Source organism: Triticum urartu, chromosome 4A, assembly GCF_056163025.1.
Source record: "Triticum urartu cultivar PI428250 chromosome 4A, HENAU_Tu73, whole genome shotgun sequence".
In the NCBI taxonomy this organism is placed as follows: Eukaryota; Viridiplantae; Streptophyta; class Magnoliopsida; order Poales; family Poaceae; genus Triticum; species Triticum urartu.
This window is the reverse complement of record NC_141876.1, coordinates 488685248-488757336: the sequence shown is the minus strand read 5'-3', so window position 1 is coordinate 488757336 and position 72089 is coordinate 488685248.

Sequence of the window (72089 nt, the reverse complement as noted above, 5' to 3'; positions counted from 1 at the left end):
ATTTGAAAAGTTCAAAGAATTTCAGAGTGAAGTGGAAAATCATCTTAACAAGAAAATAAAGTTTCTGCAATCTGATCGTGGAGGTGAATATTTGAGTTATGAGTTTGGTCTTCATTCGAAGCAATGTGGAATAGTTTCGCAACTCACGCCACCTGGAACACCACAACGTAATGGTGCGTCCGAACATCGTAACCATACTTTATTAGATATGGTGCGATCTATGATGTCTCTTACCGTATTACCGCTATCGTTTTGGGGTTATGCTTTAGAGACGGTTGCATTCATGTTAAATAGGGCACCATCTAAATCTGTTGAGACGACACATATGAACTATGGTTTAGCAAGAAACCTAAGCTGTCGTTTCTTAAAGTTTGGGGCTGCGATGCTTATGTGAAAAAGCTTCAACCTGATAAGCTCGAACCCAAATCGGAGAAATGCGTCTTCATAGGATACCCAAAGGAAACTGTTGGACACACCTTCTATCATAGATCCAAAGGCAAGATATTCATTGCTAAGAATGGATCCTTTCTAGAGAAGGAGTTTCTCTCGAAAGAAGTGAGTGAGAGGAAAGTAGAACTTGATGAGGTAATTGTACCTTCTCCCAAATTGGAAAGTAGTTCATCACAGAAATTAGTTCTAGTGATGCCTACACCAATTAGTGAGGAAGTTAATGATGATGATCATGACACTTCATATCAAGTTACTACTGAACCTCGTAGGTCAACCAGAGTACGTTCTGCACCAGAGTGGTACGACAATCCTATTCTGGAAGTCATGTGACTTGACCATGACGAACCTATGAACTATGAGGAAGCGATGATGAGAACAGATTCCGCGAAATGGCTTGATGCCATGAAATCTGAGATGGGATCCATGTATGAGAACAAAGTGTGTACTTTGGTTGACTTGCCCGATGATCGGCAAGCCATAGAAAATAAATGGATCTTCAAGAAGAAGACTGACGCTGACGGTAATGTTACTATCTAAAAAGCTCGACTTGTTGCGGAAGGTTTTCGACAAGTTCAACGAGTTGACTATGATGAGACCTTCTCACCAGTAGCGATGCTTAAGTCTGTCTGAATCATGTTAGCCGTTGCTGCATTTTATTATTATGAAATTTGGCAAATGGATGTCAAAACTGCATTCCTTAACGAATTTCTTAAAGAAGAGTTGTATATGATGCAACCAGAAGGTTTTGTCGATCCTAAATGTACTAACAAAGTGTGCAAGCTCCAGTGATCCATTTATGGACTAGTGCAAGCATCTCGGAGTTGGAATATACGCTTTGATAGTGTGGTCAAAGCATATGGTTTTATACAGACTTTTGGAGAAGCCTGTATTTACAAGAAAGTGAGTGGGAGCTGTGTAGCATTTCTAATATTATATGTGGATGGCATATTGTTGATTGGAAATAATACATAATTTTTGGATAGCATAAATGGATACTTGAATAAGAACTTTTCAATGAAAGACCTCATTGAAGTTGCTTACATATTGGGCATCAAGATCTATAGAGATAGATCTAGACGCTTAATTGGACTTTCACAAAGCACATACCTTGATAAAGTTTTGAAGAAGTTCAAAATGGACCAGTCAAAGAAAGGGTTCTTTCCTGTGTTACAAGTGTGAAGTTGAGTCAGACTCAATGCCCGACCACTGCAGAAGATAGAGAGAAAAATGAAAGTCATTCCCTACGCCTCAGCCATAGCTTCTATCATGTATGCAATGCTATGTACCATACCTGATGTGTGCCTTGCTATGAGTTTAACAGGGAGGTACCAAAGTAATCCAGGAGTGGATCACTGGACAGCGGTCAAGAACATCCTGAAATACCTGAAAAGGACTAAGGATATGTTTCTCATTTATGGAGGTGACAAAGAGCTTGTCGTAAATGGTTACGTAGATGCAAGCTTTGACACTGATCCGGATGACTCAAAGTCGCAAACCGAATACGTATTTATATTGAATGGCGGAGCTATAAGTTGGTGCAGTTCCAAGCTGAGCGTCATGGCGGGATGTACGTGTGAAGCGGAGTACATAGCTACTTCGGAAGTAGCAAATGAAGGAGTCCGGATGAAGGATTGCATATCCGATCTAGGTGTAGTACCTAGTGCATCGGGTCCAATGAAAATCTTTTGTGACAATACTAGAGAATTTTCCTTGGCGAAGGAATCCAGATTTCACAAGAGAACCAAACACATCAAGAGACGCTTCAATTCCATCCGCGATCAAGTCAAGGAGGGAGACATAGAGATTTGCAAGATACATACGGATCTGAATGTTGCAGAACCATTGACTAAGCCTCTTTCACGAGCAAAACATGATCAACACCAAGACTCCATGGGTGTTAGAATCATTACTATGTAATCTAGATATTTGACTCTAGTGCAAGTGGGAGCCTGAAGGAAATATGCCCTAGAGGCAATACTAAAGTTGTTATTTATACTTCCTTATATCATGATAAATGTTTATTATTCATGCTCGAATTGTATTAACCGGAAACTTAGTACATGTGTGAATACATAGACAAATAGAGTGTCCCAAGTATGCCTCTACTTGACCAACTCCTTAATCAAAGATGGTTAAGTTTCCTGACCATAGACATGCGTTGTCATTTGATGAGTGGGATCACATCATTAGAGAATGATGTGATGGACAAGACCCATCCGTTAGCTTAGCATAATGATTGTTTAGTTTTATTGCTATTGCTATTGCTCTCTTCATGACTTATACATATTCCTCTGACTATGAGATTATGCAACTCCCGAATACCGGAGGAACACCTTGTGTGCTATCAAATGACACAACATAACTGGTGATTATAAAGATGCTCTACAGGTGTCTCCGAAGGTGTTTGTTGAGTTGGCATAAATCAAGATTAGGATTTGTCACTCCGAGTATCGGAGAGGTATCTCTGGGCCCTCTCGGTAATGCACATCACTATAAGCCTTGCAAGCAATGTGACTAATGAGTTAGTTACGGGATGATGCATTATGGAACGAGTAAAGAGACTTGCCGGAAACGAGATTGAACTAGGTATGATGATACCGACGATCGAATCTCGGGCAAGTAACATATCGATGACAAAGGGAATGGCATATGTTGTTATGCGGTTCGACCGATAAAGATCTTCGTAGAATATTTAGAAACCAATAAGAGCATCTAGGTTCCGCTATTGGTTATTGACCGGAGATGTGTCTTGGTCATGTCTACATAGTTCTTGAACCCGTAGGGTCCGCACGCTTAACGTTCGATGATGATTTATATTCTGAGTTATGTTTTTTCGTGACCGAAGTTTGTTCGGAGTCCTGGATGAGATCACGGACATGACGAGTAGTCTCGAAATGGTCAAGAGGTAAATATTAATATATTGGAAGGTTATATACGAACAACAGAATGGTTCCGAAGATGTTCGGGGATTTATCGGAGTACCGGGAGGCTATCGGACCCCCCCGAGAAAGTTAATGGGCCTAATGGGCCATAGTGGAGGAGAGGAGGCAGGCCACGGGAGGTGGCGCGCCCCCCCTGCCCATTACGAATTGGACAAGGGGAAGGGGGCGCGGCCCCCCTTTCCTTTTACTTCTCCCCCCTTTCTCCTTTCCCCTTCTTCGTTGGAAGGAGGGGGGGGTGAACCCTACTAGGAGTGGAGTCCTAGTAGGACTTCCCCCCTTGGCGCGCCCCTCCTAGGCCGGCCACCTCCTCCCCCTCTCCTTTATATACAGGGGCGGGGGGCACCCCAAAGACACAACAATTGTTTCTTATCCATGTGTGGTGCCCCCCTCCACAGTTTACTCCTCTGGTCATATTGTCGTAGTGCTTAGGCGAAGCCCTAAGCGGACCACATCACCATCACCGTCACCACGCCGACCTGCTGACGGAACTCTCCCTCGACCCTCTACTAGATCAAGAGTTTGAGGGACGTCATCAAGCTGAACGTGTGCTAAACACGGAGGTGTCGTATGTTCGATACTTGGATCGGTTGGATCGTGAAGACGTTCGACTACATCAACCGCGTTAACCTAACGCTTCCGCTTTCGGTCTAGGAGGGTACGTGGACAAACTCTCCCCGTCTCATTGCTATGCATCTCCTAGATATATCTTGCATGATCGTTGGAATTTTTTTGAAATTGCATGCTACATTCCCCAACAGGTGGTGGTGCCAAGTGCAGCTAGATCCGCACAAGGCCGCCACGAGAATAACTACTTGCCCGGTTCAAATAATGATGACCTAGGATATGAAGTTGTTACCTTTTGACAATAAAATTGAGCGACAGAGTGTGGATGTTTGCATGATCATTGTCATGCTGATTATGAGCTACCATTAGTTACAATTTTTTTATCTTAAATCGTTCCTCTAGAAATGTGATGGACTCATGCTTCTACATATCTGTATCTCATAAACACAAGGCTAGCCTTGTTTTCACAAGCCATGGTACTTGCTCAAGGACGAACAAGACTTAAGCTCAGGGGAGTTGATGATTCCAATTTATGTGATATTTTTGCAAAGTATTCTGTGCCTACATGGTAGGCTTTGTGGAATTTTATCGCGTTCACGCACTTCTTTTTGTTGATAATCCCCCAGTAACATCTTTTGGATCAATTAACATTTAATGGAGAACATCCTCTGAAATGGTGGTGGAATCACGCATTTAAGGTGATGATCAATTTCCATAAAATAATCAAGCAAGAAGGCCAAAGGAATGGACATTGTCGCACAACACGAAAGACGGCATTCCATACGACAGCGAGTGCCCGTGTGAGCAGTCGTTGGCACGTCGCTGCCGCTGGATCAAGTATTTTCACCCCATCGAATCAGATCATGGACCAGATGCCCAGAGACACCAGAAACTCATATATAAGGCAGAACCGTAGCCTCTGAATTTCATTTGGAGGAGGGATTAGCAAGGAGAAGGAGGGGGTCCTTCCCATCGCGAGGAAGGGTACACCATCATCGCCACTCTCATCGTCATCATCATCCACATCCTTATCATCTACAACATCGAGAACCCTAGTGGATCCTTTGGTGTATCATTTGAATCCCTCATCCATGGATTCCATTACCAGTGTCATGATGTTTGTTGTCCTCACGTGTGACTAGACCATAAATTCTCGGGGATATGGATGAACCTTGTTATGTGTAGGAATTGGAATGTTTATTGTGGATATGAGATCCCCTATTGAATGCTTAGTTTAATAACTTCTGAATGTTGTGAAGGGGCCCACTCAACATTTGTGCCTTATGGCCACGAAGTATGTCATTGTCGCTGTAAAGGTATAGGACACGGGGGTAATTGATACGTATCCAACGTATCTGTAATTTGTTATTGTTACATGTTGTTATATTATCATTCTTGGATGTTTTATAATCATTTTATATCATTTTTGGTACTAACCTATTAACATTGTGCTAAGTGCCAACTATTGTTTTCTGCATGTTTTTTACATCGCACGAAATCAATACCAAACAGAGTCCAAATGCAGTGAAATTTTTTGTGGTTTTTTTCGACCAGAAGACATCCAATGGGCCGGAGAAGCGCCTGGGGGTGTGATACGTTTCCAATGTATCTATAATTTTTGATTGTTCCATGCTATATTATATCCTGTTTTGGACATTATTGGGCTTTATTATACACTTTTATATTATTTTTCGGACTAACCGATTAACTGGAGTCCCAACCCAGAATTGTTGTTTTTTGCCTATTTCCGAGTTTCGCAGAAAAGGAATATCAAACGGAGTCCAAACGGAATGAAAATTTCACGAACGTGATTTTCGGAACGAACATGATCCAGATGACTTGGACCCTACGTCAAGAAAGCGACCAGGAGGGCACGAGGTAGGGGGCGAGCCTACCCCCCAGGCGCACCCTCCACCCTCGTGGGGCCCATGTTGCTCCACCGACGTACTTCTTCCTCCTATATATACCTATGTACCCCCAAACTACCATATACGGAGCCAAAACCCTAATTCCACTACCGTAACTTTATGTACCCGTGAGATCCCATCTTGGGGCCTTTTCCGGAGCTCCGCCGGAGGGGGCATCGATCACGGAGGGCTTCTACATGAAATCCATAGTCTCTCCAATGAAGTGTGAGTAGTTTACTTCAGACCTTGGGGTCCATAGTTATTAGCTAGATGGCTTCTTCTCTCTTTTTGGATCTCAATACAAAGTTCTCCTCGATCTTCTTGGGGTTTATTTCATATTTCATATAGGCACGTATTGTATTGTTGCCATCGAGGATAACAAGATGGGGTTTATTTCATATTGCATGAGTTTATCCCTCTACATCATGTCATCTTGCTTAAAGTGTTACTCTGTTCTTTTGAACTTAATACTCTAGATCCAAGCTGGATAGCGGTGGATGTGTGAGTAATAGTAGTAGACGCAGGCAGGAGTCTATCTACTTGTCTCGGACGTGATGCCTATATACATGATCATACCTAGATATTCTCATAACTATGCTCAATTCTGTCAATTGCTCAACAGTAATTTGTTTACCCACCGTAATACTTATGCTCTCGAGAGAAGCCACTAATGAAACCTATGGCCCCCGGGTCTATTTTACATCATATTAATCTTCCGGCAACAACCTATTTCCTTTTCCGTTTATTTCGCTTTCTTTACTTTGCATCTTTATCATAAAAATACCAAAAATATTATCTTATCATATCTATCAAATCTCACTTTCGTAAGTGACCGTGAAGGGATTGACAACCCCTTTATTGCATTGGTTGCGGGGATTTTATTTGTTTGTGTAGGTGCGAGGGACTCGTGCGTGGCCTCCTACTGGATTGATACCTTGGTTCTCAAAAATTGAGGGAAATACTTACGCTACTTTGCTGCATCACCCTTTCCTCTTCAAGGGAAAACCAATGCAATGCTCAAGAGGTAGCAAGAAGGATTTCTGGCGCCGTTGCTGGGGAGTCTACGCAAAAGTCAACAATACCAAGTACCCATCACAAACCCTTATCTCCCGCATTACATTATTTGTCATTTGCCTCTCGTTTTCCTCTCCCTTGCCGTTTTATTCGCCCTCTCTCTCCGTCCTCCTTCTCTTTCTCTATTTGCCTCTTTTTGCCCGTCTCTTGTTTGCTTGTGTGTTGGATTGCTTGCTTGTCACGATGGCTCAAGATAATACCAAATTGTGTGACTTTACTAATACCAACAACAATGATTTTATTAGCACTCCGATTTCTCCTCTTACCGATGCTGAATCTTGTGAAATTAAAGCTGCTTTGCTGAATCTTGTCATGAAAGATCTGTTTTCCGGCCTTCCTAGTGAAGATGCCGCTACCCATCTAAACAACTTTGTTGATTTGTGTGATATGCAAAAGAAGAAAGATGTGGACAATGATCTTGTTAAATTGAAGCTATTTCCTTTTTCGCTTAGAGATCGTGCTAAAGCTTGGTTTTCATCTTTGCCTAAAAATAGTATTGATTCATGGAATAAGTGCAAAGATGTTTTTATCTCTAAGTATTTTCCTCCCGCTAAGATCATCTCTCTTAGAAATGATATCATGAATTTTAAGCAACTTGATCATGAACATGTTGCAGAAGCTTGGGAGAGGATGAAATTAATGATACGTAATTGCCCTACACATGGTTTGAATTTATGGATGATTATACAATTTTTTTATGCCGGATTGAATTTTGCTTCTAGAAATCTTTTAGATTCAGCCGCGGGAGGCACTTTTATGGAAATCACTTTAGGAGAAGCTACTAAACTCCTAGATAATATTATGGTTAATTATTCTCAATGGCACACTGAAAGATCTACTAATAAGAAAGTGCATGCGATAAAAGAAATTAATATTTTGAGTGGAAAGATGGATGAACTTGTGAAATTATTTGCTAATAAAAGTGTTTCTTCTGATCCTAATGATATGCCTTTGTCTACTTTAATTGAGAATAATAATGAATCTATGGACGTGAATTTTGTTGGTAGGAATAATTTTGGTAACAACACGTATAGAGGAAACTTTAATCCTAGGCCGTATCCTAGTAATTCCTCTAATAATTATGGTAATTTCTACAACAATTCTTATGGAAGTTTTAATAAGATACCCTCTGATTTTGAATCTAATATTAAAGAATTTATTACTTCGCAAAATAATTTCAATGCTTTGATTGAAGAAAAAATGCTTAAGATTGATGAGTTGGCTAGGAACGTTGATAGAATTTCTCTTGATATTAATTATTTTAAACTTAGATCTATTCCACCTAAGCATGATATCATTGAGTCTCTCAAAGCCATGATAATTTCCATTGATGAGTGCAAAGAAAGAACCGCTAGGATGCGTGCTAAGAAAGATTGCTTTATAAAAGCGTGTTCTTCTAGTTTCCATGCTAATAAAGATGAAGATCTAAAAGTTATTGATGTGTCCCATATTAAATCTTTGTTTTTCAATATGAATCTTGATAATGATGGGACTGAATATGATCCACCTTTACCTAGAAGACTTTCCAAAAATTCGGAGTCTTTAGATCTTGATGCTAAAATTGTTAAAAGTGGGATTGAAGAAGTCAAAACTTTAAATATCAATGAACCCACTATTTTGGATCTCAAGGAATTTAATTATTATAATTGATATTTAATAGATTCTATTTCCTTCTAGCAATCCGTGCTAAATTCTCCTCATGCTTATAGTCAAAATAAAGCCTTTACCAAACATATCGTTGATGCTTTGATGCAATCTTATGAAGAAAAACTTGAGTTGGAAGTTTCTATCCCTAGAAAACTTTATGATGAGTGAGAACCTACTATTAAAATTAAAATTAAAGATCATGAATGCTATGCTTTGTGTGATTTTGGTGCTAGTGTTTCCACGATTCCAAAGACTTTGTGTGATTTGCTAGGTTTCCGTGATTTTGATGATTGCTCTTTAAACTTGCACCTTGCGGATTCAACTATTAAGAAACCTATGGGAAGAATTAATGATGTTCTTATTGTTGCAAATAGGAATTATTTGCCCGTAGATTTTATTGTTCTTGACATAGATTGCAATCCTTCATGTCCTATTATTCTTGGTAGACCTTTCCTTAGAACGATTGGTGCAATTATTGATATGAAGAAGGGAATATCAGATTCCAATTTCCTTTAAGGAAAGGCATGTAACACTTCCCTAGAAAGAAAATTAAATTACCATATGAATCTATTATGAGAGCCACTTATGGATTGCCTACCAAAGATGGCAATACCTAGATCTATCCTTGCTTTTACGCCTAGCTAGGGGCGTTAAACGATAGCGCTTGTCGGGAGGCAACCCAACTTTATTTTTATTACTTGTTTTTGAATCCTGTTTATTAATAAATAATCTATCTAGCATCTGTTTTGATTGTGTTTTTGTGTTTAATTAGTGTTTGTGCCAAGTAGAACCGTTGGGAAGACTTGGGGAAAGTCTTTTTAATCTTGCTGTAAAAAACAGAAACTTTAGCGCTCACGAGAATTGCTGCCATTTTTATTTGAAAAGTGATATTTAGTTAAATATTTTTGAATATGATTAATAGATAAATTACCCACATCCAGAAATTTATTTTAGAATTTTTGGGGTTCCAGAACTTGCGTTAGCTACAGATTACTACAGACTGTTCTGTTTTTGACAGATTCTGTTTTTCGTGTGTTGTTTGCTTATTTTGATGAATCTATGGCTAGTAAAATAGTTTATAAACCATATATAAGTTGTAATACAGTAGGTTTAACACCAATATAAATAAATAATGAGTTCATTACAGTACCTTGAAGTGGTGTTTTGTTTTCTTTCGCTAACGGAGCTCACGAGATTTTCTACTTTAAGTTTTGTGTTGTGAAGTTTTCAAGTTTTGGGTAAAAGATTTGATGGATTATGGAACAAGGAGTGGAAAGAGCCTAAGCTTGGGGATGCCCATGGCACCCCAAGATAATCTAAGGACACCTAAAAGCCCAAGCTTGGGGATGCCCCGGAAGGCATCCCCTCTTTCGTCTACTTCCATCGGTAACTTTACTTGGAGCTATATTTTTATTTACCACATGATATGTGTTTTGCTTGGAGCGTCTTGTATTATTTGAGTCTTTGTTTTTAAGTTTTCCACAATCATCCTTGCTGTACACACCTTTTGGGAGAGACACACATGATTCGTAAATTGTTAGAATACTCTATGTGCTTCACTTATATCTTTTGAGTTATATAGTATTTGCTCTAGTGCTTCACTTATATCTTTTAGGGCACGGTGGTGGATTTGTTTTATAAAAACTATTGTTCTCTGATGCTTCACTTAGATTATTTTGAGAGTCCTACAAAACAGCGCGGTAATTTTCTTTAATTATGTTAGGCATTCAAGATCAATTTTTTTTCTTATGAGTGTGTTGAATACTATGAGAAGTTTGATACTTGATAATTGTTTTGAGATATGGAGATGGTGATATTAGAGTCGTGCTAGTTGAGTAGTTCTGAATTTGAGAAATGCCTGTGTTGAAGTTTGTGATTCCCGTAGCATGCACGTATGGTGAACCGTTATGTGAAGAAGTTGGGGCATGAATTATTTATTGATTGTCTTCCTTATGAGTGGCAGTTGGGGACGAGCGATGGTCTTTTCCTACCAATCTATCCCCCTAGGAGCATGCGCGTAGTACTTTGCTTCGATAACTAATAGATTTTTGCAATAAGTATGTGAGTTCTTTGTGACTAATGTTGAGTCCATGGATTATACACACTCTCACCCTTCCACCATTGCTAGTGATACGTCTCCAACGTATCTATAATTTTTGATTCCTCCATGCTATATTATCTACTGTTTTGGACATTATTGGGCTTTATTATCCACTTTTATATTATTTTTGGGACTAACCTACTAACCAGGGGCCCAGCCCAGAATTGCTAACCTACTAACCTACTAACCTACTAACCAGGGGCCTAGCCCAGAATTGCTGTTTTTTTTGCCTATTTTAGGGTTTCGAAGAAAAGGAATATCAAACAGAGTCCAAACGGAATGAAACCTTCAGGAACGTGATTTTCTCACCGAACATGATCCAGGAGACTTGGACCCTACGTCAAGACACAAAAGAGGAGGCCACGAGGTAGGAGGCGCGCCTACCCCCCAGGCGCGCCGTCCACCCTCGTGGTCCCCCTGTTGCTCCACCGACGTACTCCTTCCTCCTATATATACCTACGTACCCCCAAACGATCAGATACGGAGCCAAAAACCCTAAGTCCATCGCCACAACTTTCTGTATCCACGAGATCCCATCTTGGGGCCTGTTCTGGAGCTCCACCGGAGGGGGCATCGATCACGGAGGGCTTCTACATCATCACCATAGCCCCTCCGATGAAGTGTGAGTAGTTCACCTCAGACCTACGGGTCCATAGTTATTAGCTAGATGGCTTCTTCTCTCTTTTTGGATCTCAATACAATGTTCTCCCCCTCCCTTGTGGAGATCTATTCGATGTAATCTTCTTTTTGCGGTGTGTTTGTTGAGACCGATGAATTGTGGGTTTATGATCAAGTCTATCTATGAAAAATATTTGAATATTCTATGAATTCTTTTATGTATGATTGGTTATCTTTGCAAGTCTCTTCGAATTATCAGTTTGGTTTGGCCTACTAGATTGATCTTTCTTGTAATGGGAGAAGTGCTTAGCTTTGGGTTCAATCTTGCGGTGTCCTTTCCCAGTGACAGTAGGGGCAGCAAGGCACGTATTGTATTGTTGCCATCGAGGATAACAGGATGGTTTTTTTACCATATTGCATGAATTTATCCCTCTACATCATGTCATCTTGCTTAAGGCGTTACTCTGTTCTTATGAACTTCATACTCTAGATGCATGCTGGATAGCGGTCGATGTGTGGAGTAATAGTAGTAGATGCAGTAAGGAGTCGGTCTACTTGTCTTGGACCTGATGCCTATATACATGATCATACCTAGATATTCTCATAACTATGCTCAATTCTGTCAATTGCTCAACAGTAATTTGTTCACCCACCGTAAAATACTTATGCTCTTGAGAGAAGCCACCAGTGAAACCTATGGCCCCCGGGTCTATCTTCTATCATATTAATCTTCCAATACTTAGTTATTTTCATTGCTTTTATTTTACTTTGCATCTTTATCATAAAAATACCAAAAACATTATCTTATCATATCTATCAGATCTCACTCTCGTAAGTGACCGTGTAGGGATTGACAACCCCTTATCGCGTTGGTTGTGAGGATTTATTTGTTTTGTGTAGGTGCGAGAGACTCACGCGTAGCCTCCTACTGGATTGATACCTTGGTTCTCAAAAACTGAGGGAAATACTTATGCTACTCTGCTGCATCACCCTTTCCTCTTCAAGGGAAAACCAACGCAAGTGCTCAAGAGGTAGCAAGAAGGATTTCTGGCGCCGGTGCCGGGGAGGTCTACGCAAAAGTCAACATACCAAGTACCCATCACATACCCTTATATATCTCCCGCATTACATTATTTGCCATTTGCCTCTCCCCCACTTCACCCTTGCCGTTTTATTCGCCCTCTCTCTCTCTCTATCCTCCCTCTCTTTTCCATTCGCCTCTTTTCCGTTTGTTTGTCGTTATGGCGAGTCCTCTATCTTCTCCGTTATCTCCCGAGAATGAAGTTATAAATTTTAAACAAAGGGAGGGAGAAAATCTAAAAGATGCTTGGTATAGAATTTGCAATGCTCAAAATAGATCTACCAGGAAGCAATCTACTTTCGTTCTTCTTCGCAATTTTTATGTAGGCGTTACTCCTTGGCACAGATATATCCTTGATACCTTTACCGGAGGGAACTTCTTGGGTAGCCATACTTTTGATTCTTATAATGCTATGATAGATTTGTTTGGCTCACCACCTCTTTTGGTTAATGGAACTATGTTAACTTTGGAGCATGTAATGCAAAACCCTGAAATTATTGAAAAAAAAGTTGCTACTGTTGAGTTAATTGAAAATTTCAATAAAAAGATCCACAACCAATTTACCCAATATGGATCTAAAGTAGGAGTAACTTTGAATAATATTAAAGAGAAGGAACCTATAGTTAATGAAAGAAGAAATCATCATTCCACTAGAATTGATAAACTTGAGGGTATCATTACCAACTTGGGAACCGCCTTTTCTTCCGTAAAGAATACTCCAAGTCCTCCAACTAAAATTGCCAAGCTTATGTATGTTCCTAAAAATAAAGGTGATTTCTCTAGCAAAGAAACTGCGGATCTCAAATCTATAAGTGTTCATCCTAATCTTTTTGCTATTATTAAGGAACCATTTGTTAATAATGATTTTTTTGATCTTGTGCCTAAATGTTTTATAATCTATAAAAATAAAGAAATTCCTAAAGACGGTAGATGTATCATTGAAGAATTGCCTACCAAAGATGGCAATACCTAGATCTATCCTTGCTTTTTATGCCTAGCTAGGGGCGTTAAACGATAGCGCTTGTTGGGAGGCAACCCAATTTTATTTTTATTTCTTGTTTTTTTCTCCTGTTTAGTAATAAATAATTTATCTAGCCTCTGTTTTGGTTGTGTTTTTTGTGTTTAATTAGTGTTTGTGCCAAGTAGAACCGTTGGGAAGACTTGGGGAAAGTCTTGTTAATCTTGCTGTAAAAAACAGAAACTTTAGCGCTCACGAGAACTGCTGCCATTTTAATTTGGAAAGTGATATTTAGTTAATTCTTTTTGAAGTTGATTAATAGATAAATTATTCACGTTCAGAAATTTATTTTAGAATTTTTGGGGTTCTAGATCTTGCGCTAGCTACAGATTACTACAGACTGTTCTGTTTTTGACAGATTCTGTTTTTCGTGTGTTGTTTGTTTATTTTGATGAATCTATGGCTAGTAAAATAGTTTATAAACCACAGCGAAGTTGTAATACATTAGGTTTAACACCAATATAAATAAAGAATGAGTTCATTACAGTACCTTGAAGTGGTCTTTTATTTTCTTTCGCTAACGGAGCTCACGAGATTTTCTTCTTTAAGTTTTGTGTTGTGAAGTTTTGAAGTTTTGGGTAAAGATTTGATGGATTATGGAACAAGAAGTGGCAAGAGCCTAAGCTTGGGGATGCCCATGGAACCCCCAAGATAATCTAAGGACACCTAAAAGCCAAAGCTTGGGGATGCCCCGGAAGGCATCCCCTCTTTCGTCTACTTCTATCGGTAACTTTACTTGGAGCTATATTTTTATTCACCACATGATATGTGTTTGCTTGGAGCGTCGTGCATGATTTGAGTCTTTATTTGTTATTTTACCACAATCATATTTTCTGTACACACCTTTTGAGAGAGACACACATGATTCGGAAATTATTAGAATACTCTATGTGCTTCACTTATATCTTTTGAGTTATATAGTTTTGCTCTAGTGCTTCACTTATATGTTTTAGAGCACGGTGGTGGATTTGTTTTATAGAAACTATTGATCTCTCATGCCTCACTTAGATTATTTTTGAGAGTCTTAAACAGCATGGTAATTTCCTTAAATAATCCTTATACGCTAGGTATACAAGATTAATAATAAAATTCTCTTATGAGTGTGTTGAATACTATGAGAAGTTTGATGCTTGATAATTGTTTTGAGATATGGATATGGTGATATTAGAGTCATGCTAGTTGAGTAGTTGTGAATTTGAGAAATACTTGTGTTAAAGTTTGTGATTCACGTAGCATGCACGTATGGTGAACCGTTATGTGATGAAGTCGGAGCATGATTTATTTATTGATTGTCTTCCTTATGACTGGCGGTCGGGGACGAGCGATGGTCTTTTCCTACCAATCTATCCCCCTAGGAGGATGCGTGTAATATTTTCTTTGATAACTTGTAGATTTTTGCAATAAGTATATGAGTTCTTTATGACTAATGTTGAGTCCATGGATCATACACACTCTCACCCTTCCATCATTGCTAGCCTCTCTAATACCACACACCTTTCGCCGGTATCATACACCCACCATATACCTTCCTAAAAACAGCCACCATACCTACCTATCATGGCATTTCCATAGCCATTCCGAGATATATTGCCATGCAACTTTCCACCGTCCCGTCTATTATGACACGCTCCATCATTGTCATATTACTTTGCATGATCATGTAGTTGACATCATATTTGTGGCAAAGCCACCGTTCATAATTCTTTCATACATGTCACTCTTGATTCATTGCATATCCTGGTACACCGCCGGAGGCATTCACATAGAGTCATATTTTGTTCTAAGTATCGAGTTGTAATTCTTGAGTTGAAGAAAATAAAAGTGTGATGATCATCATTATTAGAGCATTGTCCCAAGTGAGGAAAGGATGATGGAGACTATGATTCCCCCACAAGTCGGGATGAGACTCCGGACGAAAAAAGGCCATAAAAATAGAAAAGGCCCAAATAAAAAAATATGAGAGAAAAAAAGAGAGAAGGGACGATGCTACTATCCTTTTACCACACTTGTTGTAATGCCCCGAGACCGATGTGCCAGGTGTCGTCCAGTTATTCGTTGTTGTTGCGTTGTCTTTGCTTGCGTGTCATGCATTGCATATCATGTCATCATGTGCATTTCATTTGCATACGTGTTCGTCTCATGCATCCGAGCATTTTCCCCGTTGTCCGTTTTGCAATCCAGCGCTTCGTTCTCCTCCGGTGGTCATTTCTAGCTTTCTTTCGTGTGTGGGGATTAAACATTTCCGGATTGGACCGAGACTTGTCAAGCGGCTTTGGTTTACTACCGGTAGACCGCCTGTCAAGTTTCGTACCATTTGGACTTTGTTTGATACTCCAACGGTTAACCGAGGGACCAAAAAGGCCTCGTGTGTATTGCAGCCCAACACCCTTCCAATTTGGCCCAAAACCCACCTAAACCTCTTCCATCATCTCGGTCCTTCGATCACGATCGCGTGGCCAAAAACCGCACCTCATTTGGACTCTCCTAGCTCCCTCTACCTATAAATATGTGTCCCTCTCGGAATTTTCGCGCAGATGAACCCTAACCTCCTCCTCCGCGCGCCGCCGGACAATTTCCCACCGCGCCCGGACATGTCCGCTCGCCCTCCACCTCACCCCGCCCAATGGGCAGCCGCCACATCAGCCGCGCCACCGCTCCGGGCCAACCGCGGCGCGCCACCTCAGCCCAGCCGCTCCCTCTCTCTCCTCAGCCCCGCCGCCGGCCCGCGCGGCCCGGATCGGGCCCGCGGGGCCCATCTCCTCGCGCCGCCGCCCGATCGGATCCGCCGCAGCCTGTCGGTCGTCGCCGCCGCCCGGGGCTCGCCTCCCCATGCCTGCTTGCCGGAGCCGCCGCCCGCACCGTGCGCCGCCTTCGCCGCGGGCCACCATCGCCGCCGGAGCCGAGCTCCCTCGCCACCGTTGCTCCGGCACCTCGCCGCCCGTTGACCTCCTCACGATCTGGCGACCCGAGCGCCCATCTCCGTCGTCTCCGGCGAGGTCCGGTGGATCGGGACGAGATCCACCGGTCCCTTCATCCAAACGCGCCCGCGCCCGCGGCTGACCCGGATCTGCTCGTCCCGCACGTCTTCGTCCTGGTTTGACTTTTTACGGAGGTATATTTTCACTAAGTCCCCGAAATTCCAGATCCAAGTGCTCATGTTCGTGGCCTCGTAACTTTGCATCCGTAGCTACGATTCATGCATATAGCATATCAAAATGTTCATCTCAGAGAGTACAAAATTTCATCCCATTGCATCATTTTTATTTGAGTTCATCGTGATGCCCAAAATTCTGTTAGAAGAGGGCTACTTGAGATAATTGTCAGATCTGCTACTCCGTTTAGCTTTTCGTCATTTTTGCCATGATTAATGTGTGCATGATATGCCCTGATGCTCTACATGTGTTTTGTTAAGGGTTTTGTCATCTTTCCAGAGGTGCAACCCATGTATTTTTGTGATGTGTGTGGTGACTTGTGCAAGCTTGCAAAGTGATGCACTTGCTAATTCTGTTTTCAGGGACTTAGTAATTTCACCAAGTCCTGGAGCTGTTTGTCTCATGATGCCATATGTTCTTGTTGTTTCCTAGTGATCCGTGCCTCTTTTGAGGATGATCAGTAAGGATGTTTTGTTATTATTGTAGGGATCTATCCATCCATGTCTTTGTTTGCAATTATGGAGCACCCTAGCTTGAGTCAATCGAGCTCTACTTTTGCTGCTTTGTGAATCTGGGCAGATTGTCAACTTGTTTGCAATTTTGCCGATGATGTTATAGTTGATCCGTGCATGCTATGCTATTGTTCTTGCCATGTCTAGCTTGAATTTTGTGCCTTCTTGTTGGGTGTATGCTTGTATTGCCATGACTTGCTCCGTAGAGAGTGAATTGAGCTCGTAAACATGCCTACTTGAGTTATATTTCAGCATGCTCCAGTTTTCACCAAGTCTGTGATCTGATTATGTTTTTGCTATGTTCACATGCTTGCAATTGTATTTTCTGATCCCTTTTGGCTCAAGGTCACTAAGGGACTTTTGTTAAGCTCTTTGAGTAGCTCCATGCCATGCTTTACTTTACCATGTTCAGGTCCTGTAGCATGTACTTTTGTTGCTCCAAAGAGGGCTACCTGATCTGAAATCCCAGACAAGTGTTAATTTCACTAAGTCTGAGATCTGGTTGCCATATGCATTTTTGCCATGCTTGTTTGAACCTGTTAATGGATGTTTTGGCCGTAGCTCAGTGCTAGACTTTTGTTAAGCATTATGAATGCATACCTGCCATGTATTTTTTTGTCATGTTTGGGTGCTGTAGCATGTTCATCTCATTGCATTTAGATGGCTACTTGCTGTAAATCGCAGACCGGTGCCATATTTGAATCGCTTGCCATTTCCAAACCGTAACTCCGATTCCGGCGTTCTTTATATCGTTTTCAAGCGATTTCATATCATATTTCCAGTGGCACACTTGGATTCCCAAGTTGAGGCCAGGTTCATGCATTCCTTGTCCAATCATGCATATGCATCGCATACCGCATCCCGCATTTCATACCATGTTCATGTGTTGATTGTTTACTACGTTGTGTGCTTCTTTTCCGGTGTTTTCTTCTTCGGGTTGGTTCCGATAACGTCGTGTTTGTGAGGACCCGTTCATCAACGTCCGTTTGTCTTCTTCATGGACTCGTTCTTCTTCCTTGCGGGATTTCAGGCAAGATGATCATACCCTCGAAATCACTTCTATCTTTGCTTGCTTAGTTGCTCGCTCTTTTGCTGTGCCTATGCTGCGATACCTACCACTTGCTTATCATGCCTCCCATATTGTTGAACCAAGCCTCTAACCCACCTTGTCCTAGCAAACCGTTGTTTGGCTATGTTACCGCTTTGCTCAGCCCCTCTTATAGCGTTGTTAGTTGCAGGTGAAGATTGAAGTTTGCTCCTTGTTGGAACATGGAGATCGTTCCTTGTTGGGACATGTTTACTTGTTGGGATATCACAATATATCTTATTTAATTAATGCATCTATATACTTGGTAAAGGGTGGAAGGCTCGGCCTTATGCCTGGTGTTTTGTTCCACTCTTGCCGCCCTAGTTTCCGTCATATCGGTGTTATGTTCCCGGATTTTGCGTTCCTTACGCGGTTGGGTTATAATGGGAACCCCTTGACAGTTCGCTTTGAATAAAACTCCTCCAGCAAGGCCCAACCTTGGTTTTACCATTCGCCACCTAGCCTCTTTTTCCCTTGGGTTAGGCCAGCCCAAGGGTCATCTTTATTTTAACCCCCCCGGGCTAGTGCTTGTCTAAGTGTTGGTCCGAACTGAGTAGACTGCGGGGCCACCTCGGGGAAACTTGAGGGCTGGTTTTACTCGTAGGATGTCTCATTCGGTGTTGCCCTGAGAACGAGATATGTGCAGCTCCCATCAGGATGTCGGCGCATCGGGCTGCTTTGCTGGACTTGTTTTACCATTGTCGAGGATGTCTTGTAGAACCGGGATACCGAGTCTGATCGGAATGTCTCGGGAGGAGGTCTATTCCTTCGTTGACCGTGAGAGCTTGTCATGGGCTAAGTTGGGACACCCCTGCAGGGTTTTGAACTTACGAAAGCCGTGTCGGTGGTTATGGGCAGATGGGAATTTGTTAATGTCTGATTGTAGAAAACCTGAAGTTGACCTTAATTAAAATGCATCAACCGCGTGTGTAACCGTGATGGTCTCTTTCCGGCGGAGTCCGGGAAGTGAACACGGTTGTTGGAGTTATGCTTGACGTAGGTTGTTTTAGGATCACTTCTTGATCATACTTTTAATGACCGTGCTTTGCCTTCTCTTCTCGCTCTCTTTTGCGTAGGTTAGCCACCATATATGCCAGTCGCTTGCTGCAGCTCCACCTCATACCTTTTACCTTACCCAAAAGCTTAAATAGTCTTGATCGCGAGGGTGCGAGATTGCTGAGTCCCCGTGGCTCACAGATACTTCCAAAACCAGCTTGCAGGTGCCGATGAGTCCGTGCAGAGGACGCAACCAAGCTCAAGGAGGAGCTCGATGAAGATCTTGTCCTTTGTGTTGTTTCGTTCTAGTTGATCAGTAGTGGAGCCTAGTCGGGGTCGATCGGGGACCTTGTCGCTTTTGGGGTTCTTCTTTTATTTTGGCTCCGTAGTCGGGCCTTGATTGTATTTGGATGATGTAATGCTTTATTCATGTAATTGTGTGAAGTGGTGATTGTAAGCCAACTATGTATCTTTTTCCCTTATGTATTACATGGGTTGTGTGAAGATTACCTCACTTGCGACATTGCTTTCAATGCGGTTATGCCTCTAAGTCGTGCTTCGACACGTGGGAGATATAGCCGCATCGAGGGCATTACAAGTTGGTATCAGAGCCTTCCCCGACCTTAGGAGCCCCATTGCTTGATCGTTTTTAGCGGCCGAGTTGTGTCTAGAAAAATGTTTTGAGTCATCTAGGAATTATATATCGGAGAGTTTAGGAATTCTTTTTACTTCCCAGTCTCCTCATCGCTCTGGTAAGGCATCTTGACGTAGAGTTTTGACTCTTCTCTTCTCAAATTTCACTAAATTTTTTTAGGATCACGCGGGTATCTTGGAATCGTTCTGATGGTTTTATGATGAGAACATTGTCTTGGTGCCTCCTGTCAGGGGTTTAGTGGAAGTGTCCCGGGGAGTTGAGCTCTGAGGTGTTGTCATCATAATTTTATTGTTGCAGTTCTGGAATACCTGAGTTTAGTACGCCGACATCGAAAATCTCTTTTATGCAGTTCGTTGGTGAGATAACCTCAACGCCACCCAGTACTGGGGCGGGAGTTCGGGAGTATCGCCATAACTTGTATAACGGATGCTTTTCAAAGCTTGAGGTAGATGATTTCCGAAGGTTTCTTGGTTATGTGTTGAAGGATGGATACAGCTGGATGTAGGATTTGCTAGTTTGGGTGAGATATTATGCTTCCCCTGTATCCCCAACACCTGATTGCATAACCGGAAAATTTCGGAGTTTCATAGGTGGGAATTCAAGTAGCTCTTAGGATATCTTTCCGACAGATGTATGATATGAAATTGGGGTTCGACGTCTAGTGGTCCGCCTATTCACGGTCGGTTTTACAGTGGTCTCGTTGTGTCTTAAAGAGTCCTTGGCTATGCCGACTCTGGGACGCTTCGTATGTCATGTGCACTGCCTTGTACATGATGGTGTTGTACGATCGAGCCCGTGTAGGCCCCACCACAAAAACTTCGGACGGAACCTCTATCATATGTTTGTTCCGGCTTATTCTGCAAGTCAATCCTTTATTTTGTTTTGAGTTGTGGTATTCGAGTTGCTTCAATGTCAAATGTTGATTCCATACCTTCCCCAAGTGGTGTTCTCATACTCCGATGTGAATACTAATCCTTCTCGATCATCGAGTTTGTCATTTCAATTTCTTTTCACCAGTGTGTCTCTTCTCAAGTGGATCCAATCATTTCAACATCTGCAAGATTCGATCTTAGCTTTCTCAACGGTGTTCGTTTCATCCATCCCAAGTTGCCTTTGTTTTTCCCGCCCTCCCACCCTTTTTCTTCGAGGGCTCGAATTTCTTAATCAACTATGTATTTTATTGATGGAAGTCCCTCCATTCTATTTCCTTCATGTTCTTATCCGGTGTTTCTCATGAAGATGCTCTACTCGTTCTTCATTCTCCATTCTTTTCTTCTCCGGTAGTTTCAATTCAAGTTTTCTGTGTTGATCATATTCTTTTTCCTTGCTTCAAATGCCTTCTCAACCGGTGCATCCTCTCTTTTAAATCATTCAACGGTGTTTCTTTGAGTGGGCCCTAACCCACAGGTCTTTTCCCAGGATCTTACTTGACTCTTCTCTTTTCCCGGCGTTACTCTCAAATTCTTTTCCAAGTTTGACGTAAGAATGATTTATCATCAGTCAAATGCCCTTGTCCAAGATCTTTCTAATTCTTTTCATCGTTGTCTCAACTTTTCCATTCTTCATTCCGATGTGCCTCAATAATTCTTGGTGGTGTACTCGTCGTCATTCTCGGATGTTGAAGACCGAAGAAGAGTTTCTCTTTAATCTTGCTCTTTTCTCTTCAAGATTCGTGATTCTAGCTTGTTGCCATCCTCTCGTAATTTTCTTGATCGTGAGAATTCTTTTCACCTATCCGGAGCTATTCAAGATTCTTTTCAGTTTGATTATCTGGAGGCCATCATTTCGAGATTATTCATTCTCAGCTTTCAACTATCATTCTCCAATTTTACCGGTGTTTCGCTCAAGTGATCTTTAATCGGCTCGTGATCTCTTCGTTCTCATGTATCTAAATCCTCTCAAGCATCCTCGTTCATTTTATAATTCGTCCCGGTGTTTTCTTTATCTTTTCTTCAATCATTTTAATTCTTACGGTGGTTCGTTCAAGATTTCTTTTCCTCATCAATTTATTTGTTATTTCTATCCTACCGGTGGTTCGTTGAAGACCTTCTCAAGTTGGCGCCATATCTTTCTTCATCCTTTCCATGAGAATAAGTAGTATGCCAAATCCGTTGTTTGTCATCAATTTAAATTGGTGAAGGATACACATAACGTAATTCTTACTCTTGTTTTCACTCAAGTGATTAATTCCTTTTTCCGGAGTGGTTCATCTTATCATATTCTCAGTTCGAGATGCTTTATCTTTACTTTCCCAAGAGTTCCAAGCTTTCGCAATTACATCTCCACGGAGGTCCATCTCAATCATTGCAAGGCTTCAACCTTATTCTTTTCATCCTCCATTTCGTTTGATCATTCTTTTATTACCGGAGTTCCTCATGGTGGTTCGTCAAGGATTCTTTTCATTATTCAATTGTTTTTCAAGATATCTCTCAAAGCGATGATCCGCCAAAAATATACTTCAAGTTTTCTTCTTCTCACAATCCGGAGTATAATTCTTTGAACCGTATCATTCGAGGTGGTATTATGTCATTCTTGATAATTTGAGTTCATGTCTCATGATTCACATGTGGTCAAGGATGAGGTATTTTAAATCCATCAATCTCTTCTTTGGAGTTATCTTGGGCTATATTTCACCTAAAACCGTCCCTAAGGATTGTTGCTATTTATGGTGCTCATATAGGACCCAAGTTCTTCTTTATCCTCCCGGTGAAATAAGTTTCTCGTCTCCTCGTTCATATCAATCCAATTCTTCTTCCCGTGAGTGGCAGTTTGTCACCGCATAATTTGAGATGTACTCCACAAGACCATATCAAGCTTGGCCTTTCGTTGTTGGTTTTTCCAACAACTCCGCTCGACCCGTTTCCTAAGGATGCCCTCTCAAGCTCTTTTGTGGCAGAAGTTGGCATTTTCTTCTCCATTCTCCTATTTCAATTATCTATCTTCTATTCTTTCGTTCCGGAGGCTTTGTGTTGTTGCTCTCTTCAACCCATCATCTTGTTTGTCAAGATCATGTTCAGTTCTTTCCATTTTTAGTCGAAGTGCTGCCCAAATTGTACCATTATTTCCCTCTCTATCTTGTTTTTAACCGGAGCGTTGTGCCCCTTTGCTCAAATCCTTTTCATCCTATCAAGTCTTGTATCTCTTTTCAACCGGAGTGCTATAAGAAATTGTTCTTCCTTGTTCCTCTTTTCTAACGGAGTGTTTTCAACTTCGTTTATCTTCGTTGCATTCTTTCTCGAAATGGCTTAACCTTTTCAAGGTTCTTTGGTCTCACTCGTTTGTCAAAGAAGCAACTTAGTTTTACCTCTTCTCTTTATCTTCCGTTTGTCCCTCCGGTGCCATTCTAGATCTCGGGACGAGATCCTCTCGTAGTGGTGGAGTGTTGTAACGCCCCGAGACCGATGTGCTAGGTGTCGTCCAGTTATTCGTTGTTGTTGCGTTGTCTTTGCTTGCGTGTCATGCATTGCATATCATGTCATCATGTGCATTTCATTTGCATACGTGTTCGTCTCATGCATCCGAGCATTTTCCCCGTTGTCCGTTTTGCAATCCGGCGCTTCATTCTCCTCCGATGGTCATTTCTAGCTTTCTTTCATGTGTGGGGATTAAACATTTCCGGATTGGACCGAGACTTGTCAAGCGGCCTTGGTTTACTACCGGTAGACCGCCTGTCAAGTTTCGTACCATTTGGACTTCGTTTGATACTCCAACGGTTAACCGAGGGACCAAAAAGGCCTCGTGTGTGTTGCAGCCCAACACTCTTCCAATTTGTCCCAAAACCCACCTAAACCTCTTCCATCATCTCGGTCGTTCGATCACGATCGCGTGGCCGAAAACCGCACCTCATTTGGACTCTCCTAGCTCCCTCTACCTATAAATATGTGTCCCTCTCGGAATTTTCGCGCAGATGAACCCTAACCTCCTCCAGCAAGGCCCAACCTTGGTTTTACCATTCGCCACCTAGCCTCTTTTTCCCTTGGGTTAGGCCAGCCCAAGGGTCATCTTTATTTTAACCCCCCCGGGCCAGTGCTTGTCTAAGTGTTGGTCCGAACTGAGTAGACTGCGGGGCCACCTCGGGGAAACTTGAGGGCTGGTTTTACTCGTAGGATGTCTCATTCGGTGTTGCCCTGAGAACGAGATATGTGCAGCTCCCATCAGGATGTCGGCACATCGGGCTGCTTTGCTGGACTTGTTTTACCATTGTCGAGGATGTCTTGTAGAACCGGGATACCGAGTCTGATCGGAATGTCTCGGGAGGAGGTCTATTCCTTCGTTGACCGTGAGAGCTTGTCATGGGCTAAGTTGGGACACCCCTGCAGGGTTTTGAACTTACGAAAGCCGTGTCGGTGGTTATGGGCAGATGGGAATTTGTTAATGTCTGATTGTAGAAAACCTGAAGTTGACCTTAATTAAAATGCATCAACCGCGTGTGTAACCGTGATGGTCTCTTTCCGGCGGAGTCCGGGAAGTGAACACGGTTGTTGGAGTTATGCTTGACGTAGGTTGTTTTAGGATCACTTCTTGATCATACTTTTAATGACCGTGCTTTGCCTTCTCTTCTCGCTCTCTTTTGCGTAGGTTAGCCACCATATATGCCAGTCGCTTGCTGCAGCTCCACCTCATACCTTTTACCTTACCCAAAAGCTTAAATAGTCTTGATCGCGAGGGTGCGAGATTGCTGAGTCCCCGTGGCTCACAGATACTTCCAAAACCAGCTTGCAGGTGCCGATGAGTCCGTGCAGAGGACGCAACCAAGCTCAAGGAGGAGCTCGATGAAGATCTTGTCCTTTGTGTTGTTTCGTTTTAGTTGATCAGTAGTGGAGCCTAGTTGGGGTCGATCGGGGACCTTGTCGCTTTTGGGGTTCTTCTTTTATTTTGGCTCCGTAGTCGGGCCTTGATTGTATTTGGATGATGTAATGCTTTATTCATGTAATTGTGTGAAGTGGCGATTGTAAGCCAACTATGTATCTTTTTCCCTTATGTATTACATGGGTTGTGTGAAGATTACCTCACTTGCGACATTGCTTTCAATGCGGTTATGCCTCTAAGTCGTGCTTCGACACGTGGGAGATATAGCCGCATCGAGGGCGTTACACTTGTGCTTCAAAGTAGCACTATGATCTTCATGATAGAGAGTCTCCTATGTCGTCACCTTCATATACTAGTGGGATTTTTTCATTATAGAACTTGGCTTGTATATTCCAATGATGGGCTTCCTCAAAATGCCCTAGGTCTTCGTTAGCAAGCAAGTTGGATGCACACCCACTTAGTTTATTTTTGAGCTTTCATATACTTATAGCTCTAGTGCATCCGTTGCATGGCAATCCCTACTCGCTCACATTGATATCTATTGATGGGCATCTCCATAGCCCGTTAATACGCCTAGTTGATGTGAGACTATCTTCTCCTTTTTGTCTCCTCTACAACCACCATTCTATTCCACCTAAAGTGCTATATCCATGGCTCACGCTCATGTATTGCGTGAAGATTGAATTTTTTTTGAGAATGTCAAAAGTATGAAACAATTGCTTGGCTTGTCATCGGGGTTGTGCATGATGTAAATACTTTGTGTGGTGAAGATAGAGCATAGCCAGACTATATGATTTTGTAGGGATAACTTTCTTTGGCCATATTATTTTGAAGAGACATAATTGCTTAGTTAGTATGCTTGAAGTATTATTATTTTTATGTCAATATTAAACTTTTGTCTTGAATCTTTCGGATCTAAATATTCATGCCACAATTAAGAAGAATTACATTGAAATTATGCCAAGTAGCATTCCACATCAAAAATTCTGTTTTTATCATTTACCTACTCGAGGACGAGCAAGAATTAAGCTTGGGGATGCTTGATACGTCTCCAACATATCTATAATTTTTGATTGCTCCATGCTATATTATCTACTGTATAGGACTTTATTGGGCTTTATTATCCACCTTTATATTAATTTTGGGACTAACCTACTAACTGGAGGCCCAGCCCAGAATTGCTGTTTTTCTTGCCTATTTAAGGGTTTCGAAGAAAAGGAATATCAAACGGAGTCCAAACGGAATGAAACCTTCGGGAACGTGATTTTCTCACCGAACATGATCTAGGAGACTTGGACCCTACGTAAAGCAACCAACAGGGAAGCCACGAGGTAGGGGCGCGCGCCTACCCCCCCAGGCACGCCCTCCACCCTCGTGGCCCCCCTGTTGCTCCACCGACATACTTCTTCCTCCTATATATACCTACATACCCTGAAACGATCAGATACGGAGCCCAAACCCTAATTCCACCGCCGTAACTTTCTGTATACACGAGATCCCATCTTGGGGCCTGTTCGGGAGCTCCGCAGGAGGGGGCATCGATCACGGAGGGCTTCTACATCAACACCATAGCCTCTCCGATGAAGTGTGAGTAGTTTACCTCAGATCTACGGGTCCATAGTTATTAGCTAGATGACTTCTTCTCTCTTTTTGGATCTCAATACGAAGTTCTCCTCGATCTTCTTGGAGATCTATTCGATGTAATCTTCTTTTGCGGTGTGTTTGTCGAGATCCGATGAATTGTGGGTTTATGATCCAGATTATCTATGAACAATATTTGATTCTCCTCTGGATTCTTTTATGTATGATTGGTTTATCTTTGCAAGTCTCTTCAAATTATCAGTTTGGTTTGGCCTACTAGATTGATCTTTCTTGCAATGGGAGAAGTGCTTAGCTTTGGGTTCAATCTTGCAGTGTCCTTTCCCAGTGACAGTAGGGGCAGCAAGGCATGTATTGTATTGTTGCCATCGAGGATAACAAGATGTTTTTTTATCATATTGCATGAATTTATCCCTCTACATCATGTCATCTTGCTTAAGGCGTTACTCTGTTCTTATGAACTTAATACTCTAGATGCATGCTGGATAGCGGTCGATGTGTGGAGTAATAGTAGTAGATGCAGGCAGGAGTCTGTCTACTTGTCTTGGACGTGACGCCTATATACATAATCATACCTAGATGTTCTCATAACTATGATAAATTCTGTCAATTTCTCAACAGTAATTTGTTCACCCACCGTAAAATACTTATGCTCTTGAGAGAAGCCACTAGTGAAACCTATGGCCCCCGGGTCTATCTTCTATCATATTAATCTTCCAATACTTAGTTATTTTCATTGCTTTTATTTTACTTTGCATCTTTATCATAAAAATACCAAAAATATTATCTTATCATATCTATCAGATCTCACTCTCGTAAGTGGCCATGTAGGGATTGACAACCCCTTATCGCGTTGGTTGCGAGGATTTTTTTTTTGTGTAGGTGCGAGGGACTCGCGCGTAGCCTCCTACTGGATAGATACCTTGGTTCTCAAAAACCGAGGGAAATACTTACGCTACTCTTCTGCATCACCCTTTCCTCTTCAAGGGAAAACCAACGCAAGTGCTCAAGAGGTAGCAGCTAGCCTCTCTAATAACGCGCACCTTTCGCCGGTATCATACACCCACCATATACCTTCCTAAAAACAGCCACCATACCTACCTATCATGGCATTTCCATAGCCGTTCCGAGATATATTGCCATGCAACTTTCCACCGTTCCGTTTACTATGACACTCTCCATCATTGTCATATTGCTTTGCATGATCATGTAGTTGACATTTTAGTTGTGGCAAGGCCACCGTTCATAATTCTTTCATACAAGTCACTCATGCATCATTGCTATCCCGGAATACCGCCGGAGGCATTCATATAGAGTCATACTTTGTTCTAGTATCGAGTTGTAATCATTGTGTTGTAAATAAATAGAAGTGTCATGATCATCATTCATAGAGTATTGTCCCCCAAAAAGGAGAAAGTCCAAAAAACAGAAGGCCCAAGAAATAAATAATAAAAAGGGACAATACTACTATCCTTTTTCCACACTTGTGCTTCAAAGTAGCACCATGATCTTCATGATAGAGAGTCTCCTATGTTATCACTTTCATATACTAGTGGGAATTTTTTATTATAGAACTTGGCTTGTATATTCCAATGATGGCTTCCTCAAAATGCCCTAGGTCTTCGTGAGCAAGCGAGTTGGATGCACACCCACTTAGTTCTTTTTGTTTAGCTTTCATATACTTATAGCTCTAGTGCATCCGTTGCATGGAAATCCCTACTCACTCACATTGATATCTATTAATGGGCATCTCCATAGCCCGTCGATACGCCTAGTTGATGTGAGACTATCTTCTCCCTGTTTGTCTTCTCCACAACCACCATTCTATTCCACATATAGTGCTATGTCAATGGCTCACGCTCATGTATTGCGTGAAGATTGAAAAAGTTTGAGAACACCAAAAGTATGAAACAATTGCTTGGCTTGTCATCGGGGTTGTGCATGATTTAAATACTTTGTGTGGTGAAGATGGAGCATAGCCAGACTATATGATTTTGTAGGGATAACTTTCTTTGGCCATGTTATTTTGAAGAGACATAATTGCTTAGTCAGTATGCTTGAAGTATTATTATTTCTATGTCAATATTGAACTTTTGTCTTGAATCTTTTAGATCTAAATATTCATACCACAATTAAGAGAATAACATTGAAATTATGCCAAGTAGCATTCCACATCAAAAATTCTATTTTTATCATTTACCTACTCGAGGACGAGCAAGAATTAAGCTTGGGGATGCTTGATACGTCTCCAACGTATCTATAATTTTTGATTGTTCCATGCTATATTATATCCTGTTTTGGACATTATTGGGCTTTATTATACACTTTTATATTATTTTTGGGACTAACCTATTAACCGGAGGCCCAGCCCAGAATTGCTGTTTTTTTGCCTATTTCAGAGTTTCACAGAAAAAGAATATCAAACGGAGTCCAAACAGAATGAAACCTTTGGGAACGTGATTTTCGGAACGAACATGATCCAGAGGACTTGGACCCTACATCAAGAAAGCAACCAGGAGGGCGCGAGGTAGGGGGGCGCGCCCTCCACCCTCGTGGGGCCCATGTTGCTCCACCGACGTACTTCTTGCACCTATATATACCTACGTACCCCCAAACTACCATATACGGAGCCAAAACCCTAATTCCACCGCCGTAACTTTCTGTACCCATGAGGTCCCATCTTGGGGCCTTTTCCGGAGCTCCGCCGGAGGGGGCATCGATCACGGAGGGCTTCTACATCAACACCATAACCTCTCCGAAGAAGTGTGAGTTGTTTACTTCAGACCTTTGGGTCCGTAGTTATTAGCTAGATGACTTCTTCTCTCTTTTTGGATCTCAACACAAAGTTCTCCCCCTTTCTTATGGAGATCTATTTGATGTAATCTTCTTTTGCGATGTGTTTGTTGAGACCGATGAATTGTGGGTTTATGATCAAGTTTATCTACGAACAATATTTGAATCTTCTCTGAATTCTTTTATGTATGATTGGTTATCTTTGCAAGTCTCTTCGAATTATCAGTTTGGTTTGGCCTACTAGATTGATCTTTCTTGCAATGGGAGAAGTGCTTAGCTTTGGGTTCAATCTTGTGGTGTCCTTTCCTAGTGATAGTAGGGGCAGCAAGGCATGTATTGTATTGCTGCCATCGAGGATAACAAGATGGGGTTTATTTCATATTGCATGATTTTATCCCTCTACATCATGTCATCTTGCTTAAAGCGTTACTATGTTCTTTTGAACTTAATACTCTAGATGCATGATGGATAGTGGTCGATGTGTGGAGTAATAGTAGTAGATGCATGCATGAGTTAGTCTACTTGTCTCGGACATGATGCCTATATACATGATCATACCTAGATATTCTCATAACTATGCTCAATTCTGTCAATTGCTCAATAGTAATTTGTTTACCCACCGTAATACTTATGCTCTCGAGAGAAGCCACTAGTGAAACCTATGGCCCCCGGGTCTATTTTCCATCATATTAATCTTCCGTCAACAAGCTATTTCCTTTTTCCGTTTATTTTGCTTTCTTTACTTTGCATATTTATCATAAAAGTACCAAAAATATTATCTTATCATATCTATCAGATCTCACTTTCATAAGTGACCATGAAGGGATTGACAACCCCTTTATTGCGTTGGTTGCGAGGATTTTATTTGTTTGTGTAGGTGCGAGGGACTCGTACATGGCCTCCTACTAGATTGATACCTTGGTTCTAAAAAACTGAGGGAAATACTTACGCTACTTTGATGCATCACCGTTTCCTCTTCAAGGGAAAACCAACGCAGTGCTCAAGAGGTAGCAAGGTGCTCCGAGGGGAGCACAACCCACCAGGGTGCGCCTAGAGGCCCAGGCGTGCCCTGGTGGGCTGTGCCCACCTCGGCTGCATCCTGAACCGACTCTTTGCTCTATAAATACCCCAATATTCCAGAAACCCTGGGGGAGTTGATGAAAATCAATTCCAGCTGCCGCAAGTTCCAGAAACACCAGATCCAATCTAGACACCATCACAGAGGGGTTCATCATGTCCATTGGTGCCTCTCCGATGATGCGTGAGTTCTTTGTAGACGTTGGGGGTCTGTAGTTAGTAGCTAGATGGCTTACTCTCTCTCGTTTGATTCTCAATACAATGGTCTCTTGGAGATCCATATGATGTAGCTCTATTGCGGTGTGTTTGTTGGGATCCGATGAACTTTGAGTTTATGATTGGATCTATGTTTTTATCCATGAAAGTTATTTGAGTCTTCTTTGATCTCTTATATGCATGATTTCTTATAGCCACGTATTTCTTCTCTGATATTTGGGTTTTGTTTGGCCAACTCGATATATTTATGTTGCAATGGGAAGAGTTGCTTTGTGATGGGTTTGATCTTACGGTGCTTGATCCTAGTGACAGAAGGGAAACCAACACGTATGTATCGTTTCCATTAACGATAACAAGATGGGGTCTATTTCTACATAAATATATCTTGTCGACATCATGTCATTGTTCTTATTGCATTACTCCGTTTCTCCATCAACTTAATACACTAGATTCATGTTGGATAGCGGTCGATGCATGGGGGCAGAAGCCGAGGACTAGCCATCTCTCAGATTGGATAAACAGCCAAACAGAAGGTAATATTTTAAATTCAAACAAGCATTGCATAGCGCATATGAAACAAGTTTTCATCATACAGGATCACACGAGCAAGTTTACTCAAATATTACATCCTTTGAACATTCGTCCGCTACAAGACGGGCACCCTTCAGGACACCCTCATAATAAATTTCGGGGGTGCGATGCTCCTTGCCCTGCGGCGGTCCCTCCTTGATCAGCTTCACCACGTCTAGCTTGGCCCATTGCACCTTCACATGGGCGAAAGCCCGGCGTGCACCTTCGATGCAGACAGACCGCTTGACGACCTCCAGCCGTGGGCAGGCGTCCACAAGCCGCCTCACCAGGCTGAAGTAGCTGCTTGGAAGGGCATCGCCAGGCCACAGTCGGACTATAAAGCCCTTCATGGCCTGTTCGGCCGCTTTGTGTAGCTCGACCAGCTGCTTCAGCTGGTCGCTCATAGGCACCGGGTGTTCGGTCCCAGTATACTGAGACCAGAACAGCTTCTTTGTTGAGCTTCCCTCCTCGGCCTGGTAAAACTGTGCGGCATCCGATACGCTGCGGGGCAAATCTGCGAATGCTCCTGGAGAGCTCTAGATTCGGGTAAGTAATAGGTAATTTACTTTCACATGCTTGCTTTGCATATAGAATGCCTTACCCGCCGCTATTTTCTTCACCGCGTCAATCTCCTGGAGGGCCTTTTGGGCTTCAGCCTTGGCACTTTTTGCGCTCTCGAGGGCCGCGGCAAGCTCAGACTCTCGCGTCTTCGAGTGAAGCTCCAACGCCTCGTGCTTCGTCACGAGATCCTGGAGTTCTTGCTGCACCTCGCCCACCCGAGCCTCTTGCTTTTCCCGCTCAGTGCGCTCCTTGGCCGCTTTATCTTCGGCCTCGGACAACGCTTGCCTTAGGGTCGCCACTTTGGTCGTGGCCCCTGCCAAATTCATGATGATCCTGTCATTTTGCAATCACATTCTTTTTATACATATCCATAAACTAGGTATTACTTACCTTTGTTCTCCTCGAGCTACCTCTTGGCAAGGCCGAGCTCGTCCTGGGACCCTTTAAGGTCCTGCTTCAGTACGTCGACCTCCGCAGTCAGTGTGGCAAATGCCAGCAGCGAAGCTTGCATATTCATATTGACATACTTATATTAGACTCCTGCGATATTGTTTGATCCTCTGTTTGGCTTTTCTTTGTGAACACCGAACAGAGCATCAGGGGATACTGTCTATGCGGTAATATTTTTCCTATATTTTAAACACTTACCTCAAAGCCTGTTAGAAGGCTGGCACAGGCTTCAGTCAGTCCGCTCTTGGCGGACTGAACCTTCTGGACCACCGCATTTATAATAGTACAGTGCTCCTCGTCGATGGAAGCGCTGCGAAGCGCTTCTAGCAGATTGTCCGGCGCCTCTGGATGGGCAGAGGTCACCGGTACAGGCATCTTGCCCCTCTTGGAAGAAGGCCGCCTACCTGGGTCCGGAACCACTGGAGGTTCCGGCGCGGTGTTCGGCTGAGGGCCAAACTCGGAGCCCTCAGGGGCCTTGTCACCTCTGCTCCCGGAGTCCGGAAGGTCGCCTTGAGGCGCCTCCGGAACTGTCTCCCCTCGACCCGGTGCCTCGTGAGACAATACCTCGGCGTCGTCCGCAGGGTAAGGGGAGTGGCGGTCGGAAGTGGATAGCTATCCATATCCGACAAGCCCAGGGAACCGTCCGATGATACATTGATACGGTCTCGAGGCGGTCTACATAATCATATTCGGCGTTAGGGGAAGCAGTGTAATAGAGGAATGCTATGAGTCACTCTAGTATCTGAATACTTACGACTTCCCCAGGGGCTTGGCCCTGGGCAGCCACTCGTCTTTGCCGTCGGCGACGGTGGTAGAACTGTCCGGAAGGAGAGTCCTTCCCTTCTTGGACCCTTCGGCATCCCCAGTTGGGGCGACCTTCCTCTTCTTGTCTCCTCCGTCTGGAAGGGGAGCATCTTCTTCTACCTCCTCGTCTTCAGGGGAGGAGTGTGCCATAGAGTCATCAGACGGTGAGTCCGATGACGCCTGGCGTCGGGAACTCTTTCGAGTTCCCTTGGCCTTCTTGGTCTTCTCCGGCACCGTATAAGGAGCCGGAGTTAGCACCTTCGCCAGAAGAGCGTTTGCTGGGCCTTCGGGCAAAGGAGCCGAATAGTCGATCTGTCCGGCCGTCTCCTGCCAGTCCTGTCAAAGGTACGGGAGCTTTGATCCTGCATAGAGTCAAACTATGGAAAACAAGTATCCTGTGAGAGGTAAAACAGCTTACCGCTTTGGCTTGGCGCTTTGCGCAGAATACACGGTCCTCGGTAGTGGGAGGGGGAACCTCGGCGCTCTTGAATAGCACCTTCCAGGCATCTTCGTGAGTTGTGTCAAAGAGCCTGTTCAGAGTTCGGTGCTGGGCCGGGTCGAACTCCCACAAGTTGAAAGCCCGTTGTTGGAACGGGAGGATCCGGCGGATGAGCATGACCTGGACTATGTTGACAAGTTTGAGCTTCTTGTTCACCATGTTTTGAATACATGTTTGGAGTCCGGTCAGCTCTCCCGAACTACCCCAGGACCGGCCCTTCTCTTGCCAGGAGGTGAGCCGCGTGGGGATGCCAGATCGGAACTCGGGGGCCGCTGCCCATTTAGGGTCACGCGGCTCGGTGATGTAGAACCACCCCGATTGCCACCCCTTTATGGTCTCCACGAAGGAGCCCTCGAGCCATGTGATGTTGGGCATCTTGCCCACCATGGCGCCTCCGCACTCCGCCTGGCGGCCGCTCACTACATTTGGCTTGACATTGAAGGTCTTCAGCCATAAGCCGAAGTGGGGCTTAATGCGGATGAAGGCCTCGCACACGATGATAAACGCCAAGATGTTGAGGATGAAGTTCGGGGCCAGATCATGGAAATCCAGGACGTAGTAGAACATGAGCCCCCGGACGAATGGGTGGAGAGGGAATCCCAGTCCGCGGAGGAAATGGGTAAGGAACACTACCCTCTCATGGGGCCTGGGGGTGGGGATGAGCTGCCCCTCCTCTGGGAGCCGGTGCGCGATGTCATCAGGCAGGTATCCGGCTCTCCTTAGCTTCTTGATGTGTCCCTCCGTGATGGAGGAGACCATCCACCTGCCTCCTGCCCCGGACATGGTTGGAGAGGGTTGAGGTGGGAAATGCGGACTTGGGCGCTGGAGCTCGAGTGTGCGAAAATGGATGAGCAAAGGAGGAAGAAGGCGTGGATGAAAAGTTAATCCTTATTCCTTTATATGGGCGGACGAAACTATGCGTCCCCACTAGCTTGGTAAAACTCGCTTATCCCCCAAGTGCCGTAATCGATGGCGCGGTTGGGTTACCCACACCCGTATTGATGAGAATCCCATGATAAGGGGACACGATCTTTGCTTTGACGAGATGTGTCAAAAAACTGCCTCGCGTTATGTGCGGGGCTAGTTAAAGGAAACGGTTCGAATAATCACCAGGCCATGACATAATGTCGTGTTGCCAAAACAAGTCAACAAATTAGATTTGCGGAAATATTATTCTCTCTGCGGTGGTATGTGGAACTTATTTTGCAGGGTCGGACACTATCCTTGTATTCAAATTCTTCCGTGATGTATTCGGAGGAACCCGCCTTGCAATGCCGAAGACAATACTGCGCGTCGGACTCATCGTCATTGAAGCCTGGTTCAGGGGCTACTAAGGGAGTCCTGGATTAGGGGGTCTCCGGACAGCCGGACTATATCTTTCGGCCGGACTGTTAGACTATGAAGATACAAGATTGAATACTTCGTCTCGTGTCCGGATGGGACTCTACTTGGCGTGGAAGGCAAGCTAGGCAATACGGATATGTATATCTCCTCCTTCGTAACCGACCTTGTGTAACCCTAGCCCTTTCCGGTGTCTATATAAACCGGAGGGTTTTAGTCCGTAGGACAACATACAATCATACCATAGGCTAGCTTCTAGGGTTTAGCCTCTCTGATCTCGTGGTAGATCTACTCTTGTACTACCCATATCATCAATATTAATCAAGCAGGACGTAGGGTTTTACCTCCATCAAGAGGGCCCGAACCTGGGTAAAACATCGTGTTCCCTGCCTCCTGTTACCATCCGCCTTAGACGCACAATTCGAGACCCCCTACCTGAGACCCTTTTATTTCGGACTGGGTTGGTCTACTAATCTTTGACGTGATGCCTATATAATGATCATTTCCTGGATATCGTCATGATTATTTGTAGTTCTATCAATTGCCCAACAATAATTTGTTTGCCCACCGTTTGCTATTTTTCTCGAGAGAAGCCAGTAGTGAAAACTACGGCCTTCGCGTCTCTTCTTTAATATATTTGCCTTTGCAGTCTATTTTCCTTTGCTTTTATTTTCAGATCTATTAAACCCAAAAATACAAAAATACCTTGCTACAATTTATTTTATCCGAGATCTATTTATCCTATCTATCATATTTTTAACACGTCCGTTTGCCAATTTCTGGCGTCGTTACCTGAAAGGGATTTACAACCCCTTTAACATGTCGGGTTGCGAGTATTTGTTATTTGTGTGTAGCTGCTGTTTACGTAGTTTTTCTTGGTTCTCCTATTGGTTCGATAACCTTGGTCTCATCATCGAGGGAAATACCTACCGTCGTTGTGCTGCATCATCCCTTCCTCTTTGGGGAAATACCGATGTAGTTCTAGCAGACATCAAAAGGATTTTCTGGCACCGTTCCTAGCACTACAAAAAAATACACTTCCGTGATGATACATGTTTGTCACAACAGGTCACGTTTTCTGTCATGCATGTACATCCATGAAAATTTTATGACAGAATCAAGATAGTCATACATGTGCTGTCGTAGAAGTGTTCCATGACATTACCCAAATTATCATCTCGGAAATGTCCACTTCCATGACAATAAATGGTGCGTCATGGAAGTGCTTTCGTCAAGGGTGACCGACACGTGGCATCCACCATAATGGGTCGCTGTTAAGCTATCGGGTCTGGTTTTGGATCCGATAACCCGCTAATAGCCCAGACCAATAAGGATTTTTCACGTGTAAAATTCTCATTGGCCGGAGGAAACACGTGTTGGCTCACCGTTGGGACAGATGTCATCCATTCATTGGATAGGAGGCGCCTATGTTACGTCAACACGTGGCACGGCCCAACAGAGGCCCATTCCGGTGAAAAGGCCGGCCCGTTTGACTTGGTCAAAAGGTAACGGACCGGCCCACGAAAAGCCTGTTAACGGCATGTTCGTATATAGCCCATTTATGGCCCGCTAACTCACGATCCGTTACGGCCTATCGGAATTAAGCCTAGTAGCTTCATCTGGGCCATCCTATATGATTCCAGTCTGTTGTAACTTCCGGCCCATGTATGGCCCATGATGTCTTTCGGCCCATACGAGGCCATTTGTAACTCTTGGCCCATTAATGGCCCGTGGTGGATCTGGCCCGCAATGAATAGTGTACTGCTTTATACCCATTAACGGCCCATTATTCCATTGGGCCGTTTCCAACCTGTGCTATCTTTCGGTCTTCTCAGGGCCCATTTATTCTTGGGATCATTTCTAACATTCGGTTACTTACGGCATGTTGCTGGCCTTTTCTGCTTGTGGGCCAAATTTAGCCCGTCGTTATAATCGGCCCGTTTGCGGTCTGTTAATCCGTTGGGCCATTTTCATAGCGTCAGCAAATACGGCCGATTAACGACGGCCCGTTATTGTCGGCCCATGAACGGATGATTCCAAATCTAGCCCGTTTACGACCCATAATGCGCTCTATTATTGACCCATGTTTGGCCGATCGATCATACGGCCCGTAGAAGGCCTATTGATGCTACGACCCGTAGAAGGCCCATTGTTTCTACGGCCCGTAGGAGGCCCATGGTAACTATAGTAAATATGTAGCCCATGGTTATTGTGGCCTAGTTTTAAAAAAATAAGTTATTGCGGCCACTAGCAAACCATGGAAAAAGAACTGCACTGACTACAAGCAAACAAATAAACAAGACAACAAGGAAATAAATAAGCAAGCAACTTACTCTAGGGTATCATGGCTATTACACATATTACATCCACTGGGCATGAAAGTTCGCCACCAGTGCAAATATAGGGAACAAAGCAGCATATCATATACACTGGTTGTCAAAGCTGGCAACCAGTGCAAATAAACGCTGCAGCAAAACAAGTCCAGAACTGAAACCACTTCAGAAGAGCTCAAGAAACAATATCCTGGGTACCCATAATGCTAGCAAGATGCTTAGCAAGCTTATTCACTTTCTCTTGTTTGGCGCTTAAATCCTCCAGCGCTTGCTGTTGCACCAGAAAGTATGCATCTGAATTCTGTAGGGACTTCCTCAGTCCTTCAACTTCCTGTCGCAGCACATCTGATCGATGTCTTTCAACTTGAAGTCGAGACTCAAGAAGACGAACTGATTCAGGCAGCGAGTTCGAAGAGCTTGTGCCAGAAGTAGTGGCCAGTAACTCGAACACTACATCAAGACATGACTTTTGGGTTCTCTCACTGTCGTCAAGATAGTTTTTATTAGCTTTCTTGGAGACCAATGGGGATGTCTCACTATCTTGAACCTTATCTGCATTACTTCCTTTACCATTGCATAACGAGGTCTTCTTCTCCAATATTTTATCCGCGTTCTAAAAGAGAAACAAACAAACACATCATAGGTTTACCATGTTGGGGATATAGCTATTGAGTTAACCCGCCCAGGAGGGGCCGGGTTATACTCATGGTGTAACGCCCCGAGACCGACGCGCCAGGTGTCTTCCAGTATTCGCTATCGTTGCCATGTCATTTGCTTGCGTGTCGCATCTTGCCATGTCATCATGTGCATTGCATCATCATGTTTTCAAAACTTGCATCCGTCTGGGTTCCTCCAATTCTGTCCGTTGTCCGTTCAGAGCCAAGACACACTCGCATGCGCCTGCGGCACCTCCGAAATATTATTTTATAAGTGTCCATAAAATGTTCTCGGAATGGGATGAAAATTGTTGTGCGGTCTTATTATAGTGTAGATAGACCGTCTATCAAATTTCATCGCATTCAGAGTTCGTTTGATACCCCAACGAATAACTATAGCGGCATTATAGTCGGTTAAAACGTCGGACGTTTTTGGTCTTCGAAAACTGTTGCCGGGGTTTCCCTCTCTTTCCTCCCTAGACCATGTACACAGTCCATTACCAACCGCCAGGCCCAACCTAACCCTCCTCACGTCCGGAGCCGTCTGATTGTGATCGGAGGGCCTCGAAACCCCTCCTAACCACCTGACCCCTCCTTGCACAGTGCATCGACCCCTCGCGCGCGTCCGAAAGTTTTCCCGAACCAGACCCGCTCAGTCGTCACCGATGGGTCCGGATCATCCCCAAACATCCCTAAAACATCTCCCTTTTCTTAATTGGACTTCCTAGCCTATATTTTCTCGACCGTCCGATTGCGATCGGAGGAACGAGATAGCCCTACCCACACCCACCAACTATATATAGTAGTGCAATCATCAGACAAATCCCTAATTTCTAGGGATCCTCCCTCCGCCGCTGCCACTCTCTACCATCTCCCTCGGGATCCCTTCCGATCTAACCCACCTTGTTTTCTGCAGCCAACCAACCAGCACCACTCGCTGATCTCCTCGTGCCCGAGGCCTCCAAGCCACTCCACGCCGGCAACTAGCAGGACCGTCGCGTCCTGTCAACACGGCAGTGCCAGCCACCACCGTGTGACAGCCAGTTGGCAAGGCCAACTATAGCGTGTGCGTGCGGCCAACTGTATGTGTGCGTGTGGCCACGGGCCACGGCGTTGGGGTACTTAACCCCCACGCGAGCATTGTATCAGACATGCTGTTATTTGAGTAAACTGAAATCCTCTCCCACCTCTCCTCTCTCGCTCACCCCCTTCCTCAAGCCAACGTCATCCCCTTTTCCCCTCACCTACCGACGCTAGTCCTCCTCGATCTAGATCGGGGCGTGACATTTGGTTATCAGAGCCACCGAATCCTACCGAATTTTTTTTCCGCTGCCTCCACAATCTCTCGGCCTTGATCCGTAACACCCACCGCCGCGGGTGCGAGTTGCTCCGGCAATTCGCCCAAAATCCCCGGCAGGGTTGGATCGGCTCGGAGCGGAGCAACGGTGCCGTCCAAACCATCAGTTCAGACGCGACAGCTGCTACCTGCCATGGACGACAACACCAGCACGCTCAAGGCGCTCATGGAGACCGTTCTCTCGCGCCTCGACGAGCAGAAGGCCGACAACGAGAAGCGATTGGAGGTTCAGGCTGCCTTCAACGCGCAGGTCGCACAAGATCTGCAGGCGCTGTCCAAGCAGGTGGATCTCACCCAGGCCGACGTCGACGAGAGGCGCAAGGCGCTGGAGAGGTCGCCGTCGCCGCGCGGATTGGGACCGGGCGCCGTCCTCAACCCGTCACCACCTCCACCCCCACCGCCGCCTCTGCGCCCTCCACCTATGTACCAACAACAGTAGGGACCGCCACCATCTCCACGCCTCTCCGATCAGCGCCCGCCTCTGCTTCAGGCACCACTCCAACAACAGAGCGAGCCACATCTCTACCAACACCATGACACCTACATCAAGCCGCCTTAGCACGATTTTCCGCGCTTCAACGGCACGATGCTGTACCTCTGGCTGGATCGCTGACGTGCCTATTTCGACCTCTACCGCGTGCCGCCGTCGAGCTGGGTGACCACGGCGACGATGTACATGGAGGGCCAGGCCGCTCACTGGGTGCAGGCATTTCGCCAAACACATGGTGGCCTAGGCTGGGAGGCGTTCCGTGCAGCGATCATCTTGGAATTCGGCGCTGACGAGTTCGAGCTGGAGATGCACAAGCTTCTCCAACTCCTGCAAAGCGGCACTGTCAGCGAATACCGCCAGGTGTTCGACAGCCACATGTACCACCTCCTGGCGCTCGACCCGTCGCTCTCCACCAAGTTCTTCCTCACACAGTTCTTGTTGGGCCTCAAGGATGAACTACGCGCGGCGGTGCGCCTTCAAGCCCCCACCAGCATCACGCGCGCGTCGATCCTTGCCCGCATCCAGGAAGAGGAGCTGAACACGCCACGGGCGCGGCCACGACCACACCCCCAAGGCTGCCCACCACCAGCGCCACCAGCGTGCCCGGGCGCCGCGCTGCGTCAACAGCCTGACGACTACGCGCGCGAGCGCCAACTCAAGGAGTTTCGCTGCGCCAATGGGTTGTGCTTCAAGTGTGGTGATCGATACAGCCGTGAGCACCGCTGCAATCCGCAAGCATACCTGCTCACGATCCAGGTCGGCGCGTTTGGCGAGGTGCTCACTGATGACGCCGTGCACGCTCTTGACTTGCTCGACGCCCCTGAGCCTGCCGTTCCCCCTCCAGAGTGCTGCACCATCTCTGTGCACGAGCTGGATGGCTCTGAAGCGCCCAGCACCATTCGTATCCGCGCTCTGGTGGGCAACCAGGTGATGCTTTTGCTGCTGGACTCCGGAAGCACGCACAACTTCGTCAACAAATCCTTCGTCGAACGTGTCGGCGCCGAGACACAGGAAATCGCTACACTGGACGTGCGTGTAGCGAACGGCGATCGCCTCACCTGCTCGCACCAAGTCCCGAAGCTCAAGTGGTGGATGCAGGGCCACACCTTCTCAACGCCGATGTACGAGCTCGACACCGGCGCCAACGACGACATTCTTGGCATGGATTGGCTGGAGAAAAACAGTCCGATGACATGTCATTGGCAGGAAAAGTTCATCTCATTCCTCCAGGTTGGCGAGTTGGTCACCCTGCAAGGTGTTCGACCCAAGACGACACCAACGCTCACGGCCGTTCAGCCGGCCGAGCTCTGCAAACTGATTGCTGGCAATGACATCTGGGCTATGGCCATGGTGGAAATGCAACCTCCCAGCCCCAAGTCACGCATTCCCTCGCAGACGCCGATCAACGACTTATTGGAGGAGTTTGCTGATGTCTTCGCCACGCCTACAGGTCTGCCTCCTCATAGGCAGTACGATCATGCAATCACTTTGGAAGAAGGAGCTCAGCCTACAAACACTCGACCATACCGTTACTCGCCACTACAGAAAGACGAAATCGAGCGCCAAGTGAAAGAAATGCTCGATGCCGGCGTGATCACACACTCTGTCAGCCCTTATGCTGCTCCGGTGCTACTAGTGAAGAAAAAGTACGGGACATGGCGGTTCTGTGTCGATTACAGATGCCTCAACGACATCACAGTGAAGAACAAGTTTCCGTTGCCGATCGTGGATGAGCTCCTCGACGAACTAGCCGGCGCTGCCTTCTTCTCCAAGCTCGATCTGCGGGCAGGTTATCACCAAATCAAAATGCGGGAAGAGGACGATCACAAGACTGCATTCAAAACACACCACGTGCATTTTCAGTTCCGCGTGATGCCGTTCGGCCTGACAAATGCGCCTGCAACATTTCAATGCTTGATAAACGCGATCTTCGCCAAGTATACACGTAAGTTTGTCATAGTATTTCTTGACGACATTCTGGTTTTTAGTGAGACGTGGGAAGAGCACTTGGAGCATCTCTGGCTCGTCCTGAGCCTGCTCCGTGAGCACCAGCTCTACGCAAAGATGTCAAAGTGTTCTTTCGCCCAAGACCACATCGATTACCTCGGCCACGTCATCTCCAAGGAAGGTGTCGCAACAGATACAGAGAAAACAGAAGCAATGGCTCAGTGGCCTACAACAACAAATGCCACAGAGCTGCGCGCGTTCTTGGGGCTCACCGGCTACTACCGCAAGTTTGTGCCCCACTACGGGATCATCGCCAAGCCACTCACGCTACAGCTCACCAAGAAGGGCTTTGAGTGGCCGGAGGCTACGCAGCGCGCCTTCGACACACTCAAGCAGGCGATGGTGACCACGCCAGTGCTCGCCCTCCTAGATTTCGACAAGCCCTTCATGATTGAGACGGGCGCTTGCGACACTTGCATTGGCGCGGTGCTGGTACAAGAATGCCACCCCATCGCGTACTACAGCAAAGCATTGGGAGTGAAGAACCAGAAATTGTCAACATATGAGAAGGAATTCCTGGTGGTTATGATGGCGGTGGACAACTGGCGTTCCTATCTTTAGCGCGGGCCATTCACGATCCTCACAGATCACAAAAGTCTGTGCTCTCTGGGCGATCAGCAGTTGGTGACTGACGTCCAGCGCCGCGCAATGTCCAAGCTCGTTGGCCTGCAGTTCAAGTTTCAGTATAAGCGCGGCATCGACAACGGCGCCGCAGACGCGCTCTCCCGGGTGGGTAGCCATTTCGGCACCAGCGCCCTGTCAATGTGTTAGCCGACGTGGGTTCAAGAGGTGGACATTTCTTATGCCACTGATCAAGACGCGCAAGACCACTTACAACAACTTGCACTGCACAGTCCAGATGATGATGGATACAAGTTGTACCGTGGGCTCATTCATCGCCAAGGCAGACTCTGGGTTGGCGCCAACACTGCACTACGCACCAAGCTCATCAGTGCAATGCATGACAGCACCGTGGGTGGCCACTCCAGCACCACGGCCACCTACCATCGCATCAAGAAAGCCTTTGAGTGGAGGGGTCTGAAGCAAGATGTGGACGACTTCGTTCGATAGTGCCTAGTCTATCAGCAAGCAAAGCACGAGCTGCGCAAACCCGCGGGCACACTGGCACCGCTACCAATCCCTTCAGCACTGTGGCAGGACCTGACGATGCATTTCATCGAAGGATTACCCAAGTCAGAAGGATTCGACACAATCATGGTGATAGTCGATCGATTCACCAAGTTTGCTCACTTCGTGCCCTTACGGCACCCCGTTCACGGCGACGCAGGTGGCGCGCGTGTTCTGGGACAACGTCGTCAAGCTCCACTGCATTCCCAAGTCCATCGTCAGCGATCATGACAAGGTATTCACCAGCGCACTCTGGCGCGATCTGCTAGCCGGCGCAGGCACCAAGCTCCTCTATTCCACAGCTTACCATCCGCAGACTGACGGACAGAGTGAATGTGTCAACCAGTGCATGGAAATGTACCTGCGCTATGCTGTGCACGACACCCCCAAGCAATGGCGTCGCTGGCTTCTTGCTGCTGAATTCTGGTACAACTCTTCGTTTCATTCGTCCCTCAGCTGCTCTCCATTCAAAGCTCTGTATGGGGTCGAAGCCAACGAGGGGAACATGGCAACCTGGCCAGCGTCCCAGCCATCCTTGCCTGACGGTGAGCAGTGGAACTGGTCAGCGCATCAAGAGAGTCTGCACGCACATTTGATGCGAGCGCAAGGCAAGCACAAGAAGTTCGCTGATCTGAACCAGACTGAAAGAGTGTTTCAGGTTGGGGAACAAGTGTTACTGAAACTACAACCATATACGCAGAAATCTGTGGCAAGTCGCCCATGCCCGAAGCTTGCTTTCAAGTTCTTCGGCCCCTTCTCAGTCCTCGCCAGAATTGGCCCATCGGCGTACAAGTTGGAGCTCCCTGTGGACAGCAAGATTCACCGAGTGTTTCACGCCTCGCAGTTGAAACCGTTCACACCCAACTACAGTCCAGTGTTTTCTGAACTTCCAGCTACCACTGACCTGTCGACATAAGAGACTGCTCCAGTGGCAATAGTGGACAGAAGAATGATGAAAAAGGGCAACACACCAGTGATCCAACTGCAAGTTGCTTGGGATACAACTCCGCAATCCGTCACGTGGGAAGACTATGACGTGCTCCGTCGGCGCTATCCACAAGCTTGCATTTGGGAAGAGGAATCAATGGAAGTAGGAGACTATTCTCAAGGAGGGGAGAATGTCAACACGGCAGTGCGAGCCACCACCGTGTGACAGCTAGTTTGCAAGGCCAAGTGTAGCGTGTGCGTGTGGCCACGGGCCAGGGCGTTGGGGTACTTAACCCCCACACGAGCATTGTATCAGACGGGCTGTTATTTGAGTAAACTAAAATCCTCTCCCACCTCTCCTCTCTCGCTCACTCCCTTCCTCAAGCCAACCTCAGCCCCTTTTCCCCTCACCTACCGACGCTGGTCCTCCTCGATCTAGATCGGAGCATGACACGTCCCTCTCCTCTGGTTCTTCCCGTGCTTCTTCTTTCCTCTTTCTCTCGCTCACATCTCTCTCTCTCCCGTGCACAGGAACACCATGGCCGTCATGTAGCTAGCCCGGGCGCTCGTGGATCGAGCGCTACTTCTAGCCCGCAGCCGCGTGGAGCTCCTCTGTGCCCGAGCTGCACCTGCCCCGAGCGACCTCGTTCCCTTGCCGTCTCCGCCACCGTGCCCGAACCTGCCCAACCACCCGAGCCGCCTCGAGCTCCCATCGCCTCCACCTCGTCGCTGCACTTCCGTCCAACCGTCGGCGTCCCATCCTCGCCTCTGCTCCGAACACGTGCGCACATACAGCCATCCAGTGCCCTCTCTTGATCAAGCCAAGCCACCGCCTTGAAGCTTCCCCGATGCACGGCCAAGTCCCTCGACTGCCTTCTCTCGCGCGATGGTCAAGGATCCGGTCCGGATCGACCTCCCACGCCCAAGACCGTGTTGTCCCGCCTCCTGCAGACCTCCCCGTCGCCTGCCGGAGCCCCAACGTCGCCACCATGTATCGCATCGGCCTCGACCCCTGTCTTCTACCTCGTCCTCATTCGAGCTGAACGAGTGTACCGCGTTGACCGCTTCGTCAACCAGCCTCCCGTGCCAGATCGCGAGGCCTAGCGGGCCTCCTCAACCAGCCGGCCTGCCCGGCCTCCTCCCACCGAACTAGGCCAGGCCCACGGTGAGCACCTTCTAGCCCTCTCCTGTGCACTGCTGCGCCAGCCAGTTTAGGCCCATGCATATTTTTTCCAATCCAGCGAATTTCCAAATTTTCCAAGAGTTTACATATTTATAGAAAAGTCCCTCTAGATCATGCCTTTAATAACTCACAATTGGTGCATCGGATTAAATGATCTAAATATGTAAAATGCTTAGAATTTCATCTAGTTTCATAAATTGCAACTGTCATCCGGACATAGCACTCCGCACCGAAAACAAGACAGCCGCACTGGCCCTTGAGGCACTATCCAAAGCCCTAGCGGCTGAGGAACTGACTGCGCTGCGCTCCACGGTGAATAGAGATGACGTGGTACTCGATAATAGGTCCAAGTCCACCTCCTTTAAACCGGCGGATGAAATAGTCAAATTCCAGGTCCACCCAATAGACCCCAATAAAACAGCTTCCATCGGAGCACATTTAAATCCTGATGTAGATGCCGCACTGCGAGAGTTCCTACGAGAAAACTGGGACATTTTTTCCTGGCACCCTTCAGACATGCCAGGAATCCCACGCAGGCTGGCCGAGCACAGCTTAAATATCCTAAAAGAATTCAAACCTGTCAAGCAAGATCTTCGGCGTTTTTCGAACCTAAGAGACATGCCATGGGAGAAGAGCTAGCAAATCTATTGGAGGTCATATTCATCAGAGATATAAAACATCTGGACTAGCTAGCAAACCTGGTGATGGTACCAAAGAAGGACAAATCCTGGCGCCTGTGCGTTGATTTTAAGGACCTTAACAAGGCTTGCCCAAAGGATCCCTTCCCACTCCCCCGCATCGATCAAATTATCGACGCTACCGCAGGACACGATTCGTTGTGTTTCCTCAACGCATATTCCGGCTACCATCAAATCAAGATGGCAGAACCAGACCAAGCCGCAACGGCATTCATCACACCATACGGCCCATTCTGTTTCAACACAATGCCCTTCGGGCTCAAAAACGTCGGCGCAACATATCAGTGCATGATTCAGACATGTCTGGCAAACCAGATCGGCAAAACAGTGGAGGCATATGTAGATGATGTGGTCGTCAAAACAAGACATGTCGAATCTCTAGTAGACGACTTGAGGCTCACATTCGATAACCTCCAAACATACGACATCAAGGTCAACCCGGAAAAATGCGTTTTCGGCGTTCCAGCCGGAAAGCTCTTAGGCTTCATTGTATCCGATAGAGGAATTGAAGCAAATCCAGCTAAGATCCGAGCTCTTTCGCAACTGGATATCCCAAAGGACCTCAAAAAAATACAAAAGTTAACCGGATGCATGGCGGCTCTAAGCCGCTTTATCTCCCACTTGGGAGAAAAGGCCCTACCCCTTTACCGCCTCCTTCGGCGCACCGAACACTTCAAATGGACGGATGCAGCCACGGCCAGACTCGACGAAATAAAAGCCATATTGGCAACAAATCCAGTCCTGGCCGCGCCCAACATTGGCGAACCAATGCTATTGTACATTGCAGCAACACATCAGGTTGTAAGCGCAGTGCTCGTCGTCGAACGAGAAATGGACGGACACAAATCCCCCCTTCAAAAGCCGGTCTATTATGTGTCCACTGTCCTCACTCCCTGCAAATCACGGTACCCGCACTATCAAAAGATTGCGTACGCGGTATTCATGGCATCCCGGAAGCTACGACACTACTTTCAAGAGTGTTCAATCACAGTAGCCTCGGAAGTACCACTTAACGATATTATAAATAACCGTGACGCAACGGGCCGGATTGCAAAATGGGCTATTGAGCTCCTCCCGTTCGACATAACTTATAAGCCACGGCGAGCCATCAAGTCGCAAGTCTTGGCCGACTTCGTCACAGAATGGACGGAGGCCGAACTCCCTAAAGAGTACGGCACATATTCAAATTGGATCATGCATTTCGACGGCTCCAAGATGTTGGCCGGCCTGGGGGCTGGCGTCGTTTTGACGTCCCCCACAGGAGACACAGTTCAATACGTACTCCAAATTATGTACACAGACTCCAACAATGCAGCCGAATATGAGGCCCCTTCTACATGGTCTCCGGATGGCAGTATCCATGGGCATTCAACGCCTGGAGGTGCGCGGGGACTCGAACCTCGCAATATCCCAAATAAATGGAGACTTCGACGCCAAGGATCCAAAGATGGCAGCTTACCGCAACACTGTCCTAAAAATGTCAGCTCGGTTCGAAGGGCTTGAATTTCACCACATAGCCCGGGAAAATAATCAGGCGTCAGATGTCCTGGCACGCATCGACGCAAAACGCGATGTAGTCCCCCCAACATCTTCTTGGAAAGGCTGTTCAAGCCATCCGTAGTATGGGAAGGGGAGCCGCACAACACCAGCCCGGACCTAACCGCACTGCCCGACACCGAACATTCTGACACAATCGGCGGCTATGCCAATGAAATAACACCTTCAGCCCACATAATAATGGCCGTCATCGCCCCGTGGACAGAACCATTCCTCGCCTACCTTATTAGGCAGGAACTCCCCGAGGACCAAAACGAGGCACGCTGCATAGTGCGGCGATCCAAAGCCTACAAAGTCCACGAGGGAGAGCTTTATAAGAAAAGCACTACCGGAGTCCTTCAAAGGTGCATCTCCGAAGAGGAAGGGCGGAACCTCCTGGCTGAAATTCATGCCGGACTCGGCGGTCATCACGCTGCAGCTCGGTCCCTTGTGAGCAAGGCCTTCCGCACAGGCTTTTACTGGCCGACGGCCCGGGCAGACGCCCAGGACTTAGTCCAACGATGCACCGGTTGCCAGCTCTTTGCAAACCAAAGCCATATGCGACCCACCGCCCTCCAAACTATCCCCATCACTTTGCCCTTCGCGGTCTGGGGGCTTGATATGGTTGAACCCCTTAAAGGCGGAACCCACAAGCAAAAATACTTACTGGTCATGGTGGATAAGTTCACCAAATGGATAGAAGCCAAGCCTGTTAAGACGGCCGAATCCGAACCTGTGATAGACTTTATATCCGGGGTTGTACACCGTTACGGCGTCCCCCACAGCATCATCACTGATAATGGCACAAACTTTACGGCCGACGAGGTAAAACTCTGGTGCAAAAACATGGGCATCAAGCTCGATTATGCTTCCGTATATCACCCACAAACTAACGGCCAGGTCGAACGTGCAAATGGTCTTATCATGAGCGGCATTAAACCCAGATTAGTGCGGTCCCTCACGGAATCTAACACGCACTGGGTAGAGGAGCTTGACTCCGTACTCTGGGAGCTGCGAACCATGCCAAATCGCACCACCGGATACACACCATTCTTTATGGTGTACGGCGCAGAGGCAGTTTTGCCTTGCGACATAATTTATGACTCACCTTGAGTGCGCATGTACGAAGAAAGAGAAGCCGAGCTCGATTGGCAGGATAGTTTGGACGCATTGGAGGAGGAGCGTGACGTGGCAAAAGCCCGTTCCGCATTCTATCAACAGCAGGCTCGAAGATACCAAAGCAGAGAAGTACGGGCCAAAAATTACAACGTTGGCGAATTAGTTCTACGCCTGCCGGATAAGAAAAAGGACAAACTCAAGCCCAAGTGGGAAGGACCCTTCATAATTGACCAAGTCCTGACTGGTGGAGCGTACCGCCTGCAAAATGCATCGGATAACCGACTCGAGCCGAACCCATGGAACGCAGCCCGTCTCTGAAGATTCTATGCCTAGCGCCGGACTCTATGATCGTCTCCTTCCTCTGTCCATTTTTTATACATACTTTTTGTCTTACATTCCTCTTCCTCTCTCTCTCTCTCCCTCTCTCTCTTATAACCTTTAAAAGCTCATAAAGTGATGCGCTATCTGCGCTCATTAAACTCGGGGGCTTCTTTAAACAGAAGGTTATTTATACGGGCTTCATGCCCAACACATGTGTCACACTTCCGCATGTACCTTTTATTCACCATTATATGCATCGATATGACTTATGTTTTGGCCAAGCTGGGTTGCCTGGCTCCTGTGCTTACCCCTACGTTCCAGATTGTTCGGCTAGGTGGTAAAGGGAGCACCTCTGCGATTGTTACTGCCGGGTCAGCCGGACATGTACCTCAGACTGGGTGAAGCCGAAAGCTAGCGTTCTTAAGGGAATATTCGGTCGGTGAACTAAAGATGATCTTTTTTTATTTACCTACATGCCCCCAGATGTTTTTCCTGTGTTTCTCTTCGCAGCATGGACATGCACTTTAGGGCATGCCTCCCAGGGAAAGGAACCCCTAACGGAACTATTCTCCCTGGAAGATGTTTCTTACTAACCATGTAATATAACATAACTAGTCGGGCACTTGTCTGCTCACGCACTAATGACCCCTACGCCTGGTCTCCATGCATTCCCCTGTTCCTATATAACGGCATGGGAATTCAGACACACTCCGGACCGTCAGGACCCGAGACTGAAGCGAAAAGGTCGGCCATGACAAATGATCTACAATCCGGCTAGAAGGCATTATAAATGTCAATTAAATTACATAGTCATTTTGACTGATTGTATTCCTCCTCAATACCATCTAACATGCCGTCTAATTTACAGTCCTGCTGGGAATACTTTGCGGCCAACTCTACTTGGCCGTATACTAAGCTTACAGGGATCTCCTTCCCATCGGGCCCTACAGGACCGACCTCGGCCATGTGGTTGGGGTCAGCCTTTGTGTACCGTGTCTTCAACATGGCCCAGGCCTCCCTGGCGCCTTGACGGCAGGCCGGGATCTTCCACAATGGGAAGCGCCACCGTGCTCCCTTTAGCTTCTCCGCAAGCTCTCCAAGACCTTCGGGCATGGAGATGGATGGCCATAGGGCATGGGCGACGCCTTGCATCGCCTGCCGAACTCGATCGAGCAGCTGCGAGAGCTCGGGAAGAAGGTCACCCGTAGAACCGGGCATCTCCTCTACAGGACAACCTGTTAGCACACCTACAGACATTGCTCTGTTAGTCGACTTCCGCGCCGAACTTTCTTTCAAAGGTTCGTTCAAGCACTTACTAAATATGCCGCGCCGAAGCCGCTGATTCTCCTTCACGGAGTCTGACAGCTGGGCACGAACATCTTTCAGCTCGACGCCCAGCTTGGTGTTGGCATCTTGGAGATCGTTCTTCTCCCGCCTCACCTTTGTCAGCACCTTCTCACCAGCCTTTAGCTGGCGTAGGAGGTGTTTCGGATTCAATCCGGCGCCATCTGCAATTTCATTTTTCAGATTCACACCCATGCCGTGCTTCGCAAAATACTTATCTTTCGAAGTGTATATTACCAGAGGGGGTCTCCTTGGCTCCCCTGCTGCGACTAGTGCAGCCTCAAGTTGGGCTTTGCACTCTTCCAGCTCCTTGGATAGTAGGGAATTCTTTTCTGTAAGGACCTACATAACAAATGATCCTTAAATCAGTTATTCTAACTGTTTCAAGTCTCGGGGGCTACTGGTATATATATATAATTTCCAAAATTTTCTTACCCGTATGTCTTTTACATATTGCTCCGTGGCTCTGGCTAGACCATTTTGAGCGGCACGGAGGTACGCATCTCCCGAATTGAAGGCATCTAACGCCCCTTGGGAGAAACAAGCGTCGCGAAGAATTGTCCGGCGGCGCTATGGTTCATAGCACTCTCCACCTCAGAGTTGGTGGCAGACAACCTATCCGCATCCTCCGTCGGAGGAGCGTCTGGCGTGCGCCTTGCGTTCACCTCCGCCTCCGGACCAGGCTTTTGAGCCTGGCTGGTGGAGGCACGATTGGCAGCCTCTCCAGATATAGTCCGGTGAGGTCTCTTTGTCCTGAAGAGAGCACGAGTGTCAATGTGCCTCGAAGGTATAACACCTGGGATAGGGGGGCGCGCCATACCTTTGCGCTGACGCCTCGGTCCGGACTGCACTTCTTTTCTGCCCACAAGGCCCGGCGGCCCCTCGTTGGCTTGTCGCCGCAGGTTCGGCCTTCCGCCTCAAAAACCTCCCCTGCAAAGTTCGGTTGTAATCAAGAAACTGAAAACACAAGAGGGCGGACACCTATTCGGGGTACTGGAACTTCGATCTCAGTTACCTGGGAGGCCGGAATTAGCCCTGGGTAATCGGCCGTAATGGCCACCAAGGCGTTGTCCTTGCTCAATTGATGGAACATTCCATCAATCAGCTCCACAGATATGTCTGGATCCTCTTGAGAGGCCGGGTCGAGGGACCGTCCTGGGTCCTCGGGTTGTGGAGGAGGGCTGCTTATTTCCTTAACAGCCTGGCGCAGTTCCTGCGTTGAAGTCGTCAGCCTGAATATTTAACAATGGGAATACAAAACGGATGGGCAAGTAAATGCAACCACTTACCCAGCTTGGGGGATTGTGCATAGAGAATCCGCCCTGTGGGTTGACACGGAGAAATTCCTCCTCTTCTCCCTTATACAAAGTGGACAAGATCTTTAGTAGAGCGGCAGCTGAATCCGGCCCCTTACGGCCGTAGCGGGTGGCGTCGTCCTCCCCGTTGAAGTCCCACATGGGGTGGCTTCTATACTGAAGCGGCTGCACCCCCCGCATGATGCATTCGGCCATAACCCTGATCATGGTTAGTCCGGAATGGGCTAGCAATCTTATTCGGCCCATCAGGTAAATGATGTCCCTGCCACCTTCCCTCTAAGGGCTCTGTGGACGCCAGCTTAGGCGCTTCTTTAAGGGAGCACTGTCGAATTCAGGGAGGCCGATCCGGACAGGAACCGGTAGCGGGACGTCTTCTATATAGAACCATTCCGAGGGCCAGTCTTCGGACGCCTTCTTTGGGGTTCCGGACAGATATCCGGTCCCGGCGATGCGCACACTTCGGCTCCGCCCACTTGATACATTGACCCCTCCTTAGAGCGGGGCACAAGGCAGAATAACCTTTTCCATAGCCCGAAATGAGCCTCGACGCCCAAAAATAGCTCGCAGAGGGCTACGTAGCCCGCGATATGCAATACGGAGGCTGGCGTGAGATTGTGTAGCTGGAGACCGTAGAACTCCAGCAGCCCCCGGAGGAATGGATGGATTGGAAACCCGAGCCCCCTTATTAGATAAGGGACAAGGCATACCCGCTCTCCTTTGGAGGGATTGGGGGCACTCTCCGCTTGCTTTCCACCATTATAGACGGCAAGACCGGCTCGAACCGGGACCATGTAGGCCGGGGGGAGGAATCCCTTGGTCTGGAGCGTCACTAGCTCGCTATGCGGGACGGAGTATCCCTCCCAGTACCCAGGCTAAGGGCTGGAAGGGCGAGAGGAGGAGTTGCGATGGTTGGCCATGGTGGAATGGACCTTTGTCGAATGCGCTCCGATGAACACTCGCGAAGGGGGGAAGATGTGGTTTGGATCTAAATCCTCGTCCCCTTAAATAGGGCAGCTCATTTGCGCGGCTAGGGGTGTGAATGTAAAAACACTCAGACTTTTCATATTCGTTTGACACGTGCGAAGCGGCCATTATTGGGCGTAGAAGCAAAGGAGCGCAACATCTACAAGAAACCGGACTTCATTCAATAGGTACACGGAATTTGGGGGAGAACGCGCCTTGCAATGCCGAAGACAATCTGCACGCCGTTCTCGTCGTCATTGAAGCCTGGTTCGAGGGCTACTGAGGGAGTCCTGGATTAGGGGGTGTCCGGATGGCCAGACTATACCTTTAGCCGGAATCCTGGACTATGAAGATACAAGATTGAAGACTTCGTCCCGTGTCTGGAAGGGACTTTCCTTGGCGTGGAAGGCAAGCTTGGCGATACGGATATGCAGATCTCCTACCATTGTAACCGACTTTGTGTAACCCTAACCCTCTCCGGTGTCTATATAAACCGGAGGGTTTTAGTCCGTAGGACAACATACAGAACAACAATCATACCATAGGCTAGCTTCTAGGGTTTAGCCTCTCTGATCTCGTGGTAGATCTACTCTTGTACTACCCATATCATCAATATTAATCAAGCAGGACGTAGGGTTTTACCTCCATCGAGAGGGCCCGAACCTGGGTAAAACTTCGTGTCCCTTGCCTCCTGTTACCATCCGGCCTAGACGCACAGTTCGGGACCCCCTACCGAGATCCGCCGGTTTTGACACCGACACCCGCCCTCCCACCCCTTTGTATTCAAGGACTCCGATTTCTTAACCAAGTATCCATCTTATGGATGTGAATTTTCTTCATTCTTTTCCTTCAATGTTCTTATCCGGTGATTCTCAGGAAGATACTAAGGAAGCTTCGAGTTTACAATTCTTCATTCTTTTTCTTCTCCGGTGGATTCAATTCAAGCTTTGTTGATCATATTCCTTTCCTCGTTTTAAATGTTTTCTCATGCCGGTGCATTTCTTAATCATCCACCTCTTGCTATTCATGTTTATTTGGAGTGCTGAAGATATCCCAGAAGATTCAAGTTTCTATTCATAATCCTTTCAAGCTATTTCGAGGTCTTACCTTATTCAAGCCATTTAATTCAACTGGCGCAATCTATCTTTTAAATCGTTCAATGGTGTTTCTTTTGAGCGGGCCCTAACCCACAGGTCTTTTCCTAGGATCTTACCTGACTCTTCTAATTTCCCTGGAGCTTCTCAAATTCATTTCAAAGTTGACGTAAGTATGAATTATCATCAGTCATATGTCTTCCTCCAAGATCTTTCAAATTCTTTTCATCGTTGGTTCAACCTTTCTATTCTTCATCCCGGAGTGCCTCAACAATTCATGGTGGTGTTTCTCATTGTCTTTCTCAACATTTGAATTCTTTTCACCCATCCGGAGCAATTCAGGAGTCTTTTAGTTTCATTCTCCGGAGCCCATCATCTCACAATTATTCATTCTTAGCTTTCAGCTCTCGTTCTGCAAATCATACCGGTGCATCGTTCAAGTATTCTCTAGTCGGCTTGTGATCTCTTTGTTCTCTTGTATCAAATCCCCTCAAGTATTTTCATTGGTTCTTTCCAATCCTACCGGCAGATCGTCGAAGAGTTTTCTCAAGTTTGGCTATATCTCTTCAATCTTTTCAAGAAGAATAAGTAGTATGCCAAATCCTCTCCTGTGCACTGCTGGGCCAGCCAGTTTAGGCCCATGCATATTTTTTCCAATCCAGCGAATTTCCAAATTTTCCAAGAGTTTACATATTTACAGAAAAGTCCCTCTAGATCATGCCTTTAATAACTCACAATTGGTGCATCGGATTAAAAGATCTAAATATGTAAAATGCTTAGAATTTCATCTAGTTTCATAAATTGCAACTTTCATCTGGACATAGCACTCCGCACCAAAAACAAGATAGCCGCACTGGCCCTTGAGGCACTATCCAAAGCCCTAGCGGCTGAGGAACTGACTACGCTGCGCTCCACGGTGAATAGAGATGACGTGGTACTCGACAATAGGTCCAAGTCCACCTCCTTTAAACCGGCGGACGAAATGGTCAAATTCCAGGTCCACCCAACGGACGCCAATAAAACAGCTTCCATCGGGGCACATTTAAATCCTGATGTAGATGCCGCACTACGAGAGTTCCTACGAGAAAACTGGGACATTTTCTCCTGGCACCCTTCAGACATGCCAGGAATCCCACGCAGGCTGGCCGAGCACAGCTTAAATATCCTAAAAGAATTCAAACCTGTCAAGCAAGCTCTTCGGCGTTTTTCTGAACCTAAGAGACATGCCATGAGAGAAGAGCTAGCAAAGCTATTGGAGGCCGGATTCATCAGAGATATAAAACATCCGGACTGGCTAGCAAACCTGGTGATGGTACCAAAGAAGGACAAATCCTGGCGCCTGTGCGTTGATTTTAAGGACCTTAACAAGGCTTGCCCAAAGGATCCCTTCCCACTCCCCCGCATCGATCAAATTATCGACGCTACCGCAGGACACGATTCGTTGTGTTTCCTCAATGCATATTCCAGCTACCATCAAATCAAGATGGCAGAACCAGACCAAGCCACAACGGCATTCATCACACCATACGGCCCATTCTGTTTCAACACAATGCCCTTCGGGCTCAAAAACACTGACGCAACATATCAGTGCATGATTCAGACATGTCTGGCAAACCAGATCGGCAAAACAGTGGAGGCATATGTAGATGATGTGGTCGTCAAAACAAGACATGTCGAATCTCTAGTAGAGGACTTGAGGCTCACATTCGATAACCTCCGAACATACGACATCAAGCTCAACCCGGAAAAATGCGTTTTCGGCGTTCCAGCCGGAAAGCTCTTAGGCTTTATTGTATCCGGTAGAGGAATTGAAGCAAATCCAGCTAAGATCCGAGCTCTGTCGCAACTGGATATCCCAAAGGACCTCAAACAAATACAAAAGTTAACCGGATGCGTGGCGGCTCTAAGCCGCTTTATCTCCCGCTTGGGAGAAAAGGCCCTACCCCTTTACCGCCTCCTTCGGCGCACCGAACACTTCAAATGGACGGATGCAGCCACGGCCGGACTCGACGAAATAAAAGCCATATTGGCAACAAATCCAATCCTGGCCGCGCCAAACATTGGCGAACCAATGCTATTGTACATTGCAGCAACACATCAGGTTGTAAGCGCAGTGCTCGTCGTCGAACGAGAAATGGACGGACACAAATTCCCCCTTCAAAAGCCGGTCTATTATGTGTCCACTGTCCTCACTCCCTGCAAATCACGGTACCCGCACTATCAAAAGATTGCGTACGCGGTATTCATGGCATCCCGGAAGCTACGACACTACTTTCAAGAGTGTTCAATCACAGTAGCCTCGGAAGTACCACTTAACGATATTATAAATAACCGTGACGCAACGGGCCGGATTGCAAAATGGGCTATTGAGCTCCTCCCGTTCGACATAACTTATAAGCCACGGCAAGCCATGAAGTCACAAGTCTTGGCCGACTTCGTCGCAGAATGGACGGAGGCTGAACTCCCTAAAGAGTACGACACATATTCAAATTGGATCATGCATTTTGACGGCTCCAAGATGTTGGCCGGCCTGGGGGCTGGCGTCGTTTTGACGTCCCCCACAGGAGACACAGTTCAATACGTACTCCAAATTATGTACACAGACTCCAACAATGCAGCCGAATATGAGGCCCCTTCTACATGGTCTCCGGATGGCAGTATCCATGGGCATTCAACGCCTAGAGGTGCGCGGGGACTCAAACCTCGCAATATCCCAAATAAATGGAGACTTCGACGCCAAGGATCCAAAGATGGCAGCTTACCGCAACGCTGTCCTAAAAATGTCAGCTCGGTTCGAAGGGCTTGAATTTCACCACATAGCCCGGGAAAATAATCAGGCGTCAGATGTCCTGGCACGCATCGACGCAAAATGCGATGTAGTCCCCCCCAACATCTTCTTGGAAAGGCTGTTCAAGCCATCCGTAGTATGGGAAGGGGAGCCGCACAACACCAGCCCGGACCTAACCGCACTGCCCGACACCGAACATTCTGACACAATCGGCGGCTCTGCCAATGAAATAACACCTTTAGCCCACATAATAATGGCCGTCATCGCCCCGTGGACAAAACCATTCCTCGCCTACCTTATTAGGCAGGAACTCCCCGAGGACCAAAACGAGGCACGCTGCATAGTGCGGCGATCCAAAGCCTACAAAGTCCACGAGGGAGAGCTTTATAAGAAAAGCACTACCGGAGTCCTTCAAAGGTGCATCTCCGAAGAGGAAGGGCGGAACCTCCTGGCTGAAATTCATGCCAGACTCGGCGGTCATCACGCTGGAGCTCGGTCCCTTGTGAGCAAGGCCTTCCGCACAGGCTTTTACTGGCCGACGGCCCGGGCAGACGCCCAAGACTTAGTCCAACGATGCACCAGTTGCCAGCTCTTTGCAAACCAAAGCCATATGCGACCCACCACCCTCCAAACTATCCCCATCACTTGGCCCTTCACGGTCTGGGGGCTTGATATGGTTGGACCCCTTAAAGGCGGAACCCATAAGCAAAAATACTTACTGGTTATGGTGGATAAGTTCACCAAATGGATAGAAGCCAAGCCTGTTAAGACGGCCGAATCCGGACCTGTGATAGACTTTATATCCGGGGTTGTACACCGTTACGGCGTCTCCCACAACATCATCACTGATAATGGAACGAACTTTACGGCCGACGAGGTAAAACTCTGGTGCAAAAACATGGGCATCAAGCTCGATTATGATTCCGTATATCACCCACAAACTAATGGCCAGGTCGAACGTGCAAATGGTCTTATCATGAGCGGCATTAAACCCAGATTAGTGCGGTCCCTCACGGAATCTAACACGCACTGGGTAGAGGAGCTTGACTCCGTACTCTAGGGGCTGCGGACCACGCCGAATCGCACCACCGGATACACACCATTCTTTATGGTGTACGGCGCAGAGGCAGTTTTTCCTTGCGACATAATTTATGACTCACCTTGAGTGTGCATGTACGAAGAAAGAGAAGCCGAGCTCGATTGGCAGGATAGTTTGGACGCATTGGAGGAGGAGCGTGACGTGGCAAAAGCCCGTTCCGCATTCTATCAACAGCAGGCTCGAAGATACCAAAGCAGAGAAGTACGGGCCAAAAATTACAACGTTGGCGAATTAGTTCTACGCCTGCCGGATAAGAAAAAGGACAAACTCAAGCCCAAGTGGGAAGGACCCTTCATAATTGACCAAGTCCTGACTGGTGGAGCGTACCGCCTGCGAAATGCATCGGATAACCGACTCGAGCCGAACCCATGGAACGTAGCCCGTCTCCGAAGATTCTATGCCTAGCGCCGGACTCTGTGATCGTCTCCTTCCTCTGTCCATTTTTATACATACTTTTTGTCTTACATTCCTCTTCCTCTCTCTCTCTTATAACCTTTAAAAGCTCATAAAGTGATGCGCTATCCGCGCTCATTAAACTTGGGGGCTTCTTTAAACAGAAGGTTATTTATACGGGCTTCATGCCCAACACATGTGTCACACTTCCGCATGTACCTTTTATTCACCATTATATGCATCGATATGACTTATGTTTTGGCCAAGCTGGGTTGCCTGGCTCCTGTGCTTACCCCTACGTTCCCGATTGTTCGGCTAGGTGTTAAAGGGAGCACCTCTGCGATTGTTACTGCCGGGTCAGCCGAACATGTACCTCAGACTGGGTGAAGCCGAAAGCTAGCGTTCTTAAGGGAATATTCAGTCGGTGAACTAAAGATGATCTTTTTTTATTTACCTACATGCCCCCAGATGTTTTTCCTGCATTTCTCTTTGCAGCATGGACATGCACTTTAGGGCATGCCTCCCAGGGAAAGGAACCCCTAATGGAACTATTCTCCCTGGAAGATGTTTCTTACTAACCATGTAATATAACATAACTAGTCGGGCACTTGTCTGTTCACGCACTAATGACCCCTACGCCTGGTCTCCATGCATTCCCCTATTCCTATATAACGGCATGGGAATTCAGACACACTCCGGATCGTCAGGACCCGAGACTGAAGCGAAAAGGTCGGCCATGACAAATGATCTACAATCCGGCTAGAAGGCATTATAAATGTCAACTAAATTACATAGTCATTTTGACTGATTGTATTCCTCCTCAATACAATCTAACAGGCTGTCTAATTTACAGTCCTGCTGGGAATACTTTGTGGCCAACTCTACTTGGCCTTATACTAAGCTTACAGGGATCTCCTTCCCATCGGGCCCTACAGGACCGACCTCGGCCATGTGGTTGGGGTCAGCCTTTGTGTACCGTGTCTTCACCATGGCCCAGGCCTCCCTAGCGCCTTGACGGCAGGCCGAGATCTTCCACAATTGGAAGCGCCACCGTGCTCCCTTTAGCTTCTCCACAAGCTCTCCAAGACCTTCGGGCATGGAGATGGATGGCCACAGGACATGGGCGACGCCTTGCATCGCCTGCCGAACTCGATCGAGCAGCTGCGAGAGCTCGGGAAGAAGGTCACCCGTAGAACCGGGCATCTCCTCTACAGGACAACCTGTTAGCACACCTACATACATTGCTCTGTTAGTCGACTTCCGCGCCGAACTTTCTTTCAAATTTCGTTCATGCACTTACTAAATATGCCACGCCGAAGCCGCTGATTCTCCTTCACGGAGTCTGACAGCTGGGCACGAACATCTTTCAGCTCGACGCCCAGCTTGGTGTTGGCATCTTGGAGATCGTTCTTCTCCCGCCTCACCTTTGTCAGCACCTTCTCACCAGTCTTTAGCTGGTGTAGGAGGTGTTGCATTTTCGGATTCAATCCGGCGCCATCTGCAATTTCATTTTTCAGATTCACACCCATGCCGTGCTTCGCAAAATACTTATCTCTCGAAGTGTATATTACCAGAGGGGGTCTCCTTGGGCTCCCCTGCTGCGACTAGTGCGGCCTCAAGTTGGGCTTTGAACTCTTCCAGCTCCTTGGACAGTAGGGAATTCTTTTCTGTAAGAACCTACATAACAAATGATCCTTAAATCAATTATTCTAACTGTTTCAAGTCTCGGGGGCTACTGGTATATATATATAATTTCCAAAATTTTCTTACCCGTATGTCTTTTACATATTGCTCCGTGGCTCTGGCTAGACCATTTTGAGCGGCACGGAGGTACGCATCTCCCGAATTGAAGGCATCTAACGCCCCTTGGGAGAAACAAGCATCGCAAAGAATTGTCCGGCGGCGCCTGTGGTTCATAGCACTCTCCACCTCAGAGTTGGTGGCAGACAACCTGTCCGCATCCTCCATCGGAGGAGCGTCTGGCGCGCGCCTTGCGTTCACCTCCGCCTCCGGACTAGGCTTTGGAGCCTGGCTGGTGGAGGCGCGATTGGCAGCCTCTCCGGATATAGTCCGGCAAGGTCTCTTTGTCCTGAAGAGAGCACGAGTGTCAATGTGCCTCGAAGGTATAACACCTGGGATAGGGGGGCACGCCATACCTTTGCGCTGACGCCTCAGTCCGGACTGCACTTCTTTTCTGCCCACAAGGCCCGGCGGCCCCTCGTTGGCTTGTCGCTGCAGGTTCGGCCTTCCGCCTCAAAAACCTCCCCTGCAAAGTTCGGTTGTAATCAGGAAACTGAAAACACAAGAGGGCGGACACCTATTCGGGGTACTGGGACTTCGATCTCAGTTACCTGGGAGGCCGGAATTAGCCCTGGGTAATCGGCCGTAATGGCCACCAAGGCGTTGTCCTTGCTCAATTGATGGAACATTCCATCAATCAGCTCCACAGATATGTCCGAATCCTCTTGAGAGGCCCGGTCGAGGGACCGTCCTGGGTCCTCAGGTTGTGGAGGAGGGCTGCTTATTTCCTTAACAGCCCGGCGCAGTTCCTGCGTTGAAGTCGTCAGCCTGAATATTTAACAATGGGAATACAAAACGGATGGGCAAGTAAATGCAACCACTTACCCAGCTTGGGGGATTGTGCATAGAGAATCCGCCCTGTGGGTTGACACGGAGAAATTCCTCCTCTTCTCCCTTATACAAAGTGGACAAGATCTTTAGTAGAGCGGCAGCTGAATCCGGCCCCTTACGGCCGTAGCGGGTGGCGTCGTCCTCCTCGTTGAAGTCCCACATGGGGTGGCTTCTATACTGAAGCAGCTGCACCCCCCGCATGATGCATTCGGCCATAACCCTGATCATGGTTAGTCCGGAATGGGCTAGCAATCTTATTCGGCCCATCAGGTAAATGATGTCCCTGCCACCTTCCCTCTAAGGGCTCTGTGGACGCCAGCTTAGGCGCTTCTTTAAGGGAGCACTGTCAAATTCAGGGAGGCCGATCCGGACAGGAACCGGTAGCGGGACGTCTTCTATATAGAACCATTCCGAGGGCCAGTCTTCGGACGCCTTCTTTGGGGTTCCGGACAGATATCCGGTCCCGGCGATGCGCCACACTTCGGCTCCGCCCACTTGATACATTGACCCCTCCTTAGAGCGGGGCACAAGGCAGAATAACCTTTTCCATAGCCCGAAATGAGCCTCGACGCCCAAAAATAGCTCGCAGAGGGCTACGTAGCCCGCGATATGCAATACGGAGGCTGGCGTGAGATTGTGTAGCTGGAGACCGTAGAACTCCAGCAGCCCCGATGGATTGGAAACCCGAGCCCCCTTATTAGATAAGGGACAAGGCATACCCGCTCTCCTTTGGAGGGATTGGGGGCACTCTCCGCTTGCTTTCCACCGTTATAGACGGCAAGACCGGCTCGAACCGGGACCATGTAGGCCGGGGGGAGGAATCCCTTGGTCTGGAGCGTCACTAGCTCGCTATGCGGGACGGAGCATCTCTCCCAGTACCCAGGCTGAGGGCTGGAAGGGCGAGAGGAGGAGTTGCGATGGTTGGCCATGGTGGAATGGACCTTTGTCGGATGCGCTCCGATGAACACTCGCGAAGGGGGGAAGATGTGGTTTGGATCTAAATCCTCGTCCCCTTAAATAGGGCAGCTCATTTGCGCGGCTAGGGGTGTGAATGTAAAAACACTCAGACTTTTCATATTCGTTTGACACGTGCGAAGCGGCCATTATTGGGCGTAGAAGCCAAGGAGCGCAACATCTACAAGAAACCGGACTTCATTCAATAGGTACACAGAATTTGGGGGAGAACCCGCCTTGCAATGCCGAAGACAATCTGCACACCGTTCTCGTCGTCATTGAAGCCTGGTTCGGGGGCTACTGAGGGAGTCCTGGATTAGGGGTTGTCCGGATGGCCAGACTATACCTTCAGCCGGACTCCTGGACTATGAAGATACAAGATTGAAGACTTCGTCCCGTGTCTGGAAGGGACTTTCCTTGGCGTGGAAGGCAAGCTTGGCGATACGGATATGCAGATCTCCTACCATTGTAACCGACTTTGTGTAACCCTAACCCTCTACGGTGTCTATATAAACCGGAGGGTTTTAGTCCGTAGGACAACATACAGAACAACAATCATACCATAGGCTAGCTTCTAGGGTTTAGCCTCTCTGATCTCGTGGTAGATCTACTCTTGTACTACCCATATCATCAATATTAATCAAGCAGGACGTAGGGTTTTACCTCCATCGAGAGGGCCCGAACCTGGGTAAAACTTCGTTTCCCTTGCCTCCTGTTACCATCCGGCCTAGACGCACAGTTCGGGACCCCCTACCCGAGATCCGCCGGTTTTGACACCGACACCCGCCCTCCCACCCCTTTGTATTCAAGGACTCCAATTTCTTAATCAAGTATCCATCTTATGGATGTGAATTTTCTTCATTCTTTTCCTTCAATGTTCTTATCCGGTGATTCTCAGGAAGATACGAAGGAAGCTTTGAGTTTACAATTCTTCATTCTTTTTCTTCTCCGGTGGATTCAATTCAAGCTTTGTTGATCATATTCCTTTCCTCGTTTTAAATGTTTTCTCATGCCGGTGCATTTCTTAATCATCCACCTCTTGCTATTCATGTTTATTTGGAGTGCTGAAGATATCCCAGAAGATTCAAGTTTCTATTCATAATCCTTTCAAGCTATTTCGAGGTCTTACCTTATTCAAGCCATTTAATTCAACTGGCGCAATCTATCTTTTAAATCGTTCAATGGTGTTTCTTTTGAGCGGGCCCTAACCCATAGGTCTTTTCCTAGGATCTTACCTGACTCTTCTAATTTCCCCGGAGCTTCTCAAATTCATTTCAAAGTTGACGTAAGTATGAATTATCATCAGTCATATGTCTTCCTCCAAGATCTTTCAAATTCTTTTCATCGTTGGTTCAACCTTTCTATTGTTCATCCCGGAGTGCCTCAACAATTCATGGTGGTGTTTCTCATTGTCTTTCTCAACATTTGAATTCTTTTCACCCATCCGGTGCAATTCAGGAGTCTTTTAGTTTCATTCTCCGGAGCCCATCATCTCAGAATTATTCATTCTTAGCTTTCAGCTCTCGTTCTGCAAATCATACCGGTGCATCGTTCAAGTATTCTCTAGTCGGCTTGTGATCTCTTTGTTCGCTTGTATCAAATCCCCTCAAGTATTTTCATTCGTTCTTTCCAATCCTACCGGCGGATCGTCGAAGAGTTTTCTCAAGTTTTGCTATATCTCTTCAATCTTTTCAAGAAGAATAAGTAGTATGCCAAATCCGTTGCTTGTCGTCAATTTAAATTGGTGAAGGATACGCATAACGTAATTCTTATTATTGTTTCATCCAAGTGATCTAATTGCTTATTTCTGGTTTTGTGCATCATATCACATTCTCGGTTCAAGTGCTTCATACTTTTTCCGGAGTTCCAAGTGTTCCGCTTTATCTCGTCGCAAAGCTCCATCCAATCATTGCAAGGCTTCAATCTTATTCTTTTCATCCTTCACTTCTTTTTGATCATTCTTTTATTACCAGAGTTCTTCATGGAGGCTCAACATGGTGGCTCATCAAGGATTCCTTTCATTCTTCAATTGTTCTTCAAGTTTTCTCTCGAAGTTAAGATCCGCCAAGCTATACTCTAAAATGAACATAGTGCTCAACACATGTCTTGTTTTGAGGAGTTCAAGCATTCTTCATCTTGCATTCCGAAGTGCAATTCTTTCATATCTCATCTTTTGAGGTGGTGTTATGTCATTGTTGATAGTTTCCCTTCGTGTTTCATGATTCACAAGTTTTCAAGAGTGACATATGTAAATCCATCATTTTCTCTTCGCTCAAGACATCTTTTCAATCCATCAATCTCTTCATTTGAGTTATATTGGGTTATATTTCACCTAAAGCTTTCCCTAGGGATTGTTGCTATTTACGGTGCTCATAAATGACCCAAGTTCTTCATTTATCCTCCCGGTGAAATAAGTTTCTCGTCTCCTTGTTCATATCAATCCAATCTATTGTTTTTCGTTACTAGCAGAATTTCACCTCAAGATTTTAAGATGTTTTCCATAAGCCCACAACAAGCTTTTCATTTCGTTGTTGGTTTTCCAACAACTCCGTATAACCTTCTTGGAAGGGTGCTTTCCAAGTTCATTTGTGGCAGAAGTTGCCATTTTCTTCTCCATTCTTTCCTTTCAAATGATCTAACTTCTATTCTATCATTGGTTCCGGAGGCTTTGCGATATTGCTCTCTTCGACCAATCATCTTGTTTTCTCAAGATCATGTTCTTTCCTTTGCTTATCCATTCAACCGGAGTGTCGTGTCCTCCATTCAAGTTCTTTTCATCTTATCAAGCTTTGTTCCTCTTTTCTAACAAAGTGTTGTCCGAATTCTTTCTCTTCCTTTCTACCTAGTTTCAATCGGAATGGTTTCAAATTCTTCTTGTCCCTTGTGTGTTTTTTCATGTCTTTGCAACCTTTAGGTTCTCGTCGTGTTCCTTGTTCCTCTTTTCTAACGGAGTGTTTTCAACTTTGTTCATCTTCGTTGTATTCTTTGTTTCAATTTGTTCAACCTCTCAAGGTTCGTGGGTTCAATCCTTTGTCCAAGAAGCAACTTAGTTTTACCTCCTCTCTTCCTCTTCCACTTCTCTCCGGTGCCATCCCTAGATCTCGCGACGAGATCCTCTTGTAGTGGTGGAGTGTTGTAACGCGCCGAGACCGACGCGCCAGGTGTCTTCCAGTATTCGCTGTCATTGCCATGTCATTTGCTTGTGTGTCGCATCTTGCCATGTCATCATGTGCATTGCATCATCATGTTTTCAAAACATGCATCCGTCTGGGTTCCTCCAGTTCCGTCCGTTGTTCGTTCTGAGCCAAGATACACTCGCACGCGCCCGCGGCACCTCCAAAATATTATTTTATAAGTTACCGGAAAATGTTCTTGGAATGGTATGAAAGTTGGTGTGTGGTCTTATTATAGTGTAGATAGACCGCCTGTCAAATTTCATCGAATTCGGAGTTCATTTGATGCCCCAACGGATAACTATAGCGGCATTATAGTCGGTCAAAACGTCGGACGTCTTCGGTCTTCGAAAACTATTGCCGGGTTTTCCCTCTCTTTCCTCCCTAGACCTTCTACACGGTCCATTACCAACCGCCAGGCCCAACCTAACCCTCCTCACGTCCGGAGCCATCTGATTGTGATCGGAGGGCCCCGAAACCCCTCCTAACCACCTGACCCCTCCTTGCACAGTGCATCGACCCCTCGCGCGCGTCCGAAAGTTGTCCCGAGCCCGACCTGCTCAGTCATCACCGATGGGTCCGTATCATCCCCAAACATCCCTAAAACATCTCCCTTTTCTTAATTGGACTTCCTAACCTATATTTTCTCGACCGTCCGATTGCGATCGGAGGAACGAGATAGCCCTACCCACACCCACCTACTATAAATAGTAGTGCAATCATTAGACAAATCCCTAATTTCTAGGGATCCTCCCTCCGCCGCCGCCACTCTCTACCATCTCCCTCGGGATCCCTTCTGATCTAATCCACCTCGTTTTCTGCAGCCAACCAACCGGCACCGCTCGCCGATCTCCTCGTGCCCGAGGCCTCCAAGCCACTCCACGCCGGCAACTAGCAGGACCGTCGCGTCCCTCTCCTCTGGTTCTTCCCGTGCTTCTTCTTTCCCGTGTCTCTCGCTCACATCTCTCTCTCTCATGTGCACAGGAACACCATGACCGTCACGCAGCCAGCCCGGGCGCTCGTGGATCGAGTGCTACCTCCAGCCCGCAGCCGCGCGGAGCTCCTCTATGCCCGAGCTGCACCAGGCCCCGAGCGACCTCGTTCCCCTACCGTCTCCGGCACCGCGCCCAAACCTGACCAACCACCCGAGCCGCCTCGAGCTCCCCTCGCCTCCACCTCATCGTTGCGCTTCCGTCCAACCGCCGGCGTCCCATCCTCGCCTCTGCTCCGAACAGGTGCACACGTATAGCCACCCCGCGCCCTCTCTCGATCGAGCCAAGTCGCCGCCCTGAAGCTTCCCCGCCACCCCGCCAAGTCCCTGGACTGCCTTCTCTCGCGCGCTGGTCAAGGATCCAGTCCGAATCGACCTCCCACGCCCAAGACCGCGTCGTCCCGCCTCTTGCAGACCTCCCCGTCGCCTGCTGGAGCCCCAACATCGCCACCATGTATCACGTCGGCCTTAACCCCTGTCTTCTACTTCGTCCTCGTTCAAGCTAAACAAGCGCACCGCGTTGACCGCTTCGTCAACCGGCCTCCTGTACCAGATCGCAAGGCCCAGCGGGCCTCCTCAACCAGCGGGCCTGCCCGGCCTCCTCCCACCGAACTGGGCCAGGCCCATGGTGAGCACCCTCCAGCCCTCTCCTGTGCACTGCTGGGCCAGCCAGTTTAGGCCCATGCATTTTTTTCCAGTCCAGCAAATTTCCAAATTTCCAGGAGTTTACAGATTTGCAGAAAAGTCCCTCTAGATCATGCATTTAGTTACTCACAATTGGTGCATCGGATTAAAATGATCTAAATATGTAAAATTCTTAGAATTTCATATAGTTTCATAAATTTCAACTTTCATACATGTTTAAAATGTTTAAACTTGTTGTTTGTTTAATTTTGTATAAATGACATGTTAAAATGATTTATTTCATAACTAAATAACAGTAGCTCCAAATTTAATAAACTTTATATGTAAATGGGGTAGAAAAATGCCTAGTTTAACATGGTTCACTCATCTTGGATGTTTAACAACTCTAAAACATGGTTTAGGGCAGAACAGTACCAACTTTAAAATATGCACATGAGGATTTTACCGGACTTGTCGCTTGTTATTCCGGCCTCATTTAAACTTGCCTAGATAGGTAGTTTTATTATGCTTCACCTCTTGCCATGTGTTTTTAACATTTAATATTGTTGGGTACATAAACGAGAGTGAACTAAATGATTGAATGTGGTGTTTTGTCAATATGCAACTCGTTGCATATTGAGCTCCACTTAATTTGCAGTATTATTTATGCACTTTGCCATGCCATGCCTCATTAAACCGGACATGCATCATACTTGATTGTGCATCATGCCATGCTTATGTGATGGTTGTTTACCATGATGTTTTCTCCTTTCCGGTGTTGCTTCTTCTTGTTAGTTCGGGTAACGTCGCTTTTGTGTGGATCCGTTTGACTACGTCCGTTTGTCTTCTTGATGGACTAGTTCTTCTTCCTTGCGGGATCTCAGGCAAGATGACCATACCCTCGATATCACTTCTATCTTTGCTTGCTAGTTGTTCGCTCTACCGCTATGTCACGCTACCTACCACCTGTTATATCATGCCTCCCATATGGCCATGTCAAGCCTCTAACCCTCCTTCCTAGAAAACCATTGTTTGGCTAAGTTACTGCTTTTGCTCAGCCCCTCTTATAGCGTTGTTAGTTGCAGGTGAAGCTAAAGTTTGTTCTAGGTTGGAACATGGATAAGTTGGGATATCACAATATATCTTATTTAATTAATGCATCTATATACTTGGTAAAGGGTGGAAGGCTCGGCCTTATACCTGGTGTTTTGTTCCACTCTTACCGCCCTAGTTTCCGTCATACTGGTGTTATGTTCCTTGATTTTGCGTTCCTTACGCGGTTAGGTGTTATGGTAACCCCTTGACAGTTCGCTTTGAATAGAACTCCTCCAGCAAGGCCCAACCTTGGTTTTACCATTTGCCTCACCACCACCTATACTTTTCCCTTGGGAGTTGGGACGGTCATCTTTATTTTAACCCCCCGGGCCAGTGCTTCTCTAAGTGTTGGTCTGAACTAGGCAGCCTGCGGGGCCACCTCGGGGCAACTTGAGGGCTCGTTTTACTCGTAGCTTGACCTATCCGGTGTGTCCTGAGAGGCGTAAAGCCATTGGTGAAGAGGTGGCCCAGCTCTTGGTGGCTGGGTTCATTGTTGAAGTTTTTCATCCTGAGTGGTTGAATAACCCAGTGCTGGTCCTTAAGAAGAATGGCGCTTGGCGTATGTGTGTGGATTACACGGATTTAAACAAGGCTTGTCCGGCTGATCCTTTTGCTCTCCCTCGTATTGATCAAATTATTGATGCTACGGCGGGTCGTGAGCGTTTGAGTTTTTTGGATGCTTATTCTGGTTATCATCATATCAAGATCACAATTAAAGACCAGGAGAAGACAACTTTTATCACTCCATTTGGAGCCTTCTGTTATGTGTCTATGCCTTTTGGGCTCGTTCATGTTTATGTGGATGATATTGTGGTAAAATCCAGAAAGAAGGAACCTTGATAAATGATTTGAAGGAGACCTTTGATAATCCCCGGGTTTATAAAATGATGCTTAATCCGGCCAAGTGTGTTTTTGGTGTGCCAACAGGCAAGCTCTTGTGTGTTCTGGTTTCTAACAGAGGCATTGAAGCTAACCCGGAGAAGATAAAAGCCATAACTTCTTTGGCTAAGCCGGCATGTATCAATGATGTTCAATGCTTGGCGGGTCGTATCGCGGGTCTAAGCCGATTCATAAGTCGGTTGGGAGTTAGGATGACAATGGGTCGGGTTTGGATCAGGTTGAACAATATCAAATCCATATCCATATCCATGAAGACAGTCTTTGCCCACCCATGAAAAAAATCTATGGGTGAAAAATTGTGTCCATGTCCAAACCCAATGGATATCCATATCCACTGGATATCCATTGGCTCCTCTCGAGGCATATAAATAAGACATAACACAATGTTAACATAAGCTCTTCCATTCTTCACCTCGTGGCAGGCTAGTCTTGACATATGGTAAACATCAACTTATGGTAAATCAACGTCCACTAACAACCTAAGATCATTTAGTATATTTTTCTAACAGATGAGAATGACGAGTCATTTAACAAGGAGATAAAAAATAAGGGGAGGGGCATTGGAGTATGTTACTAAGGGGATTGAGTGTCAACTAATAAAAGTTATGATGGGGATTGTGTAATTTCTTTTGCATATTTTAGATAACAAAGTGTAAAATTGCAGTGGGACATGTGATTGTGGGGTAGGGATAGCATATTTTTTCCCCATTAAGTCATACTATCGGGTTGGGTTTGGGTATACCCATGGGTACAAGATTATATCCATGCCCTACCCATGAGCAATCGGGTCGGGTTTGGGCGCCGCCCATGGACACAAAAGCATATCCAAACCCTATCCATTCGGATCAGATATCCATGGATATCCATGTCCATGGGTAAAATTGCCATCCTTAGTTGGGAGAGAAGGCTGTCCCTCTGTATCAGATGATGAAGAAGACATATAATTTTGTCTGGAGTGATGCCGCTAATGAAGCATTTGAGGACTTGAAGAGGCAGTTGGCTGAGCCGCCCGTTCTTGCTGCTCCTATTGATAAGGAGTCATTGCTGTTGTATGTGGCTGCTAATACTCGTGTTGTAAGTGTAGCTATTGTGGTGGAACGGAAGGAGGCAGGCAAGGAATATCCAGTTTAGAGGCCGGTTTACTACATCAGTGAGGTTCTCATTGAGTCCAAGCAGAGGTATCCGCACTGACAGAAACTTGCATATGGGGTGTTCATGGCTAGTCAGAAAGTTAAGCAGTATTTTTTAGGTCATCCCATCACTGTGGCTAGTTCTGCTCCCTTAGGGGATATTATTCAAAATAGAGAAGCCACGGGTCGGATAGCCAAGTGGGCCATTGAGCTTGCACCTCATGGTTTGAAGTATATGCCTCGCACGACTATCGAGTCTCAAGCACTGGTGGATTTCATCAATGACTGGAGAGAACTGTAGATGCCTGAAGAAAAGCCAGATAACACATATTAGACTATTCACTTTGATGGGTCCAGGCAATTGGAAGGCTCGGGAGCTGGAGTTGTGCTAGCTTCCCCTTGAGGTGATAAATTTTGTTATGTTCTCCGGTTGATGTTCCCTTGCACTAACAATGCAGCTGAATATGAGGCCTTGCTCCATGGTCTTCAGATGGCTAAGGACATGAACTTAAGCCGGGTGAGGTGCTTTGGCGACTCAGATTTGGTAGCTCAACAAGTTTCTGGTACTTGGGATTCTAAGGATCCACTCATGGCGGCTTATCGCCAAGAGGTTGATACTATTGCGGGTCACTTCAAGGGTTATCAGGTTGAGCATATAGATCGAAGGAAGAATGAGGCGGCCGATGCTTTAAGCCGGCTAGGCTCCCAGCGTAAGCCGGTGCCACCTAATACTTTTTTAGATATTTTGCATAACCCCTCAATCAAGTTGCCTACAGAAGAAGACCTTGCTATTCCTGACCCGGAAGCACAATTGGTGGCGGCTCTTCGTGTAATTCTTGATTGGAAAGTTCCATATTTGGCTTATATGACCCGGGGCGAGTTACCTGAGGATGTTACTTTGGCCAGGAAAATAACCCGGCGGTCCAAGTCAATGACCATTGTCAATGGAGAGCTACATCATAGCAGTGTCACAGGGGCGTTTCAACATTGTGTTTCACCCGAAGAAGACCATGAGATTCTGCGAGAGATTCATGAAGGAGATTGTGATCATCATGCCGGTTCTAGATCTCTTGTGGCTAAAGCTTTTCATCATGGATTTTATTGGCTGAAGCTCATGGTGATGCTGAAGACCTGGTCAGTAAGTGTGATGGATGTCAGAAATTTTCATGACGAGCCCATGTGTAGGCTCAAGAGTTGAGGATGATTCCAATTACTTGGCCGTTTGCAGTCTGGGGGCTTGATATGGTTGGACCATTCAAAAGTTCCAAGGATAAAAAACACACCTCCTAGTGGCAGTTGACAAACTTACAATGTGGGTTGAGGCAGAGCCGGTCAGCAAATGTGACACGGCAATGGCGGTTCAATTCGTTAAAAAGGTGATTTTCCATTTTGGCTTTCCCCACAGTATCATAACTGATAATGGCACTAATCTATCCAAGGGCGCTATGAAAGATTTTTTTTCAATGTGAGCATATCCGTCTTGACGTGTCATCAGTGGCTCACCCCCAATCTAATGGTCAATCCAAGAGAGCCAATCAAGAGATCCTGAGAGGCATCAAGCCCCGGCTTATGGTTCCCCTGCAGAGGACGCCGGGTTGTTGGGTGGAGGAGTTACCTTCCGTGTTATGGAGCATTAATACCACCCCAACAGATCTATGGGTTACACGCCTTTCTTCATGGTTTACGGAGCAGAGGCAGTTCTCCCTAGTGACATCCGTCATGACTTGCCCCGTGTGGCAGCTTATGTTGAAGCTGACAATGAAAAAGCACGTCAGGAAGCACTTGACCTGTTAGATGAGGAGCGTGACATCGCGGCGGCTCATTCGGCGATCTACCAGCAAGATCTGCATCGCTACCACAGCCGCCGGGTTAAGGCCAGAACTTTTCAAGAAGGTGATTTGGTGCTCCGGCTCATCCAGGATCAAACTAACGTGCACAAGTTATCCCCACCTTGGGAAGGACCTTTTGTGGTCAGTAAAAATCTGAACAACGGATCATGCTACCTTATCGACATTCGGGAACACAAGGATTCGAGTAAGTCGGAGGAGGAGACCCGCTGGCTGTGGAATATTGCTCATCTTCGGCCTTACTATACTTGAGCCACCAGCTCTTCCAATGTACATATTTCTGACAATGTATATATATATTGTATTTTTAATAAAGCCGGCATCCCTGAGAAAGCAGGGCCTCTACCGTTACATTTCCAAGAATAATGAGTCTTTGTTACTTACAACATGATCACTTGGGGGCTTCCTGTTCAAACATAGGTGTATTCACCAAAGAGAACATAGCATCACTACCCTTTTGATCCGGTGCAACGCCACGATTATGGTCACTTGGGGGCTTCCTGGTCGTATTCAAATCATAGTGTTACTACCCTCTTGACCGAATATGTCACTTGGGGGCTTCCTATTCAAACATAGGTGTATTCACCAAAGAGAACGTAGTGTTACTACCCACTTGATCTTGGTAATTCGGCTATCAAGCCAATATGATAATGTCATGAGAGCACAACTCTGGTTATCTTGGTAATTCGGCTACCAAGCCAATATGAAAATTCAGAAGAGCACAGCTCTGGTTATCCTGGTAACTCGGCTACCAAGCCAATATGATAAAGTCATAAGATCACAGCTCTGGTTACCTTGATAATTTGGCTACCAAGCCAATATGATAATTTCATGAGAGCACAGCTCTGATTACCTTGATAATTCGGCTACCAAGCCAATATGATAATTTCATGAGAGCACAACTCTAATTACCTTGGGATTTCGGCTATCAAACCAGTATTATAACTTCACATGAGCATAGATCTGACCTACTTGGCGGATTAATGACTGGGTTACATGGGCGAAAGAGAGTCTGATTGCATAGCACATCTCAAACATAGGTTTATGGTGACCCGGTAGCATATTATAGTATTAAGTACTTGGAATTATTCATCTTCTAAGTTTTGGGTTATCACTCGTGCTGCATTGGCATGATAAGCCAGAAGTTTTTATCACATCATATGATTATTGTCATGTGTTTGTGTGCAGGTACAATAAATAAATCTGAGACACACAGTAGGTGAAATTATAAAACATGTGTGGTAGATCTTCAACTTGACACACCAATAGTATCAAGAAGAAGAACACATGCACGATGGCATGGCAGATCAAGGGCTTAAATTAAAGCCAATTACAACGGCACCAGATGGCCCACAGGAATAACTAATTTAGCAATCTCACAGAAAACAGATGATAAGCCGGCCTCCGGCTTACGACTCTTGGCCTTGTTGTGCTAAAGATCGCGGTTCATCCAGCCCCGGTTCATCTAC